Genomic DNA, 52,753 nt, shown 5'->3' with positions numbered 1-52,753 from the left:
CTTTTCTTTTTTTAGTTTGACCCACTATGTACATTTTATTCCAACCCAATCAACCTAATGGGCCTCCATCATCATATGGTATTTCAGATTAACTAACATTTGTTGGGCCCGCTAATAGAGCTTGAGATGTGAGTATACCCTGCGAGAACCGCCCATCATGATCGGCTTAAGGATTCAAAACGTCTCCTTAAGGGAAAGATATTTCACCCAAACCCAATATGTCTGACCCACCCATTTTACCACCTCCACACTAAAAATAGTAATATAAATTTCCGTTTTCATACTGTATACTATGAGAGAGAAAAAAACGGACCTTAATGTTGACCGTTAGGGAGGGCGGCAGTACAAAGTCAAAACCAACGATTCCAAAACAAGCTTTCGAGATGCAAATGTACAAAATTCAGTTAACTTTAAATGAAAAGATCATGACAAATCAAAAGATCCTTGTCCATACAGGATTTGCTTTTGCATAATCTCCTGTTTACAAACATATGTAAACATCAAGGGATATTTAGTTCTTTTATCCAAACTAGAAGGTCCAAAAGTGCCAAATAAGGGTTACTTCACCTTGGTAGAGTTAACTCAGTTAAGGAGGGAGCTTTAAGTAGCACAGGTTGAATAATTCTCCCATTATCTCAAGTAACTAAAACATTTGTCAACAATAAATTTCATGACATTAAGGTTTCTATTAAATGAATATCATAAAAGATTCCAAAATGAGTCAAGATTTCACATACGTTGACCATTGCAGAACTCTTTGAAGTTTGTCAGCCTGCAGTTGTAAAAAAAAGGGTTACTCAATGCTTTCTTAATTCTTTCATGAAATATTGATAGGACCATAACCATGAAAATTCATCCAGAATTACCTCCCACAATTCTCTGCGACCACAAAGCATATAATCCAATTCATTTGGTGAGGAAATTTGCAGACAGTGGCGAAGCTTGGATGAAAACACGAGGGGGCTGGATTCACTACATATAAAAATTTTCATACCTATATTAACCTGTACATACCAATAATAAAATATGAATAAACATAAAAAAAAATAAGTACATCTTCATTGTCAGGTTTCCGAATAAGATCTGGATAACGGGAAGTGTACATAAAATCCATACAAAGATTTTCGATTGGATCCCCGCGAAACTTTAAGCCACGTGTTTCATTGTTGTCAAACCTGGGTGTTGACTCTAGCTAATGTTTCCTACAAAGAGCTTGTAACTCTTGCAAAGCTTTACCCAATTCAGCATAAAAAAGAAGCAACATCATACAAATCAAGCTGCTGCAATGAAGTTAAAGTGTGCGTCACGTTGTGTTAACCCGAAACTTGGACATGTAACAAACAATATTACCTGTCCACGCACAAGCTTGTAAACCAGTGTCAAAAAAGGAAGATCCAAAAGCCGCCCATCTTGAAGAGTTTTTACCATTACACAACTGAGAAGATGGAAATAATTCCATCAAATTCCTACATTTAAAGGTTTTCACAAATCCTTCCAAAATGTGAAGGACTTCACCCAAAGTAAATGGAATCTCCAACATCCACCAACGCGTTCTGACATCGTTGCGTTCATTGTTAGCCTAGCTCTCTACAGGCATAGCTCCCTAGCAAGATCATGCACTTTACAACTTTGACACTTCCATTATCAGCAAATACAGAATATAAGCACCCAGCGTTTACCCAAGGCCAAATATACTGCAGTATACTCTGACGACCATTACGCCGTTGACCATGGTTGACTTTTTTTTATTCAATTTCCAAAAACACCCGGAATACAAAAAAATAAAACCCCAGTAAAGTCATAGTTTTGCTTTATATTATCTCCATCAGTTCTTAACTTCAAGTACGCATGCCAACCAATATTGAGCATATTACCAACCCTAAGAGTAGATGTTCCATCTGTTGCAAAATTTTGTTCCACCTTTGCTACCATCTTTGAACTTTGTACATTAAAACTTTAACTTCACAGTTGTCTGTTTAGAGAATAGATCTGCAAAATGACAATAATTCGCTATCACAAAAGATCTCAGTAATCAACAGCACTTTGATACTCCATATAACCACCGAACTAGCAACTGCTAAGTTCCAGTCCCCTCCATAGAAACTACTAAACGGGCAGTGAAGAAGCACCACAAGACAGAGAAAATACATATTACCAAAAGACAATAATGTTTTCTATGAGATGATTAATTACCTTTACCAGAACTGAGAACTTTATTTATCTTCTAAAATGTCAATCTTTAGGTTGTAGTTTCCCAAATCCCGTTGCTCTTCTTGAATTCTTCTAACAGATTCATTAACAGAATGACTACAGTACTTGATTTTAATAAGATCAAGCGTTGGTATGTCCCCAATATCAAGAGGGGTCTCTTCTAGATCACGGCAGTAGAAAATTTCTAATTGTTTGAGACACGGGAAGCTTGCGCTATACACTACCCACTGTTTGAAACACAACCCCTCAATTCTCAAGAATTTTAGCTGTCTAAACTCATGCTCATCAGTATTCCAGCAGGTTCCCTCAAAAGCCATGTATTTTAGTTTTAGCACATGGAGGTTAGGTAACGACTGAATTGTTGGCATATCACTCCATGGTAGATGACACCACGCCAGTGTAAGTTTTTTCAACGCTGCTGGGAATGCAATGCGATTCTTTGATTTCAGTCTTCTTTGCAAGCCACCACTTAATTTGAGCTTTTCCAGGTGGGTAAGAGACTTGAAGTCAATTACCTCATCCACATAATTACGACATGTAAGTTCCTTAATGCAGGGAAAACACTTTTGAAAATTATCAACCCCATCTCGCAACACCACGTCTGAAATAGCTTTCAAACTCATTGGTTTTATAATGGAAGGAAGAAAAAAGGGCTTCTGGAAGCTCCACAAACACCTTAGATTTACCAAATCTGATATGTTACTAGGTAAGACAATACTCTCACGATTTCTAAGAGACCCAGTTGTATTGTAAATGAGGGTTTGAAGGTTCCATAAATTGCATATTGAAGATGGGAAACCTGGTGAAAATTCCAAACTGCAAGATACCTCAAGTGAACTAGCAATTCCATGCCTTTGGGAAAATCATGCACTCTATCTTCTTGTAGATCTAACACCCTAAGTAGGGAAAATGAACGGAAATACTTTGCAATATTATTGCTCAAGGATCTGACATCACCAAACCACAAAATCGATCGAAGGTTTTGGGTGGGCGGGTGTCTTAAGTCTAGATCGTACGTATTACAGACCATACGGACAGGCATATATTGTGGTGTGATAACATTGGAAGACAATATTAGCCTGTCTATTTGAAGGAAGAATCCTTCTTCCCTAGCTTTATTTAGGCATAACTCCCTAACAAGATCATGTATTTTACAAGCTTTGACACCTCCATTAGAATTCCTCCTCACTGCTACAATTACAAGATTTCTGTCAATCAGATCCATTAAGTAATCCTCACCAATATCTTCCAACCTTCTATTTCCATCTTCTTCAATAAACCCCTCGGCCACCCATAACCATATCAACCTTTGCACTTCAAACTTGTGATCTTCTGGGAAACCACCAAGATAAAGAAAACACTCTCTCAAGTGAATAGGAATATGCTTGTAACTTAAACCTAATGTTTCTAGACAACCATTCTCTTCACCAGCAATGTTCCTCTCAGCAATTTCCACCCAAAACTTTTCACTCCATGCTTCTTTTGCTAAGAGTCCTGCAATGACAGCCACTGCAAGTGGTAACCCGTGACAATTCTTTACTATTTGCTTTCCAGGTTTAATTGACCATTCGGGGCACTCATTTCCATGGAACACCTTCTGACACAACAGCTCCCAGCTTGTTTCTTTGCTCAAATATCCCATGTGAGTCCATCTGCATTTGCATGCTTTGCAACTTCAGTTACGCGACTAGTGAGCAAAAACCGACTTCCATTGTTGTCATGGGGGAAAAACAATTTCAAGTCATCCCATGCTCCTATGTCCCATATATCATCAATTACAATCAAATATCTCCTACCCATTAAGCCTTTGTGCACCATTTCACAAAGTCGAGAGTCAGTAGCCTTTTCAAGACCTAACTGACCACGGATGGATTCCAAAACTTGAACCAACACAGCCCGCTTATCATAAGTTTGAGAAACAGTGGCCCATACACGGACATGGAAATGATGCATAATAAAACGATCGTTGAATACCTTGGTGGCGAGGGTGGTCTTGCCTATTCCACCCATACCAACAATAGAGACAACATCTACCTTCTTTCGATCTTCCACTAGCTTGTCTCTTATGAGCTCAACGTCATGATCAAGCCCCACCACAATTTTATCCAATAATTTCTTCGATCCTTGTGAACTTCTAGAAATGGAACTTGGAGCAGGAGCTGATTGAATTGGTGTTGTTTCCCTCTTCATGCTCTTGAATTCCACCTTGACTGACTTGAATGATCTCCTAGCATTTGCAAGATTTTGATAGAGATTTGTATGTTTCCTAATGTGAACGAGGACAGACTTGAATGATCTCCTAACATGCTGAGATCGGCTGAAGTCCCCAGATCCATTAATTCTAAGGTGAACACCGGATAGAAAAAGATCGACCGTATACTGTGCCTCTTCTACTGCGTATATAAATCTTTTCTTCAGATCATTAAGGTGGTCTTGATGTTGGTGGATGAAAAGGGTTTGAATCATGGAGTCAAGCTCATCATAGAGAAGCTTGAAATGGGGCCTTTCGGTTATGATTTCAGGGTTGTTGATTAACGGATTGTCGGTGCAGTTAATGAGGTGGTTTAACTTCCCCATGAACATCTGAACGCCTGCGTATGTCATGTTGTCTACAATAACAGAGATCGGAAACCAGAGGAAGCGGAGAAGACTTCTCAATTTGTGACGCGGTTTCTCAAGTTGAAGTGGAAAGATAACTTGCTAACTTTTCAATTTGTTAAGGTAAATACTATATTAACGTGTGCGATTTAAAAATTACTTACCACAACGAGCACTTTCAATCCTTTCAACGGAACATTGTTCTTTTTTTTCTTTTTTTTTAAAAGGCAAACGAAGACAACCATTAATAAAAAACAACGATAAAAAAACCATTAGGTCTCGCAAGAAGCTAGACACAACTACCTCCGAAACAAACCATACACCCAAAAACGTTTATACTTGCCCAACCTAGTTACACGTCGAACCTATACCAATCCTCCCACAATAATGAAGTTCCAACGGATCTAAAATAAGGGGAACTTAGCCAGACATCAGTTGTGTAGTGTAACGACATGGGTTTAAAATAAGGGGAACTTAGCCAGACATCAGTTGAAGGACAAAACGACTGGAGCCATGGGTTCTAAGATTGTAAATGGAGGCTAAGTCAGGTCAATGTTGCGACTGGTGATGATTTTATTAAGCATGTTAAAGATTCTCTACAGCATCGGCATAGCTTGCCGGTAACCTAGAAGAAGAGAGAAATGAAATCAGGAAACGGGTAAGTTAGGCCTATGGTAAAAGGGTAAGCCAGGAGATGCAGTTGGAACGAAGAGTGTCTTATCAAAGGGATGAAAGAGCATTGTCGGACTGTAGATAGGATATCAAGGTCAGAAAAGTTGCAGGGATTTGAATCAGGCATTCGAAGTCAGGATGTTTTGGACCTTTTATTGGCCATAAGGCTGAGGGGTGTGGGGGCTCCAACGGGGGCGCGAGTGGGGGCTCCAGCCAATAATATTGTGACGTGTGGCAGAGAGAGAAACTGGATAAGGTGGGTGTTGGAGCCCCCGCTGGAGCCCCTGGCCCTGGTGTGGAGGGGCTCCAGCAGGGGCTCCAGCGGATTTTTTTTTTTATTTTTTTATAAATATATTCAAAAAACGTATTATTAAAAAAACTCATAAATTATTAAAAAAAACACACATTAATATCTAAAAATAAAAAAAAAATTAAAGTACTAAAAAAACATTATTCTTATTCTTCGGCTTGGTCTTCTTCGATCAACCTCTTTCGGATACGTTCCTTTTGCTTTTCCATCAGCATTTGATCGACCGGATTTAGGTTACTGAAGTCTCTTGTAAGGAAGTCCAAATCTCTCATTCGACTTTTTTCCTTTTTGTCATTAGAGATCACCTCCATGGTTTTGTTGAATTTATTGAGGGATTCAACAAGATCGACGATGTTTACGGCTCCCCCCTCAGTCGGTTTTTTCCCCTTGGCGTCCCGTCCCAATGGCCGCCTCCTCGGCGGTGAAGACGTTTCCTCCCCCGCAATGTTTAGGTCGAATCCAACGCGGCAATCCGACGCGGCAGAAGTGCTATACGCTCCAGACGAACTAGTTTTAGTCCGTTTCGGCCCTACTTCCGCATCATGGTCCGGCGCCACCAGCTCAACCCACTTGGAACACCTTTTCAACCTCTCCCACAACTTTACGTCGTCCCACGTCTTCACCGTCCCATACCTCCGCAAACACTCCTGCTTCCACTCTTCGACAGTGAAATTGTAAACCGCCAAATCATCACTGCCACTTGGTCTCATACGACCGGCGTTCCTGTTGAAAAGATTAGTAAACAAGCCGACAAATTTTCTGATTTCGGACCACCGACCCGAAATCATATCGGCGTTTCGCTCTGTACTCCCAACGAGCGTATAGAACGTCTCCCTAACCTTTGTCCAAAAAACCTTGCTTTTTTGGTAGTCGGCTGCAAAATGAATAATTAAATTAGATTTCCAGTTAACTTTTTTATTTAACTTTTTTATTAAAAATCATTTTTAAAAACGTTAAAACAATTACCGCAACGCCGATTCTCAGAAATGACTATCCAAGCCCGACACAAGGCTTCCTTCTCATCCGATGACCACGGAGTGGTTTTCCGTTTCATCCTCGGAGTCGAAGCCGGTCCCGGCCCGTCCGTTGCAAGTTGTTTTTTCCGGTGGACGCGTCTCCTTGCTCCCGTAGCATCACCGTGTGATTATTGTGTCTCCGGAACAACAAAGTTAGGAGACGGTTGTATGTTGGATGGTTGAAAGCCGGATGTTTCTTGCGACCCCGAAAAAAACATCGATTGGTCTGGTGACGACCATAAATCGTCGTAACTATAACCTGAATCTAGGTTTGGGTACCAATTTCCAGCCATGTTTTTAAAAAAAGGTTTGGAAGATGGGTTGATTTTGGGTTTTTTTTGAAGTTGTGGTAATTGTTTTATGTGATTTTGGGTGTGGTATGTGATTTTGGGTGTGGTAATTGGTTTAGGTTTATATATAGGAAAAACAGATTTTTTTTAATAAAATTAAAGAGCCCAACGGCTCATTTCTCATCCCAACGGCTCTTTCACGCATTCCCATGTCCCTTTACGCCTCTTCATTCACGCGAACAGGCTTGCGCCTGCTTTGAAAGCCGTGCTCGCGCCCCTCTCGCGCCTCGGTGGTGTGGTGCTCGCGCCTGGGCGCCCCCGCTGAAGCCCCACACCCCTCAGCCTAACTCGGAAGAGATAAAGACTAGTAAAGAAACGCTAGAAAGGGGAAAGTTACCTGCGGGAGAAAGCAAGATAAGAATTATAGGAGTTGCATCGGGATTAAATGAAAGGCGGTTAGGTCATCTCACCATGTCTCATCAAGTCACCTCAAGCCTTCAAAATTCAAATTACTTATCAAGTTGAAAAATGTACCAGCTGGGATTTATGGTTTACATCTGTAACATTTTTTAGGACAATTGTTAGGGGTCATTTTATCCTGACGGTTATCCCAGCTAGCTGTAGGGTCTTGAACTAACCGTCTATGTTTGTTTTATACTTGCAGGCTACTTAAAGATATAAGGGCGTACAACGACTAGCTGACTTATTCTACCTGAAAGATCGGATGACCAAGTTGAAACACACATGGGATTGGAGAACACGTCTTCTAACGGTCATGGCAGCTAGGGTTTCCGGAATTATAGGAGTTATAGTTAATTTTCATTTCTATATAATGGGGCTGTTGAGAACGATTAGAGACACATCTTTTTGCACTCACAACACTGACACTTGTATTCTAGCCTTCGTTCTCATTCAGTTCCCGACTTGTAACCAGTTTTACCTTATTAATAAATCAAGGCATGGGATAGTTTTCCCCTCCTGAGGTTTTTTCCGAAAATCCTTACCAGGATCCTAAGCTTTTCCTCGCTACATCGCTGTGTTCATATTTACTTTTACCGCACTTATCTACTACATTACTTTCCTCAATGTTAAAAAAACACTCTACCCCACTTAACGAAATTGTTCAATTATTGCTTCGGTGATTTTTGACCAAAACAAGTGGTGTTACTTTTTGATTATGGATGTTGAAAACAATGGTATATTTAGTATATTTTTTGCTGTTGAAATATGTGTTGGTGTTTAATAATAATCCCTGTTGATTGCCTAAACTTTCTGCATTATGCTCACAGCATTTGCAAATGCAATCAGTTTAGTGTTTTCTTTAATTGTTGGTTGTATGTTAATTTACTTGATGCTACTTATTATTGACTATTACTTCAATGAGATTATGATTACCGATCAAAGCATAACTCTTTTTTCCTTTTTTGTTTCTGGACATTAAGTTGATACTTTTGACCGATATGCATCCATGAGTTACATAAATATATGTTGCTTTCGATTTAACTCAAATTATAATATGATTATTAAAATGTTATTATTAGGAGATAATTTTTAATATCATCATTATAAAATGTGCGCCAGAAGTTATTAATTAGGATATGGTTCATCTAAATTATTATTTGAATTCCTAATACCATTTTTGGTTCGTATGGAGCATTGCTTAAGTTGCACCTTTTTTTCGTGTGTTCGATGGCTTGATATTTATGTAACTAAGCAGAGTAGGAATTATAATTTTGCTGTGAAAGCTTGTATAAATTCGGATGCAAGATTGAGAAACAGAGAAGAGGTTGTTTGAGAATACAAAGGCCACCATGTAGCTGATAGTACAAGTGAATACTTATAAGGAACAAAAGTATAGTTGTAAAATTGTAAGTTTTCTTCTTTTTTTTCAACTTAGTAACACATGAAAGCTTTAATTTCTTTTCATTTCCTTTGAACTCTGGGATACGATAGTAACTTCTATGTTTTCTATTCCATCTCTTTCTTTTCTTTTACTAATTTCATTTCCTTTCCTATCTTCTATCTATTAAACTCGGGAACAGAGTGTTATCAAAGATTGACTCTTCTCAAATCAATTTTGGAAAGCTTAGAAACAGATTTATTATATATATATATAATAATAATTAAGAAGTTTGGCGATGCAATCACGCATGTGGCCTCACGGGATTCATCAATTTTCTATTTGCTTTTAATTTATTTTTCGTTTTTAAACTCGCGTCGGTTCACTGTCGTAAAATATGGGGTTTTTTTTACCGTTGATACCATCAAATGATTCCTGCCAAATTTGCGTCAGCTCGCGTTCACAACCTAAGGTTTTTTCCCACAAGTTTTTTTTGTCCATCAATTTTAGATGAATTCATGTCAGGTCACGGTCACAACATGTGTATTTTTTTTGGTTCGCCATGGTCTGTTTTTTTATGTAAATATGTTAATTTGATGTATTTTGAGTGTGAACGAATTAACTTGTTGCTTTAATTCTGGTGTCGCAACCTGATACCAACCAAACTCGTGTCGGTTTACCACCACAACATATGGTTTTCTGTGTACGATTTAGTGCCGACAGCGTCAATTCCGACTGAATTCGCGTTAGTTTGCAAACGCAACGCATGGGTTTTCCTATCACTTTTTTTGTCCCTCGATTCTAGAATCAACGAATTCCTATCAGTTCGCAGCTGCAACGCGCGTGTATTTTTTGTTCGCCACATTTTTTTTATATTTTAAATATGTTAAATTGTTGTATTTGGATGTGGGCGAATTTAGGGTTTGCTTTATTTTTGACGCCGTAACCAGATACCAACTGAAGTGTCATCGGTTCGTAATCGCAGCGCGTGTTTAGTTATGTTAATTTGTTGTAATTTTTTCGTTAACAAAGTTTCTAATTCACCTCGGCTCGCAAATGCACTACACGATTTGATAAGTTGTACGAGTACGATTGTCATCAACCCGACGCAACTCGTTGGGAATTTTGTTATTTCTCTATTTACAAAGCCCCAAGCAAAGTTATAAATGGAAGGTATTCGTAAAATATTCCTTTGGGTGGAAGTGAGGACAGCAGGAAAACCCATTGGGTTACTTGGGAAAGAGTTACTAAGAGAAAAATTGGCGGTTGAGGCTTGTGCCTACTTGAAGATATCAACAAGGCTTTGCTTGCTAAATGGACTTTGCGTTTCAAAACCAAAGAGAATAGTCTGTGGCGGAAGGTGGTCTCGGCCTTTCACAAAACGGGTTGTCTTGGTCCATAGTGCTTTAAGAAAAATCTCACTGGGCCTTGGAACAACATATAGCTAGGTTAGTCTTAGATCTCAATCTGCCAAAATTGGCGTTGGTTCTTCATTTTTGCCAAAATTTGTGAAAAGTACTGTTAAAGCGGTAAAGAAAACAACAGATTCAAGCTGAATTTACACAATTGTGAAATGTAACTAGACATTGTTTATAAGATCCATGGATGGAAAGTAGGCTCACTAATGGAGTTCTCTAGCTGGTTATTTATTACACTTATCTTGCATGCATCATTAAGAAAGGATTATAGCTATCCTTTGGTTAGTTATTAAAACTTACATTAACTCGTAAATGGAAGTCAGTTTGACCCGCCCATTTTACCACCTCTGCCCAAAACGCCTATTTTCATACCGAATACTATAAAAAAGAAAAACTGACCTTAAAGTTGACCATCACGGAGGGCGGCAGTAGAAAGTCAAAAACAAGGATTCCAAAATAAGCTTTCGAGATGCAAATATACAAAATTCAGTTAGCTTAAAACGAAAAGATCATGACAAATCAAAAGATCCTTGCCCTTCAGTGATGGCATACAGGATTCGCTTCTGCATGATCTCCTGTTTACAAACAACGTAAACATCAAGGGTTATTAAGTTTGTTAATCCAAACTAAAAGGACCAAAAGTGCAAAACTTGCACAAGGGTTACTTCACCTTGGTAGAGTAAGGAGGAAGCTTTAAGTAATTAGCACAGGTCATCACACTTGGCAAGTCATCATCAGCAGGTTCTGCATTGGGCCCCACATTACTTGCAGTTGAAGAATGCTGCATAAAAAAGAAAGTGTTCATATCCACTTTTATATCATAAATAACTAAAAAAGACTTTGTTTTTAACATATAATAGATACCTTTCTGACAATGGTCAACTTAGGATTCAACACCGCCAAACCGCCAGGTGGAAGCCGAGGCACACCACTCACAAACCGACAAAACGCCCTTTGTTGTACAGGGTTGAAATCTCCCATTATCTCAAGTAACTAAAACATTTGTCAAAAACAAGTTTCAAGACATTTGTCATAAAAGATTCCAAAATGAGTCAAGATTTAACATACGTTGACTATTGCAGGACTCTTTGAAGTGTACCCATGATCAAATTTAATGTTTCTACAAATTTGTCAGCCTGCGGTTGTAAAAAAAAAGTACTCAGATACATTCTTTCATGAAGCATTGACCTTTGGCCATGAAAAAGTTAACCGGAATTACCTCCCACAGTTCTCTGACCACAAAGCATATAATCCAATTCGCTTGGGGAGAATATTTGCAGAGATGAAATGTCAAAGACCTGTTAGTTGACCAAACATGCGCATTAACTAACTAGTAGTTGACCAAACATTCACATTAGTTAACTAATAGTTATCCAAAACAAAGTGTAAGTAATGAAAAAAAAGCAAGTGAGGCTGACCTGATTGAAACCAGTTTTCAACGCTTCCATTTGACGAGTGATACCAGTTTTAACAGTGGCAGCAACTACAAGTGAAACATACTCCTCCAAGTTGTCTATACTAACCTGTACAAAAAGATTCACGGCTAATGTGGTATCGGCTGATGTGGTATCGGCCTTTTGGTAATTCAAAGTGTAGACATCGCTCCATAATCTGCTCCCGTCACTAGATATGAATTCACTGGTGTTATATCTATCATCATCACCCTCGTCTAAGGCAATATGCTGTTGAACTGCTGGAAATATCGTTAAGTTTCAGTTAAGTTGATTACCACCTGAAGAAAATACGAGTTTGGGAATGGAGTCATTAGAGTCAAACAAGTGTTGACTATGGCGATGCCTAACACCCCTAATACTACCTCTACTACTGTTTGCTGATGCAAGGCCAGCCATGGCGGCAGCAGCAAATGACATTGACCCACGTGAGCCGAAAGAATTTGGAGATCTAAATTCTGAGGAGTCTGAGGCCCGAGATGGAGTTGCTTTACTGGTGGAACCGCATGCTGAATTTGGGTGGTTGCCACTTGTTGTGGGGCCTGCAGAGCTATGATCCTCTGCAGAGTCGTTTAATTTAACATTGTGGACATCTGGTATGCAAACTGGAACCGGTTCATCCCTTAACTGAAAACATAAAAAAAAAGGTTCATCTCATCAATGCTCAATAAAAAAAACAAGTAGAATGTAACTAAAAAAGTGTAAAAAACATACATCATTGTCATCTTCAGATATATCATCATCTTCAATCATCAATGCATCATCAACTTCGACAGGTGGTCACTCTACGTCTTCATCCTACAGTGAACAAAATAAAATGTTTCCCAGCAACAGACAGAAAAATAATGATAAAGACTAATATAAGTACGGTAAAACAAAGAAAAATACGGTCAAAGATATCTTATGGAAACAGCAAGCTGAACGAGCCAGACGTAGAGATTGAAGGGCAGGACATGAAACCATTTCTAAAACCGAATCACGTCTTAACGTTACACATCATGACTAACAAAATTGGAATTGCAATACAAACGCCATTACAAGGTTTTGAGAATGCGCCATAGGCATTTAAACAAACAAGTTATTTCATATCACCAATAACATGTTATTCCAATTTATGATAGTAATAGTATAGAGAAAACATTTAAGTTCTATGTAGATCCAACATACAATAGAGATACAATTTTGATACATTTATTTATGAACAGGTCAACTCAGGTTATATTTCACACCTACTGGGTCAAATGCTTGATATCAATGAAATGTGTCAAACATGTCAAAAGTCATCCCAAAAGTATTTTTAATACATATAACCTTCTAAATTACATTTTAACATAATAAACATTTATAAAACAATACTCTAAAAGCTAGACAAAAACTGACCCAAACCCATTTTTGACATTTAGCAAACACACCCATCACAGCAATTTTGCCGCCTCTAACAACCAACATTAAAAACAAAAAACAGAAACAAATACAAATACATAAAAAGACATACCTCAGATGTCGACTGATTATCCACAGATTTCATCAAAGTGTCTTTATCAGAAGCAGCCTTTCCTCTAGAAGCATTTCGGTGCGGGGTCCACTCGCCTCATCTTGAGTTGGCTTCAGGACAGTCTTCCCCTTCCCCTTTGAAGAAGAGTTTGCGTTTTTGTCCTGTGGCGTGTCCTTTTCGGCCGACTTCCCTATATTAACCACTGACCTGGATCTTGTAGAATACTGATGTGTACCAGGAGCAGGAGAAGAAGATGACTTATTCTGACTAGACTCGCCATGTTGAATCCGTGACCAAATAAACTCTTCAACAGCAGCCAAGTTGGCAAAAGGATCAATTAAAAGAATGTTTGAAGAATAATCCCGAAGAGACTTTTCACCATGTGATCTGCAGAGACGCAGCTTAAATGGTCGAGATGTTGCACCCACACCATAAGAGAGACGCCCACTTGTAGACGAACGAGAACCATGACTCAGCACTACTGGAAACCGCTCTAATGAAGTCAATGCGTTTTGAAGCTTTAAAACTAAAACACTCATAGGAGTCAAGTTTGATTCGTTAAGTCCATAACGAAGGCTGATTGATATAAACGATTTATACCTTTTCATAGCTTGTTGACTTAACTTGGTCAAACTTGATTCCAGCACCTTTTCTTTAAAAAAGCATCCACATGTTAAGTAATTTAGCAAAGCATCAACAACACCACTTCCAATGAACTCAAATGTTGAAACACCGTCCCTTTTGCTTAATTCTTCTAGCATCTCGGTTATCATTTTCAATAAACTTTCCTCTTTAGTCGGTGAGAAGTCAACAAACTGATATCCAGAAGCTTTAGACTTTCCCTTTGACTTACAATCATATGTTAAAGCACCCAACTTTATGCAAAGATTCTTCAAATTAAGAAGATCATCTGTAACCCCGACTTCATCAGATCCAGGAACTGAAGAAAAGTATTTATCTTTAAAAGATTTTGCACTCGAACTCACCGCAATAGGAATACTAGAACTAACATTAGAAGCCTCTACAGGGGCATTTTGGGGGTTTTCAGAAGTGACATCAACATTGGGTGTCCCACCTAGGCGGCGACGATTTCGTCGCAAACGTGTGGATGATCCGGGTATCGACTCGGTATCCTTGTTGATTGATGAGTCAGACAAAATTAGTGTATCTATAGCATGAACGACACCTCTCACAAACAATTTAGAGAAAGTTTCCAGAAGTTTTTCCATTAAAATGTCTGCAATTTGAAGAGAATGCAATAGGACTTGTGGATCTTTCCATGCCAAAACACCTGCCAAGAAACTATAAAAAAATTAAAGCATTAACAAAACTAATTTATCTAAATAATTCAAAGTACACATATATGATATATATACCTTGATATATTTGTAACACCAAGTAAAGATTGTATCATATCCTTGGTGCTGAAATACATTAACTTCCCAATAACAGAAAGACATTTATGGCGAACAGGTACATTCACACTTGACCCATATATCTGCAAAACAAAGTGAGCCTGTCTGTTAAAAATAGTTGCGAAAATAATAACAAATCTGAATAATTTTTCAGAACTAACCTGAATGAGAACAGGAAGAAGATCCATCCCGAATTGGTGCAAAAGCTCAGGCTGATCTGGCACTAACTTCTCATGACCTGATGATACAGATGCATCAGTTACTTCTTGCTTGCCAGAACTGCCAGCTGACGGTTTAGTGGTGGCAGAAAAAAATATGATTCCTCGAGGCAATGGGAGAAGAAGCTCATTTATCAAACTCACAATCTCAAATATCTGTGAGTTAACAAATTAAACAAATTGGTCAAAATGGTTTGTAAATGATGCCATTACCAACAATGGGTTAAAGCTTAGGCTTGTGAACGAACCAAAAAAACATGAATGAAGCATGTTCATGTTCTTTGAACTTTAACCGAACATGAACTTAACAAGAGAGGTTTTCTTGTTTGTGTTCATTTATGTCCGTTCGTTAACAGTATAAACAAACGGTTCACAAACAAACATAACTGAACATAAGATGAACGGACATAACTAAACTAAAACCAAAAAGAAGCAAACATGAGCAACAATGTGTTGGGCCTAAAAGTTATTGAAAGTGAACTAAACTGTAATGGCCTAAAAAATTTAAATGAACATAAACAAACGCAAATGAATGCATACAAACAAACGTAAACGAACAAACTTAAACACATATCAAGTAATGAACACAAATGAATGCAAACAAACAAGCATAAATGAACGACTGTAAACAGCGTTCACAACGTAAACGAACAAACTTAAACACACATAAAGTAATGAACACAAATGAATGCGAACAAACAAGCATAAATAAACTTAAATGAACGACTGTAAACAAGCGTTAACAAACATAAAGAACAAATGAAACACGTGTCCATGTTCGTTCGTTTAACTAAATGAGCAAATACTTTTGCTCATGTTTGTTCATTTATCAAATAAACGAACTTCCTGCTGAGCGTTCAGTTTATTTACAATAAAACTCTTTGCTTTTACATCAAATGAACCCTAAAAGGCTCACAGCCAAAAATGAACCAAATTTTAGCAACAAGAAAAAAAAAAGTCAAAATATAAAGATGAATTACCTGCTCTGATGGCCTAGTTAAAGCAGGTGAAACAGACATGGTTGCAACAACACCAGAACCTGATAATATATCTTTAAGAATACCACTAATTACAAGAAGCATCAAAGTTTTTGAGCATAAAGAAGACACACTTGCACATGTGGAAAGCAATCGTATTAAACCCTACAAAAGCCTTATTATTGAGCTATTTACCCCTGCCAAAAGCAATTACAATTCCAAAAGTCAAAAAAAAGTCAAACCGTATATGTAGATTGGGTAAGAGACGCCTGTCCACCACCAGAACTGCTGATTGAAATAAGCGAAGCGGTTTGTGTAACTAACCCATGGTTACAAAGCTCATCAAGTTTATCAGATGATGCTGCAAATGCCTCTACAATTCGAGTCAAACATATAGATGCATGCTCCAAAACCTAAACTCAGTTGGATGTACGATTAGTATTTAGCTAACTAGTTGGCCAATCTTAAATGCTTTGACTTTCATTGACTCACCTTCACATCATGATACTGAAGAAGATTTGTCAGCAAAGGAACAGCTTCCATGACAAAATCAGCTGCATCAGATGGAAGTTTCTTGCACATATTTGCAGCAGTAGATAATGCTACACGCTAACAGATATAATTCATATTATATTCAATTCTTGTATACGGTTAACAATTAACATGATAAGCAATAAAGGGTACCTGAATTCCAGTAGAAAAGAAGTCAAGATAAGAGAGCACTGCCATTAGCGCACCCGCTCGCAAGCATGCAGTAGGGTTCTCCAGAGATATCTTTTTAAGAGCTTGCAATGACTGTTGAGAAACAATGATCACCAATTACCAATACTATTACTGTGATAAGTTTTGTAGGTAGGAATGTAAACAAACCAATGAACACAAACAAAGCATGTTCATGTTCGTTTGTTTAACTTTAACCGACAAACAATCAAACACGAAAAACTAAATAAGCGTTCGTTATAAAAAAGGCTAAAACTGAACTAGATTGTCGAGGGTGATGTTTAATTGCCATAAAACTAGACTAAATTGTAACCAACCTAAAAGATTTAAATGAATTTCTACACAAACGAACTTAAATAAACGTCATCAAACAAACAAAAACGAATGTTGAACATCTATGAACAAAGAAGACATATGCTTATATCTATTCATCAAGTTAAATGAACAAAAAGTTATTCGTGTTTGTTCATTTATTGTATAAACAAACTTCCCGACTTGTTGCGCAGGTGAGACCGCATCGCAACATCTGACGTGCAGCGTTTCCATGATGCAATCAGATTTCAACATCCGATTAGCAACTTTGGATGCGTCAATTGAAGCAGAATTGACTTCAATTTGATTCCCAAAAAATAGACTTTGTTTGCTTCAAAGAATCACGATCGGTTTACAGCGATCGTGATGAAGTTAGTCACCAAAAAAACAGCAATTCAGCTGGTTTCCAAAAACCAGCAAGTTATTGATTTTTTTAAAATTCTATAATACCCTTGCTTTTAATTTACATGTTACAGATCTGCTGATGGATATCTCATTATATGCTTAGGTTCATATTAAAAAACTTTTTTGAATTAGTATGCATTTTTTATTATTTTAGCTTAATGTCATGCACTTTAGTATTTTTCTAATAAAAATGCATGCGTCGGCGCATCTCGCATCAGATCTTTGGACCAAACGCATCAGAGCGCATCACGCAATTCAAAACCAAGCTTCCCGCCAAACGGTTAACTAAACGTCCCAGTAAGTAAACAAAAGTTGAAGACAATAAGTCAACACACCTGTTCAGCCAAATCCATATACTCAATAGTAAGCAACCTAGCAACAAAGCAAGAAACAGCACCATACTGCACAGCCACAACACACGACGACGGTAACACATCACACAGATGCGTAATAATCGCCCTAGCCGCAAGCAACATAATATTCGGATTGCTCTCATAATTAAGCAACCCACCAAGCACAGGAACAAACAAATCAACCGGAAAACCAATAAGCGAATCCTTGGTCCCAATGGCAAGCATGTCACACAACTGAGTCAAAGCCTCAACCTACTCCATCACCATCACTATCATTTTCCACGTCATCGTCCTCGGTGTCGTCCTCATTCGCTGACCGGTCATTATTAAGTCCCAAATTATACTCTCTCTTATTATTATTATTATTATTAATCCTAACCCTAGGTTCAGTTTCTTTCTTCTGTTTACCAGTACGGCGGGCACGGGTCGACCCGGAGGCGGAAGGTTGGTTAATGTTAATATGATCCATATTAGAAGAGCGTGAGCGAGTGGATACCGATGGAGGTGTTAAACGACGGCGTTTGGTGGCCTCAGGCCGCTTGCGGCTACGAGTTTCCATGCAAAACCCTAAAGGCAACGGCGACGGATGGAAGTCGGCATGGTTGTTGTAAGAATAAATGTGATGGGATTTGATGGATTGGAAGATGTGAAATTGGGATTGGGAGTGTGAGTGTGTAACAGAGGAGGTGGAAGATGAAATGAATATGAAAACCCTAAGTTGTAAGACAGACGGTTTGTTGGTTGAATTTGGGCAGCTCACGTTCGCCTAGGACGTGGATGTTTGCGCCTTGGGCGTGGTTATGTGCATGGGACAAGTTTGTTTGTTTAATTTCTTTAACCCGAACGCAATAACGCAGCTCACCATTCCTTATTAAAAAGATTATTTTTTTAAAAAAAACTTAACACACTTCTGAATTATTATTGCTTTATTATTATAACTATGTTATTGAATTTATGTTAACGAATTGAAGCTAACAAACGGGTTACGGTTAACTAAATATAAGTTAACGAATTAAAACAGATGATTTAAAGCTTAACGACTAAAAGTGAACGAATTTATATTAATGGTTTAACGATTTATTCGTATTTTAATATTATCTTAATTACAAGATTCATACTAAGTTTGAATATAGCGTATACGGAATCTTGGGGTTAACGGTATATTTTATTTTGAAAACGAAAGTGTTAACGAATTATAAGGTTTAACGAAATCGAATTAAAATATAATATTATTTAAATGTTATCTCAACTAATAGTTTATTACTAATAAGTGAATTTTATTATATATACGAAGCACCGAACGACATAATTTTATTTCGTAAACAATTGTGTTCGCGTTTTATAAAAATATTAACGGAAAAAGATATAATATAATATTATATTAACGGTTCTCGCGAAGTTCGATTTTAGGTAAAGAAAAAGATAAAATTAATTTATGATTAAATTTATTCAAGAAAAATGATTTTATTAAATTTTTAACTAATTAATTTGGTAAAAAAAACTAAAGGAACTTGGTTTTAAAAAAAATATTAAACAAACAGCTCTGACCCAAGTTCGAACCCGGGTCCTCACACACATGCACTAACCACCTGGTCTAACTTGTTTGCTCATTTTAAGATTAGAATATATATATATATATATATATATATATATATATATATATATATATATATATAGGGTTATGTTAGAATAAAAATCCACTTGAGTTGTGAAAATTTTAGAAACTCATTCTCAACCACATGTTTTTAATTAAAGATTAAATCTTGTGGTCCACAATTAAAGTTAATAAAAAATGTAAAAGTTCATTTACATTTTCTCTCTCCTGAAAACATATATAAAAATTACTAAAAAAATAGCAAAATATTTTTTTTATGTTTTCGATATTTTGCATTAAATGTAACAACATATATTACATGAAACAAAAAAAACCGATATTACATAGGGTTTTCACGGGTTTTCTCAACTCAAGAGGGTTTTCAAACTATATTTCTCCTATATATATATACACACACACACACACACATATGTGTATATGTGTGTGTGTAGGGTGGAGTTATAATAAGAAATGGAATGTGTCTAAAAAGTGTAAGAAGTAATCTGGTGCATTAGATTTTGTGATCTGATGGTCTAGATGGAAAGTGTGTTTTTTCCGACCGTGATAGTCGTTTTACTTCTCACTTTTGGTCGTCTTTGCAAACCGCGTTGGGAACTCGTTTGGACCTTAGCACCGCCTATCATCCTCAAATCGATGGGCAATCCGAGCGAACGATTCAAACGCTTGAGGATATGCTTAGGTCTTGTGTTTTGGATTTTGGTGGAAACTGGGATTCTCATCTTCATTTGATTGAGTTCTCCTACAATAACAGATTTCATATGAGCATCGGTATGGCTCCATTTGAAGCACTCTATGGTCGTAAGTGTCGTTCTCCTATAAGTTGGAATGAGATTGGTGAAACCCAAATCACCGTTCCCGAACTTGTCCAAGAGACCACTGATCGAATTGCGCAAATTCAACAAAATCTCTTAGCCGCTCGTAGTCGCCAAAAGAGCTACGCTGATAACCGTCGACGACCACTCGAGTTCAACGTTGGTGATCGTGTTCTTCTCAAGGTATCTTCTTGGAAGGGTGTTGCTCGTTTCGGTAAGAAAAGTAAACTAACTCCTCGATACGTTGGACCTTTCAAAATTATCGATCGTGTTGGTAGCGTGGCCTATACCCTTGAACTTCCGCAAGAACTCGCGAATGTCCATCCGACGTTTCATGTGTCGAATCTTAAGAAATGCTCAGCCGCGGAGAATCTCCACAAACCACTTGACGAAGTCTGCATCGATGAATCCATGCACTTTGTTGAGAAACCGGTGGAAATTATGGACCGCAAGGACAAAGAGACCAAACGTAGCCGTATACCTTTGGTAAAGGTTCGTTGGGAATCTAAACGAGGCGCTGAATTTACTTGGGAGCGGGAAGACCTGATGCGAACTAAGTGTCCCCATTTGTTTGATACGGATTCTTTAAACTAATTTCGGGACGAAATTTTCAAAAGTAGGGAATGCTGTGACATTCGTCAATTTTCGATTCGGATTTGTATTTGTAAACCCGACCCGTTGGGTCATTTCGATGTATTGTTTATTACTAATAAAGTGTTCCCGACATTTATGTTCAATGTTCGTTGTTATTCAGTTGTTTATAAATTTTTCCGAGGATTAAACGTTAATCGAGCCGTGCGGGTTAAACGCGTAAATAATCCAAAACCGAAAACTATATAATTTAATTATAAAGTTTAGGGTTAAAAGTGTAAACTTTAAATACTTATTAATAACTTAAAAGATATTAAGTTTCATTTAAAATGTTTATGAAACTTCAAGGGTGTAATGTGTAACTTTCATTTAAATTATATTATTATATTAAATAAACCCTACCCAGCCCCCCTCCCCTTGTTTTTCCAGCGAGCCTCCGGCCACCGGAATCCAGCGCCAGAGGTGGCCGCCACCCCCTTAAAACCTATTTTTAAATCAAATAAATTATATAAAATGTTTTATACATCGATATTATATCCTAACAACCAAGTTAATTGCGTTTTAACACCGTGTTTAAACCGTGATACTCTCCGGAATTTCTGGAAAATCAAATCAATGTCATTAATGCGTAGACGCTCCCCTAGTTAGTATAAATAGGACCCCCGTCTTCATTACAACTCGCTCATTCCTCTTAATCCCCCTCTAATACACACTAGATTCGTAAACCTCAATACCCGGGTTCGAAACCCGGGTCAGTCAGGTTTCTTTTTGTTTAATTTTTTCAGCTAATTAATAAATCATTTTAATCAATTAAAAATCAAAATAAATTTCTAAAAACTTTTTTTAAATTAAATAAAAATTATTTAAATTAATTATAAAATATATCTCACCATTTCACACATAAAAACAAAATTTCTCGTTTTCGTAAACCGTAACTAAAAATCGTTTACTAATCGTAAAGTAAACTTTAATTTACTAAAAATTGTCTCGTTAAAACAATAATTATGTTTTCGACTTATAAACACTAGTTCAAGTATTTCGAGCATTCAAACTTCTTATCCTCGCCGTTAAAATACTTAAATCATATTAATAAACGATTTTCCGTTAAAACATAAATAATAATAGTATAATCAAAATTTATAAAATATTAACCAAACTCTCAATACAAGTTATACAATAACCAATCCTGTATGATTATCGATTAAGTCTCGTTTTACTCAATTTAGTTAGCGCTGATCGCTTGTTTCGGCTTTCGTGGCGCGTTCTGTTGTTTGCCATTTTTCAAACCTTTCGAGTTCTCCTTTTTGCTTCAATACCTAAGGTGAGTTTCTCACAACCCCTTTTAAACTTTTTCATATTTTGGGGTGGCATATGTATTTATTATCAAACTTCAAGATTTACAACTTTGCTTACAAACTACAATTCATATCATGGACTTGTATGCTTACTTGCTTATTTGTTATATACGTGGATTTCAAGTGGTTGCCCCAATAAGTATGATCATACGCCCCCCCCCCCCTTTGCACTCAGATCCATTTGTATCGAGTAGAAAAGGGACCTCATATCCAAGTACATTGGAAGCCCCAACTGGAAAGGACCTTCGTTTGTTCTTTACACTCAGGTCCATTGCATCGAGTGTAAAGAACCCTTACTTGCGCATTTTATGAGTTCGTGGAATTGTATGGTTTTTATATAATATATATCAAACTGTGGAAATCTCACCAGCTATATTTATAGCTGACCGTATTTTATACATATGTTACAGGTACCGTGATTATAGGATGAAGTAGTGGAAGACAATTAGTTTATTTAGGGTATTCAAATAAACGGATTTTCATTATGATTGTTTGTCTTTGATTTGGATGTACTTGTTTACTTTGGAACTTGTGTTACATGATGTTTTAACTGAATTAATGTTATTATTGTCACCAAATAGTGTCACATGTGTTTGAACAATCTATACGTCACACTCGGGCGTTTCCGCTTAAGCCGGGGTGTTACAATTACATTTTAAGGATATTCGATTTTCACATTAATTTAAATAGTTAATCCGGTTAAAAGCTATTTATCATGCTTCCATAAAATCCAAAATCTTTGGTTCTTTTTTTTCTTCTATAAGTTGTTAAAATATATATATCGATTAATTAAATATTCCAACAGCTTCCCATAATATTAACTGATAACATGGGATTAGTATTCAAAATTTAAATATTCTTAATCCAATACTTTCAACTATTATAAATAAGAATCATTATATTCACTTTATGCAACTTTAAATCTTCTAATATTCCACTAACTTACTGTTATTTAAATATGACTTTAAGGTTAGTATATCTTTGTCATTTTCCTGGCAAATACATTCATATGAAACGAAACAATCATTTTGTTATATTTTTGTTTTCAGTTTTATATGTTGCTTGATTATACAATTGTTAATTGTAAAATATAAAATTAATTAAAAATTTGTCATATATATAATATTAATGACAACAAATTTATCATATCAATCAATTTCAAATTCTAAAGATTCTAAGGATGATTATATCATCAAAGTTCAATCTGGTTTTTGGGATAATCATGTTTTTTGGATAAACATGAGCAGATGATCTCAAATGACATCATATTAATTAATTAAAAGGTAGGATATTTTATGTGCATAGATATTTTTTTGTTGGTTTCATGGACACAGTATTATTTATTAGGGTTGGAATGCACTTGAAGAACCTTATTTGTCACACAGAAGAGATATAAGCAGGCCTATTTGTTACCTTATCAAGAGTTAAAAGCAGACATGGACTAAAGATTCTGATTTTTGATAAATAGTGTATACTGACCAATACAATCACAAATGTGGTATACAAGGAAGGTTTTACTTATTTGCAACATATTTGTGTAATCTTAGTTACGTAATTCTGTTATTTTAATGTAAATTATAATTTTATTAACATTATATGATCATTTTTGTTGATTGTATTTCACTTAATGGTTAAAGTTTAAAAAATTTCATCAATTAACCGTGTAATACACGGGCCTCAAACTAGTATGTAATATATATGGTTTAGGGAGGGGAAATATGCAATTGATTTTGAAGGGTTGGGTAAATATGTAATCAGGGAACTTAGGAAAAGGATATATGCAAATGCCCCTTTATTTTTTTATTTGATTTCAACACGACAAGTACAGTTAGGTTTTTAATTTATAAAGTTGTTTTAATGATGCACAAAAACAAGTGTCATAAATCTTCTAGTTTTTGAAAAATATGACTTTTTTTTAATGACACACACATTTGCGTGTCATAAATCGGCGCTTGTCATGATACGCATGTCATTAAAGGCTTTTTTCTATTAGTGATTTATGAAAATATAAAATTAAAGATCACTTATTCACACAAAAAAGATTTTTGAACAAAATAAAAGTTACCCCTTTTGACCCGTTTACCCCATCCGTATAACACACATATATTTTCATATCGAATACTATAACTATAAAAAAGAAAACCGACCTTAAAGTTGACCTTTTGGGAGGGTGAAAGTAGAAAGTCAAAAACAAAGATTCCAAAATAAGCTTTCAAGATGCAAGTATACATAATTCAGTTAGCTTTAAATGAAAAACAAAAGATCCTTGTCCTTCAGTGATGGCATACAGGATTTGCTTCTGCATGATCTCCTGTTTTACAAACATCAAGGGTTATTTAGTTCTTTTATCTGAACTACAAGCTGGACCAAAAATGCAAAGCAAGAGTTCATAACCACTATTACTTGATAATTTAAAAAGATCGTTTGTTGTTAACATATAATAAATACCTTTCTGACAATGATCAACTTAGGAATCAACACGGCCAAACCGCCAAGTAGAAGCCGAGGCGCACCAGTCACAAACCCACAAAACGCCCTTTGTTATACAGGATTAAGCTCTCCCATTATCTCAAGTAACTAAACATTTGTCAATAACAAATTTCATGATATTAAGATTTCATTTAAACGCATAACATAAAAGATTCTGAAAAGTGTCAAGATTTCACATACCTTGACGATTGCAGGACTCTTTGAAGTACGCCCATGATCAAATTTATGTGTTCCACAAGTTTGTCAGCCTGCGGTAGTAAAAACAGTTATTCGATATATCCTCCCATGAAACATTGACGGTTGACCATCAAAAGTCAACCAAGATTACCTCCCACAATTCTCTTTGACCACCAAGCATATAATCCAAATTGCTTGGGGAGAACATTTGCAAAGCTGAAATGTCAAAGACCTTGTAGTTGACCACACATCACTTCATCCAAAATAAATGTAACTAATGAAAAATTTCTCAGAAATTAAATAAAAGTAAAGCTGACCCAGGTGAAAAGTGGTTTTAACTGCTTCCATTTGTCGGGTGATACCAGTTTGAATGGCAGCAGCAACTACACGAGAAATGGATTATACACTCCTCCAACTTGTGTATACCTATACATTCCAATAATAAAATATGAATAAACATAAAAACAAATAACATGTTATGAAGCAAAAATAAATTAATTAACAAAAGGATGCATAATAAATACATCTTCATTGTCGGGAAATTTCTAGTCAAGTATTTCATTGTGGTCAAACCCGGGTGTTGACTCTAGCTAATGTTAGAGCTTGTAACTATTGCAAAGTTTTACCCAATTCAGCATTGAAGGAAGAAAAAGGGGCACCCTTCCACTTGTTGCACAATAACTTCACAAATTAATATCTTCAAATGGGATGACGTCAATCTTTAAGTCGTAATTTCCAATATCCCGTTGCTCTTCTTGAATTCTTCTAATAGATTCATCAACAGAGTGCCTGCACTCCTTGATTTTAATAAGCTCAAGTGTTGGTATGTCCCCAATTTCAAGGGGGATCTCTTCAAGACCCGAGCAGCGGAAAATTTCCAATTGTTTGAGACACGGGAAGCTTGTACTATAGGCTTCCCACACTTTGATATTCAGCCCCTCAAGTCTCAAGAATCTTAACTGTGGAAACTCCTGTTCGGCTGTGTTCCAGCAGCTTCCCTCAAAGGCCTGAAAGTGTAGTTTTAGAACCTGGAGATTCAGTAAGGACTGAATGATTGACATATCACTCCACGGTAGGCCACACCCCAGGAGTGCAAGTGCCTTCAGTGTTGCTGGGAATGTAATGTAATTCTTTGGCTCACCTTTAGGACTATTATGCGCAGTTGATTCCACTCTTCTGTGGAAAGTTAATTTGAGCTTTTCAAGGTAGGTTAAGGATTTGAAGTCACACTTATCAAAAAAAGTATTGCATCTAAGTGCCTTAATGTAGGGAAAACACTTTGGAAAGTCATCATTTAACTTCACATTTGAAATAGTTTGCAAATTCATTGGTTTCATGTGCTGACGAAAATGGAGCCTTCCCTTCTGGCTCCTTAAATGCCTCAGATTTATCAAATCTGATATTTTATAAGGTAAAACCGTTGTTTCACAATCAGTAATATAAATGAGGGTTTGAAGGTTCCATAAGTCGCATATTGAATATGGGAAATTTTCATTTAATATCCAAATTGCAAGATACCTTAAATGAATTAGTAATTCATGGAACCTGGGAAAACCATTCAGTCCACACTTTTGTAGATCTAACACCCTAAGTAGCCTAAAGGAACATAAGTTATTTGAAATGTCGTCTCTTAATGATCTGAAATTACCAAAGCACAAAAGTGACCGAAGATCTTGAGTGGGCAGACGAATAAAGTCTGGATCGTAGGTATCTTTATTTATGAACATACGGACCTGCTTATACGGTGGTGTAATAGCATTAGAAAATTGAGAGGATTCTGTTTGGAGGATGAATTGTTCTTCCTTGGCTTTCTTCAAACATAGTTCCCTCACAAGATCATGCACTTTACAACCTTTGACAGCTCCATCAGACTTCCTGTATGCTACAATTACAAGATTTCTATTAATAAGATCCATTAGGTAACCCTCTGCAATATCCTCCAAGCTTCTATTTCCATCTTCTTGAATGAATCCCTCCGCAACCCATAACCATATCAACCATTCTACTTTAATCTTGTAATCTTCTGGGAAGCCACCAAGATAAAGAAAGCACTCTCTCAAGTGAAGAGGAAGATGATCGTAACTTAAGCCTAATGTTTCCAAGCATCCATTCTCCTCATTAACAATGTACAAGCCCGTCCTCTCAGCAATTTCCACCCAAAAGTTTTCACTCCAATTTTCTTTTGCCAAAACTCCTGCAATGACAACCAATGCAAGTGGTAGTCCTTGACAATTTTCTACAATTTCCATTCCAGGTTTAATAGACCATTCGGGATATTCATTTCCATGGAACACCTTCTGACACAACAGCTCCCAGCTTGTTTCTTTGTTCAAATATCCCATGTGATGAATGAGTCCATTTGAACTCGCATGCTTAGCAACTTCAGTTACGCGACTGGTGAGCAGAATTCGACTTCCTTTGTTTTCATGAGGGAAAAATAATTTCAGGCTAGCCCATGTTTCTATGTGCCAAATATCATCAATTACAATTAAATATCTACTACCCATTAGGTTTTTATGCACCAATTCATGAAGTTGTGAGTCACTATACTTTTCATAAAACTCACCGGCCTTTTCAAAGTCTGGTTTTACGCCAATGGATTTTAGAATCTGAGTCAACACAGCTCGCTTATCATATGTTTGAGAAACACTGACCCACACACGGACATGGAAGTGATACTTAGCATAATCATGACCGAATACTTTGGTGGCGAGTGTAGTCTTGCCTATTCCACCCATACCAACAATAGAGACGACATCTAGCTTCTTTGGATAATCCGCAACAAGTTTCTCTATTATTAGCTCTGCCTCGCAACCGAACCCCACCACGATCTCATCATTCGATCCTGGTGAGATTCTGGTGATGGGAGTATTAGCAGGAGCATATTGATTATCTGTTCTTGCGGATGAATTCATCTTCATGCTATCGATTCTCATACTCATGAATTCCTCCTGGATAGACTTGAATGATCTCCAAACATCATCAAGATTTAGAGAGGAACTAAATTCATTAAATGTATTCCGAATGTGAGCACCCCGAATGTGAGCACTGGACAGATACCACGCCTCTTCGAATTTCCAAGGGAGAGCAGGAGATAGAAAGAGATCGACGATATACTCTGCCTCTTCCGCTGCATCTATAAACCTCTTCTTCAGATCATTGACCTTTTCGAGGTGCTGGTGAATAGAAAGGGCTTCAATAATGGAGCCAAGCTCATCATAGAGAAGCTGGAACTGAGGCCTTTCAGATCTAATTATAGTGTTACGGACAAAGAAGCGAATATCCTTGCAGTGAATAAGTTGATTCAATTTCTCCATGAACATCTGGATACCTGCGTATGACATCATCTCTAAAATAAAATAAAATAATATAGATCTGAAAAGAGCAAACAGCCGGATCAGATCTCTGAATGAATAGGCAGAGCTGTCTAAGTCAACGCCGATGGAAGGAAGTAGAGTTTGGAGATTTCTTTTATGTGATAAATATTCTCTTTTTTGTTTTTACTCCAGAAAGTATGAACATGATTGTGTTTTAGGAGGTGTTTCATTAATCCTTTAAATTAATAGATTTACTGTTTTTAGTTTAAAATAAGGGTCACACGATACGAAAACATGGCTTTTGGTCGGCGAACACGACTCATTCATTAAACTTGTCAATGGGTGTTTACATTTTGAAGATTAATATACGTGATACATATATCATAATTATTTACAGATGTCCTTCAAATACGTCATCCACATGGGATACCAACTAATCAATTTCCATTTATACATATTCCACATAATTAACTAATTTTATAATTACCACTCCCTCAATTTAATACATTTTTATGTTAAATCATTTGACAATTAATGCATTTATTAATATTTAATATTTATCAATTATCTCAAATAAACCAATTATGACTTTCTTAGAATTATATTGTTAACAATATCTAATTATCTCAAGTTAGTTATTACCTAAAAAATAATAACTGGTTTTCACATTTTGATCAATTTACTGAATTTTTTTTACAGAGGTATTATGAGTTTGCGGGTCAAAAGTGTATAATCTAACATTAAAGCAAGATGATTTTTCCACATGGCATCATTCTAGGGCTTCTACATAAGATATCACGTAAATGTCATGTGAGCAGCTTCCTATTTTATCATCTTTTCTTCTAAACACAATATGGGACACGAACCCTTTTAGTTATGTTATAACCCGTGACTTAGTTTTTTATTTTTTTTAACCACCCGTGTATCACACGGGCTCTATCCTAGTAAAACAATATACAAAAAGGTTTCAAATATATAAAAAATCTCAAAGTGCCACAAATATAGGTGTGTTTAAAACTGAAAGTTATATACAATAACTAAACCAACGTCAATCTGAACCAACGTCTTAACTAAACCATACAATTTTCCTAACAAAACACAGTTACATTAATATAATGAAGCTTAAAAAATATATGAAAATGTAAGAGTGTGTATGAAAATGAACCTTAAAAAATCTGAACCGATGTCTTCACTGAACCGTACAATTTGAACTAACTTGTTACCTTAAATATGCATACACAGTAACTGAAGCATACATGGTTGATGCTCATTTTTTGGCATAGCATTGATTGGTTTTCTATCAAATTTAGGTTGTCGTTCGTTAACGAAGTATGCCTACTTCGTTACAAAAAAGTTAAGCCTTTTGTGCGGTTTGATGATGGGCCTGTCAATGTTCATAAAGACTGTTTAGGCCTTGTATGTTGTAGCTGTTACACCTTTGTTTCTTGAGGTGTTAGGTGTTTGTTGAAAATCATTTTGCAGTTAGTATGTGATAAGTGTTTTGGTGTTGGGTGCTTGCACTCCTTGATTTTAATAAGCTCAAGTGTTGGTATGTCCCCAATTTTAAGGGCGGGTCTCTTTAAGACCCAAGCAGCTAAAAATTTCTAAGTATGTGACACAGGAAGCGTGTACCATAGGCTTCCCACACTTCGATATTCAACCCCTCAAATCTCAAGAATCTTAACTGTGGAACTCCTGTTCGGTTGTGTTCCAGCAGCTTCCCTCAAAGGCCTGAAAGTGTAATTTTAGAACCTGGAGATTCGGTAAGGATTGAATGATTGACATATCACTCCATGGTAGGCCACACCTAAGTAGTGCAAGTGCCTTGCTGGGAATGTAATGTAATACTTTGGCTCACCTTTAGGACGATCATGCACAGTCGATTCCTCTCTTCTGCGGATAGTTAATTTAAGCTTTTCAAGGTAGGTTAGGGATTTAAAGTGTAAGGCCCCGGTCCCGGGTGCCCTACTTTTGCTTGGATTGGATTTACTCATTCACATAATTCGGAAATCAGCGTTAATTAAAACAATTTGCGGAATATTAAGTCAACCATTCTTGCATAATATAAGTACCTGTTTAAAATAAAATAGAATAAGTCTTAAACATTAAACATTAATAACACGTGAATCTTATGTATAATGATGCCAACCTTCATCTTATTGTCACGTGTCTCCATCAAGCAACCTGCCTCATCCTACTCACCTGCGTGCATACTAAAAGTCAGCTATGCTGAGTGAGTTATAGTTAATCAATTAATCATACATTACATTCACGTTCATACCTATACACATCCGAAGATGCGTATTTCATACTTCACTTACCGTTCCTCATTCACACATGCCTTACGTACATACCTACGTATTTACATACTCTCTTTCTTTCTTCTATGGTATACCGTAAACTATCCTACTTCTACTATCTCAGATATTTGTAGGGTATGGTCCCTCTATCTCAGATATTATCAGGGTCTGGTTCCTTCCATTTCAGATTTTATTAGGGTCTGGTCCCTTCTATCTCAGATATTATTAGGGTATGGTCCCTCCCGCCTCGATCTCAGATATAATTAGGGTATGGTCCATCCTATCTCAGATATTATTAGGGTCTGGTCCCTTTGTCTCGCATAACCATACAACCATACATGTCCTGTCAATCGTCCCTACATTTATTTCATACGTTTCATATCCTTTAATTGCATATATATATATATATTTATACGTACATTCATACAACATTCTATAATAATAACACTCAATAAATAATCATACACATATCATACACTTATCACTTAAGATAAGTGTATTAACTATTACATTGGAGTATGCACACAGCCTCGAAAAACGTCATAGAGAAAGATGCTAGAACTCACCTGTAGTCGTTTCCTTATTTTCGAGGAGATCGGGTAGGTGAGTTATATGTTCGGTGCAACCCGAGTCAATGATCCACTCACCTTCCATCACTCTTTTGCCTGCCCTGTTAGCAATGAGTCCTGCTCCCTTGTTCCCCGCTTCATAGAAGTGTTCCATGAATAACTTGTATTGTATGTTGGTTAGGCCTGGTATGGGGCTGGAAATTTCTTGGGGTTTTGTTTGGTTTACTTCATCATCTCCTGCCATTTTTTATTTATTTATTTTTTTATGATCAAACATAGGCTGGATCTAGGGTTTAGGAAAAATGCCATCAAGAACACGATGGGGCAGAGAGGATTGTAGATCTTGATATTATTTTTATAATAATTTACCAAACAATACAATCAAATATGTAAATATGTAGAAAACTTAGCCGACTAAACAAGGAAAGGGATAAAAATAGGACCAAAATAATAGGTGAAGATATTCATAAAATATATTCTATATTTCTTCTGATCTTTTTTTAATCTGAACTTCTTAGACTTTTGTTATGAACTTTTTAGTCTTTTCTTCTGAACCTTTTTGTTTTAAACTTCTAAGAGTTTTTGTTCTGAACTTCTTGTTCAGAACGTTTTTAAGTTTTGTCCTGAATGTTTCAATTTTGTTCAAAATGTTTAAACACAATATTTTAAACTCTAATCAGAGCTAATTTAATGTATTATTCTGCAATTTCATAACTAATTGATGATTCTAAAGCCTCTTACACGTCTATTTGATTGATTAAATCATTATTTTTTTATCAATTTGAAGATCAAGCACCTAACTTCTTTTGTTGGTATACCTACTTCAACAACTGATTGAAACGAGTAGAATTAATGACTCAAATTAGTATGATTAGGTGGAAAATTGAAGAACAAACTGCAATTGTTTGTTTAATTGTAAAAAAAATTGATCGATTATGATTTGAGGTCTTATTTGCGATTAACGAACATTTTTAGGGTTAGATAACTCAATTTATTAGTTTGATATCGACATGCAAGTTAGTTTGTTATGGGTCGATGGTTGAATTGTATTGATATGGACGGATGCTCGATGAGTCAGTTGATAAATTAGATCGTAGAATTAGATTTAGGTTATTTACGATTATGTCATCGCGTGAAATTGAAATCGACGTTATAAAAGCTTGGGTACCTAATGTTCGATAACTGATTATTGTACAATAACCCACCCCATGATTTATTATTCATATTGATTCATGACTGATTATTGATTCTTGATCTTGATTTCTTTTTTCGCGATATTCATGCTCGCCATTCATTTATAGAATTATTTTTAAAAGCTTAGATTGATTAAGGTTTCTCTTTGATTTTGTATCTCTATTGTTGCAAGATTCATAGTCACCAGCTATTATATAATGATTGGGGTTTTAAGATTTGTAGGACGATTAGTGTTTATTTTATAAACGACTTATTTTCCCCGATTAATTATTGTTGTCTAAACGGGTTCTAAAGCTATGTTTTGAAATATTGGATTGTAGGCAACATACACTACTAGACAAGCTAATGGATCTGGTCAAATTACCATGATGCTAATGGTATGCGCGATAACATTTCTCTCAATATTTGCTAATGACAATACTTCTTAACTGACGGTTATTTGTTTATTTATTAGAAGTGGCTTTAGACCTTGTATGCACCTCTTTATTCAAGCAAATGGAGATGGAAGACTTTAGACCGAATTATGTGGCTTCTGTGGCGGTTTTGGCTGCTTGTACTCATGCTGGCATGGTCAATGAAGGTTTGAGTTTTTTCTTTTTAACAGAATGGTCAGTGATATGAAAAGACTCATGATTAGCTCGGTTAGGTGTAATGGTTGATTTGATCATCTAACCATTGTTACAGTAAAACCAATCTTTTTTGCTTTCATAATTGTTTCAAAGCATACGGATATAGCAATATGTCCTATAATATACTAATATAGCATCTTTGTTTTTTTTTCCCAATTACACTAGCTTAGTATTAATCATTATGTTAAATTAATAACTGTGTGAACTGGTTACCGACAAACTCACATCAGACGTCTACTATAGGGACTCAAGCGCTGACCATCCTTGAAAGTTTATGTTCATGTTAAGCATCTTAAATTTTTATTGATGGTCACGCAACTCTGCTTATAGATGGACCGAATACGTGATACCGATCGTAGTATTATGTAGTTATTGCTTAAATTTATTTGTATTTTTATAATTTGGGCCATCCTGTGTATCAAACGGGTTCTAAAGCTAGTATATATATATATATATATAACAGAAGTTACCGAAATGTAACTTATATATGTTCAAAATTGTCATAATGTAACGATCTTTTTTAACTTTGGTCGCCATGCTCGTGTTTTGAAACTTTTTATAGGTCAATATGAAGGATCAAAACTCTTAAGAGAAATCTGGAACACTGCATGAATCATGGCATTGAAAAATCTAGGAATGCCTCAGAAATGTATGAATTTTCCACAATCATCTTTAAAATAGATGCACATAAATATTTTCTTGTATTATCTACAAATTTGAAGGTTCTACTATAAATAGAGGATGCCCTTATTTGCAAACCACACAAACAACACTACCACAAAATTAGGGGTGTTTATGATTCGATTTATAACCTTGAAACTGTCCAAAATCGAATCATAAACACCCCTACGCAAACCATCTTATAAAGATATTTTCAAAGTCCTTAAACGCAATACAAAGTGTTCTTTGCCTAGATAATCTTGTATTTAGATTTTAGATGCAAGTCAATCTGAATCGCAAAGAATAAGGTTGAACTTAGTACAAGACTAACTTTCACATGGAAACTTAAAAATATAACTTCTTGACAACTGGTAATAGAACATTTCGAATCAATGGATGGCGATTGAAACTAGATAGAGGCCGAAGATGCATACCAAGAGCGTTAGTAATCGCGCCCGATAACAGCAAGATGTATAATCTATCTATATGTTTAATGAAACAAGGGCAGCATGTTAAGGCTAAGGAGACGTTTCGAATCCTTAAGCCGATCATGATGGGCGGTTCTCGCAGGGTATACTCACATCTCAAGCTCTATTAGCGGGCCCAACAAATGCTAGTTAATCTGAAATCCCATATGATGATGGAGACCCATTAGGTTGATTGGGTTGTAACAAAATGTACATAGTGGGTCAAACTGAAAAATGAAAAGGATTGAAACGGGTTTGACATTTTTCGAAGTTCTTTTTTTTAATGGAACGAGAAAAACAGAGAAAACTTTTTAGTTTTTTACTTTTTTAGTTTTTTATTTATATTTTGAGTTATGATTTTTTAATTATTTTTTATGACTTCCAAGTTCCAATACCCTTCAATAAAAAAATTTTTAAAAATCATAACTCAAAATATAAATAAAAAACTAAAAAAGTAAAAAATTAAAAAGTTTCCTTCGTTTTTCTCGTTCCATAAAAAAAAGAACTTCGAGAAATGTCAAACCCGTTTCAATCCTTTTCTTTTTTTAGTTTGACCCACTATGTACATTTTATTCCAACCCAATCAACCTAATGGGCCTCCATCATCATATGGTATTTCAGATTAACTAACATTTGTTGGGCCCGCTAATAGAGCTTGAGATGTGAGTATACCCTGCGAGAACCGCCCATCATGATCGGCTTAAGGATTCGAAACGTCTCCTTAAGGGAAAGATATTTCACCCAAACCCAATATGTCTGACCCACCCATTTTACCACCTTCACACTAAAAATAGTAATATAAATTTCCGTTTTCATACTGTATACTACGAGAGAAAAAAAACGGACCTTAATGTTGACCGTTAGGGAGGGCGGCAGTACAAAGTCAAAACCAACGATTCCAAAACAAGCTTTCGAGATGCAAATGTACAAAATTCAGTTAACTTTAAATGAAAAGATCATGACAAATCAAAAGATCCTTGTCCATACAGGATTTGCTTTTGCATAATCTCCTGTTTACAAACATATGTAAACATCAAGGGATATTTAGTTCTTTTATCCAAACTAGAAGGTCCAAAAGTGCCAAATAAGGGTTACTTCACCTTGGTAGAGTTAACTCAGTTAAGGAGGGAGCTTTAAGTAGCACAGGTTGAATAATTCTCCCATTATCTCAAGTAACTAAAACATTTGTCAACAATAAATTTCATGACATTAAGGTTTCTATTAAATGAATATCATAAAAGATTCCAAAATGAGTCAAGATTTCACATACGTTGACCATTGCAGAACTCTTTGAAGTTTGTCAGCCTGCAGTTGTAAAAAAAAGGGTTACTCAATGCTTTCTTAATTCTTTCATGAAATATTGATAGGACCATAACCATGAAAATTCATCCAGAATTACCTCCCACAATTCTCTGCGACCACAAAGCATATAATCCAATTCATTTGGTGAGGAAATTTGCAGACAGTGGCGAAGCTTGGATGAAAACACGAGGGGGCTGGATTCACTACATATAAAAATTTTCATACCTATATTAACCTGTACATACCAATAATAAAATATGAATAAACATAAAAAAAAATAAGTACATCTTCATTGTCAGGTTTCCGAATAAAATCTGGATAACGGGAAGTGTACATAAAGTCCATACAAAGATTTTCGATTGGATCCCCGCGAAACTTTAAGCCACGTGTTTCATTGTTGTCAAACCTGGGTGTTGACTCTAGCTAATGTTTCCTACAAAGAGCTTGTAACTCTTGCAAAGCTTTACCCAATTCAGCATAAAAAAGAAGCAACATCATACAAATCAAGCTGCTGCAATGAAGTTAAAGTGTGCGTCACGTTGTGTTAACCCGAAACTTGGACATGTAACAAACAATATTACCTGTCCACGCACAAGCTTGTAAACCAGTGTCAAAAAAGGAAGATCCAAAAGCCGCCCATCTTGAAGAGTTTTTACCATTACACAACTGAGAAGATGGAAATAATTCCGTCAAATTCCTACATTTAAAGGTTTTCACAAATCCTTCCAAAATGTGAAGGACTTCACCCAAAGTAAATGGAATCTCCAACATCCACCAACGCGTTCTGACATCGTTGCGTTCATTGTTAGCCTAGCTCTCTACAGGCATAGCTCCCTAGCAAGATCATGCACTTTACAACTTTGACACTTCCATTATCAGCAAATACAGAATATAAGCACCCAGCGTTTACCCAAGGCCAAATATACTGCAGTATACTCTGACGACCATTACGCCGTTGACCATGGTTGACTTTTTTTTATTCAATTTCTAAAAACACCCGGAATACAAAAAAATAAAACCCCAGTAAAGTCATAGTTTTGCTTTATATTATCTCCATCAGTTCTTAACTTCAAGTACGCATGCCAACCAATATTGAGCATATTACCAACCCTAAGAGTAGATGTTCCATCTCTTGCAAAATTTTGTTCCACCTTTGCTACCATCTTTGAACTTTGTACATTAAAACTTTAACTTCACAGTTGTCTGTTTAGAGAATAGATCTGCAAAATGACAATAATTCGCTATCACAAAAGATCTCAGTAATCAACAGCACTTTGATACTCCATATAACCACCGAACTAGCAACTGCTAAGTTCCAGTCCCCTCCATAGAAACTACTAAACGGGCAGTGAAGAAGCACCACAAGACAGAGAAAATACATATTACCAAAAGACAATAATGTTTCCTATGAGATGATTGATTACCTTTACCAGAACTGAGAACTTTATTTATCTTCTAAAATGTCAATCTTTAGGTTGTAGTTTCCCAAATCCCGTTGCTCTTCTTGAATTCTTCTAACAGATTCATTAACAGAATGACTATAGTACTTGATTTTAATAAGATCAAGCGTTGGTATGTCCCCAATATCAAGAGGGGTCTCTTCTAGATCATGGCAGTAGAAAATTTCTAATTGTTTGAGACACGGGAAGCTTGCGCTATACACTACCCACTGTTTGAAACACAACCCCTCAATTCTCAAGAATTTTAGCTGTCTAAACTCATGCTCATCAGTATTCCAGCAGGTTCCCTCAAAAGCCATGTATTTTAGTTTTAGCACATGGAGGTTAGGTAACGACTGAATTGTTGGCATATCACTCCATGGTAGATGACACCACGCCAGTGTAAGTTTTTTCAACGCTGCTGGGAATGCAATGCGATTCTTTGATTTCAGTCTTCTTTGCAAGCCACCACTTAATTTGAGCTTTTCCAGGTGGGTAAGAGACTTGAAGTCAATTACCTCATCCACATAATTACGACATGTAAGTTCCTTAATGCAGGGAAAACACTTTTGAAAATTATCAACCCCATCTCGCAACACCACGTCTGAAATAGCTTTCAAACTCATTGGTTTTATAATGGAAGGAAGAAAAAAGGGCTTCTGGAAGCTCCACAAACACCTTAGATTTACCAAATCTGATATGTTACTAGGTAAGACAATACTCTCACGATTTCGAAGAGACCCAGTTGTATTGTAAATGAGGGTTTGAAGGTTCCATAAATTGCATATTGAAGATGGGAAACCTGGTGAAAATTCCAAACTGCAAGATACCTCAAGTGAACTAGCAATTCCATGCCTTTGGGAAAATCATGCACTCTATCTTCTTGTAGATCTAACACCCTAAGTAGGGAAAATGAACGGAAATACTTTGCAATATTATTGCTCAAGGATCTGACATCACCAAACCACAAAATCGATCGAAGGTTTTGGGTGGGCGGGTGTCTTAAGTCTAGATCGTACGTATTACAGACCATACGGACAGGCATATATTGTGGTGTGATAACATTGGAAGACAATATTAGCCTGTCTATTTGAAGGAAGAATCCTTCTTCCCTAGCTTTATTTAGGCATAACTCCCTAACAAGATCATGTATTTTACAAGCTTTGACACCTCCATTAGAATTCCTCCTCACTGCTACAATTACAAGATTTCTGTCAATCAGATCCATTAAGTAATCCTCACCAATATCTTCCAACCTTCTATTTCCATCTTCTTCAATAAACCCCTCGGCCACCCATAACCATATCAACCTTTGCACTTCAAACTTGTGATCTTCTGGGAAACCACCAAGATAAAGAAAACACTCTCTCAAGTGAATAGGAATATGCTTGTAACTTAAACCTAATGTTTCTAGACAACCATTCTCTTCACCAGCAATGTTCCTCTCAGCAATTTCCACCCAAAACTTTTCACTCCATGCTTCTTTTGCTAAGAGTCCTGCAATGACAGCCACTGCAAGTGGTAACCCGTGACAATTCTTTACTATTTGCTTTCCAGGTTTAATTGACCATTCGGGGCACTCATTTCCATGGAACACCTTCTGACACAACAGCTCCCAGCTTGTTTCTTTGCTCAAATATCCCATGTGAGTCCATCTGCATTTGCATGCTTTGCAACTTCAGTTACGCGACTAGTGAGCAAAAACCGACTTCCATTGTTGTCATGGGGGAAAAACAATTTCAAGTCATCCCATGCTCCTATGTCCCATATATCATCAATTACAATCAAATATCTCCTACCCATTAAGCCTTTGTGCACCATTTCACAAAGTCGAGAGTCAGTAGCCTTTTCAAGACCTAACTGACCACGGATGGATTCCAAAACTTGAACCAACACAGCCCGCTTATCATAAGTTTGAGAAACAGTGGCCCATACACGGACATGGAAATGATGCATAATAAAACGATCGTTGAATACCTTGGTGGCGAGGGTGGTCTTGCCTATTCCACCCATACCAACAATAGAGACAACATCTACCTTCTTTCGATCTTCCACTAGCTTGTCTCTTATGAGCTCAACGTCATGATCAAGCCCCACCACAATTTTATCCAATAATTTCTTCGATCCTTGTGAACTTCTAGAAATGGAACTTGGAGCAGGAGCTGATTGAATTGGTGTTGTTTCCCTCTTCATGCTCTTGAATTCCACCTTGACTGACTTGAATGATCTCCTAGCATTTGCAAGTTAGGCCTATGGTAAAAGGGTAAGTTAGGCCTATGGTAAAAGGGTAAGCCAGGAGATGCAGTTGGAACGAAGAGTGTCTTATCAAAGGGATGAAAGAGCATTGTCGGTGATTTTTGACCAAAACAAGTGGTGTTACTTTTTGATTATGGATGTTGAAAACAATGGTATATTTAGTATATTTTTTGCTGTTGAAATATGTGTTGGTGTTTAATAATAATCCCTGTTGATTGCCTAAACTTTCTGCATTATGCTCACAGCATTTGCAAATGCAATCAGTTTAGTGTTTTCTTTAATTGTTGGTTGTATGTTAATTTACTTGATGCTACTTATTATTGACTATTACTTCAATGAGATTATGATTACCGATCAAAGCATAACTCTTTTTTCCTTTTTTGTTTCTGGACATTAAGTTGATACTTTTGACCGATATGCATCCATGAGTTACATAAATATATGTTGCTTTCGATTTAACTCAAATTATAATATGATTATTAAAATGTTATTATTAGGAGATAATTTTTAATATCATCATTATAAAATGTGCGCCAGAAGTTATTAATTAGGATATGGTTCATCTAAATTATTATTTGAATTCCTAATACCATTTTTGGTTCGTATGGAGCATTGCTTAAGTTGCACCTTTTTTTCGTGTGTTCGATGGCTTGATATTTATGTAACTAAGCAGAGTAGGAATTATAATTTTGCTGTGAAAGCTTGTATAAATTCGGATGCAAGATTGAGAAACAGAGAAGAGGTTGTTTGAGAATACAAAGGCCACCATGTAGCTGATAGTACAAGTGAATACTTATAAGGAACAAAAGTATAGTTGTAAAATTGTAAGTTTCCTTCTTTTTTTCAACTTAGTAACACATGAAAGCTTTAATTTCTTTTCATTTCCTTTGAACTCTGGGATACGATAGTAACTTCTATGTTTTCTATTCCATCTCTTTCTTTTCTTTTACTAATTTCATTTCCTTTCCTATCTTCTATCTATTAAACTCGGGAACAGAGTGTTATCAAAGATTGACTCTTCTCAAATCAATTTTGGAAAGCTTAGAAACAGATTTATTATATATATATAATAATAATTAAGAAGTTTGGCGATGCAATCACGCATGTGGCCTCACGGGATTCATCAATTTTCTATTTGCTTTTAATTTATTTTTCGTTTTTAAACTCGCGTCGGTTCACTGTCGTAAAATATGGGGTTTTTTTTACCGTTGATACCATCAAATGATTCCTGCCAAATTTGCGTCAGCTCGCGTTCGCAACCTAAGGTTTTTTCCCACAAGTTTTTTTTGTCCATCAATTTTAGATGAATTCATGTCAGGTCACGGTCACAACATGTGTATTTTTTTTGGTTCGCCATGGTCTGTTTTTTTATGTAAATATGTTAATTTGATGTATTTTGAGTGTGAACGAATTAACTTGTTGCTTTAATTCTGGTGTCGCAACCTGATACCAACCAAACTCGTGTCGGTTTACCACCACAACATATGGTTTTCTGTGTACGATTTAGTGCCGACAGCGTCAATTCCGACTGAATTCGCGTTAGTTTGCAAACGCAACGCATGGGTTTTCCTATCACTTTTTTTGTCCCTCGATTCTAGAATCAACGAATTCCTATCAGTTCGCAGCTGCAACGCGCGTGTATTTTTTGTTCGCCACATTTTTTTTATATTTTAAATATGTTAAATTGTTGTATTTGGATGTGGGCGAATTTAGGGTTTGCTTTATTTTTGACGCCGTAACCAGATACCAACTGAAGTGTCATCGGTTCGTAATCGCAGCGCGTGTTTAGTTATGTTAATTTGTTGTAATTTTTTCGTTAACAAAGTTTCTAATTCACCTCGGCTCGCAAATGCACTACACGATTTGATAAGTTGTACGAGTACGATTGTCATCAACCCGACGCAACTCGTTGGGAATTTTGTTATTTCTCTATTTACAAAGCCCCAAGCAAAGTTATAAATGGAAGGTATTCGTAAAATATTCCTTAAGTGAGGACAGCAGGAAAACCCATTGGGTTACTTGGGAAAGAGTTACTAAGAGAAAAATTGGCGGTTGAGGCTTGTGCCTACTTGAAGATATCAATAAGGCTTTGCTTGCTAAATGGACTTTGCGTTTCAAAACCAAAGAGAATAGTCTGTGGCGGAAGGTGGTCTCGGCCTTTCACAAGACGGGTTGTCTTGGTCCATAGTGCTTTAAGAAAAATCTCACTGGGCCTTGGAACAACATATAGCTAGGTTAGTCTTAGATCTCAATCTGCCAAAATTGGCGTTGGTTCTTCATTTTTGCCAAAATTTGTGAAAAGTACTGTTAAAGCGGTAAAGAAAACAACAGATTCAAGCTGAATTTACACAATTGTGAAATGTAACTAGACACTGTTTATAAGATCCAGGGATGGGAAGTAGGCTCACTAATGGAGTTCTCGAGCTGGTTATTTATTACACTTATCTTGCATGCATCATTAAGAAAGGATTATAGCTATCCTTTGGTTAGTTATTAAAACTTACATTAACTCGTAAAAAAGTATTAAAAGTAAATGGAATAAAATAACAAAACAGCCCAAACCCAAAGTGTTTGATGACTTCCCAAACCTATTTATAAGGCAAGGTATTTCACCCAGAACCATATTAAGTAACCAGATAATTTAGATTTAGAAATTTCAAAAGATCCAAGTAAAACCATACCGAAGGACAAGATATTTCACATAAAACCGTACTTGAGACTAGATATTGACTAGATCTATAAATTTCAAAAAGATCATCGAGCAACATCATATTTTGCTAGTTATTTACAAAACAAATACCATAGAAAAGAGCAGTTCAGTCCTTCAGCAAAGCCTAATCATGATTGAATCGCCACATCCACGTTTAACTGAAAACAAATAATCAAACGAAAATGATCAGAAGTCAAAGCATAACGCGACACTTCAGATATTTGAAGATCGTATCTCTACTCAACTTTGCTTGAAGTGTGAGCATTAAAAGTACCCCCTAAATCGGTTTATTAAGTAAAATTAAATTGGTGTGAAAAATGAATTCTTTATTTAGATATGTTAAAAAAAACATATGTTTACCCAATCTGTTTGACCCGCCCATTTTACCACCTCTGCCCAAAACGCCTATTTTCATACCGAATACTATAAAAAAGAAAAACTGACCTTAAAGTTGACCATCACGGAGGGCGGCAGTAGAAAGTCAAAAACAAGGATTCCAAAATAAGCTTTCGAGATGCAAATATACAAAATTCAGTTAGCTTAAAACGAAAAGATCATGACAAATCAAAAGATCCTTGCCCTTCAGTGATGGCATACAGGATTCGCTTCTGCATGATCTCCTGTTTACAAACAACGTAAACATCAAGGGTTATTAAGTTTGTTAATCCAAACTAAAAGGACCAAAAGTGCAAAACTTGCACAAGGGTTACTTCACCTTGGTAGAGTAAGGAGGAAGCTTTAAGTAATTAGCACAGGTCATCACACTTGGCAAGTCATCATCAGCAGGTTCTGCATTGGGCCCCACATTACTTGCAGTTGAAGAATGCTGCATAAAAAAGAAAGTGTTCATATCCACTTTTATATCATAAATAACTAAAAAAGACTTTGTTTTTAACATATAATAGATACCTTTCTGACAATGGTCAACTTAGGATTCAACACCGCCAAACCGCCAGGTGGAAGCCGAGGCACACCACTCACAAACCGACAAAACGCCCTTTGTTGTACAGGGTTGAAATCTCCCATTATCTCAAGTAACTAAAACATTTGTCAAAAACAAGTTTCAAGACATTTGTCATAAAAGATTCCAAAATGAGTCAAGATTTAACATACGTTGACTATTGCAGGACTCTTTGAAGTGTACCCATGATCAAATTTAATGTTTCTACAAATTTGTCAGCCTGCGGTTGTAAAAAAAAAGTACTCAGATACATTCTTTCATGAAGCATTGACCTTTGGCCATGAAAAAGTTAACCGGAATTACCTCCCACAGTTCTCTGTGACCACAAAGCATATAATCCAATTCGCTTGGGGAGAATATTTGCAGAGATGAAATGTCAAAGACCTGTTAGTTGACCAAACATGCGCATTAACTAACTAGTAGTTGACCAAACATTCACATTAGTTAACTAATAGTTATCCAAAACAAAGTGTAAGTAATGAAAAAAAAAGCAAGTGAGGCTGACCTGATTGAAACCAGTTTTCAACGCTTCCATTTGACGAGTGATACCAGTTTTAACAGTGGCAGCAACTACAAGTGAAACATACTCCTCCAAGTTGTCTATACTAACCTGTACAAAAAGATTCACGGCTAATGTGGTATCGGCTGATGTGGTATCGGCCTTTTGGTAATTCAAAGTGTAGATATCGCTCCATAATCTGCTCCCGTCACTAGATATGAATTCACTGGTGTTATATCTATCATCATCACCCTCGTCTAAGGCAATATGCTGTTGAACTGCTGGAAATATCGTTAAGTTTCAGTTAAGTTGATTACCACCTGAAGAAAATACGAGTTTGGGAATGGAGTCATTAGAGTCAAACAAGTGTTGACTATGGCGATGCCTAACACCCCTAATACTACCTCTACTACTGTTTGCTGATGCAAGGCCAGCCATGGCGGCAGCAGCAAATGACATTGACCCACGTGAGCCGAAAGAATTTGGAGATCTAAATTCTGAGGAGTCTGAGGCCCGAGATGGAGTTGCTTTACTGGTGGAACCGCATGCTGAATTTGGGTGGTTGTCACTTGTTGTGGGGCCTGCAGAGCTATGATCCTCTGCAGAGTCGTTTAATTTAACATTGTGGACATCTGGTATGCAAACTGGAACCGGTTCATCCCTTAACTGAAAGCATAAAAAAAAAGGTTCATCTCATCAATGCTCAATAAAAAAAAACAAGTAGAATGTAACTAAAAAAGTGTAAAAAACATACATCATTGTCATCTTCAGATATATCATCATCTTCAATCATCAATGCATCATCAACTTCGACAGGTGGTCACTCTACGTCTTCATCCTACAGTGAACAAAATAAAATGTTTCCCAGCAACAGACAGAAAAATAATGATAAAGACTAATATAAGTACAGTAAAACAAAGAAAAATACGGTCAAAGATATCTTATGGAAACAGCAAGCTGAACGAGCCAGACGTAGAGATTGAAGGGCAGGACATGAAACCATTTCTAAAACCGAATCACGTCTTAACGTTACACATCATGACTAACAAAATTGGAATTGCAATACAAACGCCATTACAAGGTTTTGAGAATGCGCCATAGGCATTTAAACAAACAAGTTATTTCATATCACCAATAACATGTTATTCCAATTTATGATAGTAATAGTATAGAGAAAACATTTAAGTTCTATGTAGATCCAACATACAATAGAGATACAATTTTGATACATTTATTTATGAACAGGTCAACTCAGGTTATATTTCACACCTACTGGGTCAAATGCTTGATATCAATGAAATGTGTCAAACATGTCAAAAGTCATCCCAAAAGTATTTTTAATACATATAACCTTCTAAATTACATTTTAACATAATAAACATTTATAAAACAATACTCTAAAAGCTAGACAAAAACTGACCCAAACCCATTTTTGACATTTAGCAAACACACCCATCACAGCAATTTTGCCGCCTCTAACAACCAACATTAAAAACAAAAAACAGAAACAAATACAAATACATAAAAAGACATACCTCAGATGTCGACTGATTATCCACAGATTTCATCAAAGTGTCTTTATCAGAAGCAGCCTTTCCTCTAGAAGCATTTCGGTGCGGGGTCCACTCGCCTCATCTTGAGTTGGCTTCAGGACAGCCTTCCCCTTCCCCTTTGAAGAAGAGTTTGCGTTTTTGTCCTGTGGCGTGTCCTTTTCGGCCGACTTCCCTATATTAACCACTGACCTGGATCTTGTAGAATACTGATGTGTACCAGGAGCAGGAGAAGAAGATGACTTATTCTGACTAGACTCGCCATGTTGAATCCGTGACCAAATAAACTCTTCAACAGCAGCCAAGTTGGCAAAAGGATCAATTAAAAGAATGTTTGAAGAATAATCCCGAAGAGACTTTTCACCATGTGATCTGCAGAGACGCAGCTTAAATGGTCGAGATGTTGCACCCACACCATAAGAGAGACGCCCACTTGTAGACGAACGAGAACCATGACTCAGCACTACTGGAAACCGCTCTAATGAAGTCAATGCGTTTTGAAGCTTTAAAACTAAAACACTCATAGGAGTCAAGTTTGATTCGTTAAGTCCATAACGAAGGCTGATTGATATAAACGATTTATACCTTTTCATAGCTTGTTGACTTAACTTGGTCAAACTTGATTCCAGCACCTTTTCTTTAAAAAAGCATCCACATGTTAAGTAATTTAGCAAAGCATCAACAACACCACTTCCAATGAACTCAAATGTTGAAACACCGTCCCTTTTGCTTAATTCTTCTAGCATCTCGGTTATCATTTTCAATAAACTTTCCTCTTTAGTCGGTGAGAAGTCAACAAACTGATATCCAGAAGCTTTAGACTTTCCCTTTGACTTACAATCATATGTTAAAGCACCCAACTTTATGCAAAGATTCTTCAAATTAAGAAGATCATCTGTAACCCCGACTTCATCAGATCCAGGAACTGAAGAAAAGTATTTATCTTTAAAAGATTTTGCACTCGAACTCACCGCAATAGGAATACTAGAACTAACATTAGAAGCCTCTACAGGGGCATTTTGGGGGTTTTCAGAAGTGACATCAACATTGGGTGTCCCACCTAGGCGGCGACGATTTCGTCGCAAACGTGTGGATGATCCGGGTATCGACTCGGTATCCTTGTTGATTGATGAGTCAGACAAAATTAGTGTATCTATAGCATGAACGACACCTTCTCTCACAAACAATTTAGAGAAAGTTTCCAGAAGTTTTTCCATTAAAATGTCTGCAATTTGAAGAGAATGCAATAGGACTTGTGGATCTTTCCATGCCAAAACACCTGCCAAGAAACTATAAAAAAATTAAAGCATTAACAAAACTAATTTATCTAAATACTTCAAAGTACACATATATGATATATATACCTTGATATATTTGTAACACCAAGTAAAGATTGTATCATATCCTTGGTGCTGAAATACATTAACTTCCCAATAACAGAAAGACATTTATGGCGAACAGGTACATTCACACTTGACCCATATATCTGCAAAACAAAGTGAGCCTGTCTGTTAAAAATAGTTGCGCAAATAATAACAAATCTGAATAATTTTTCAGAACTAACCTGAATGAGAACAGGAAGAAGATCCATCCCGAATTGGTGCAAAAGCTCAGGCTGATCTGGCACTAACTTCTCATGACCTGATGATACAGATGCATCAGTTACTTCTTGCTTGCCAGAACTGCCAGCTGACGGTTTAGTGGTGGCAGAAAAAAATATGATTCCTCGAGGCAATGGGAGAAGAAGCTCATTTATCAAACTCACAATCTCAAATATCTGTGAGTTAACAAATTAAACAAATTGGTCAAAATGGTTTGTAAATGATGCCATTACCAACAATGGGTTAAAGCTTAGGCTTGTGAACGAACCAAAAAAACATGAATGAAGCATGTTCATGTTCTTTGAACTTTAACCGAACATGAACTTAACAAGAGAGGTTTTCTTGTTTGTGTTCATTTATGTCCGTTCGTTAACAGTATAAACAAACGGTTCACAAACAAACATAACTGAACATAAGATGAACGGACATAACTAAACTAAAACCAAAAAGAAGCAAACATGAGCAACAATGTGTTGGGCCTAAAAGTTATTGAAAGTGAACTAAACTGTAATGGCCTAAAAAATTTAAATGAACATAAACAAACGCAAATGAATGCATACAAACAAACGTAAACGAACAAACTTAAACACATATCAAGTAATGAACACAAATGAATGCAAACAAACAAGCATAAATGAACGACTGTAAACAGCGTTCACAACGTAAACAAACAAACTTAAACACACATAAAGTAATGAACACAAATGAATGCGAACAAACAAGCATAAATAAACTTAAATGAACGACTGTAAACAAGCGTTAACAAACATAAAGAACAAATGAAACACGTGTCCATGTTCGTTCGTTTAACTAAATGAGCAAATACTTTTGCTCATGTTTGTTCATTTATCAAATAAACGAACTTCCTGCTGAGCGTTCAGTTTATTTACAATAAAACTCTTTGCTTTTACATCAAATGAACCCTAAAAGGCTCACAGCCAAAAATGAACCAAATTTTAGCAACAAGAAAAAAAAAAGTCAAAATATAAAGATGAATTACCTGCTCTGATGGCCTAGTTAAAGCAGGTGAAACAGACATGGTTGCAACAACACCAGAACCTGATAATATATCTTTAAGAATACCACTAATTACAAGAAGCATCAAAGTTTTTGAGCATAAAGAAGACCCACTTGCACATGTGGAAAGCAATCGTATTAAACCCTACAAAAGCCTTATTATTGAGCTACTTACCCCTACTAAAAGCAATTACAATTCCAAAAGTCAAAAAAAAGTCAAACCGTATATGTAGATTGGGTAAGAGACGCCTGTCCACCACCAGAACTGCTGATTGAAATAAGCGAAGCGGTTTGTGTAACTAACCCATGGTTACAAAGCTCATCAAGTTTATCAGATGATGCTGCAAATGCCTCTACAATTCGAGTCAAACATATAGATGCATGCTCCAAAACCTAAACTCAGTTGGATGTACGATTAGTATTTAGCTAACTAGTTGGCCAATCTTAAATGCTTTGACTTTCATTGACTCACCTTCACATCATGATACTGAAGAAGATTTGTCAGCAAAGGAACAGCTTCCATGACAAAATCAGCTGCATCAGATGGAAGTTTCTTGCACATATTTGCAGCAGTAGATAATGCTACACGCTAACAGGTATAATTCATATTATATTCAATTCTTGTATACGGTTAACAATTAACATGATAAGCAATAAAGGGTACCTGAATTCCAGTAGAAAAGAAGTCAAGATAAGAGAGCACTGCCATTAGCGCACCCGCTCGCAAGCATGCAGTAGGGTTCTCCAGAGATATCTTTTTAAGAGCTTGCAATGACTGTTGAGAAACAATGATCACCAATTACCAATACTATTACTGTGATAAGTTTTGTAGGTAGGAATGTAAACAAACCAATGAACACAAACAAAGCATGTTCATGTTCGTTTGTTTAACTTTAACCGACAAACAATCAAACACGAAAAACTAAATAAGCGTTCGTTATAAAAAAGGCTAAAACTGAACTAGATTGTCGAGGGTGATGTTTAATTGCCATAAAACTAGACTAAATTGTAACCAACCTAAAAGATTTAAATGAATTTCTACACAAACGAACTTAAATAAACGTCATCAAACAAACAAAAACGAATGTTGAACATCTATGAACAAAGAAGACATATGCTTATATCTATTCATCAAGTTAAATGAACAAAAAGTTATTCGTGTTTGTTCATTTATTGTATAAACAAACTTCCCGACTTGTTGCGCAGGTGAGACCGCATCGCAACATCTGACGTGCAGCGTTTCCATGATGCAATCAGATTTCAACATCCGATTAGCAACTTTGGATGCGTCAATTGAAGCAGAATTGACTTCAATTTGATTCCCAAAAAATAGACTTTGTTTGCTTCAAAGAATCACGATCGGTTTACAGCGATCGTGATGAAGTTAGTCACCAAAAAAACAGCAATTCAGCTGGTTTCCAAAAACCAGCAAGTTATTGATTTTTTTAAAATTCTATAATACCCTTGCTTTTAATTTACATGTTACAGATCTGCTGATGGATATCTCATTATATGCTTAGGTTCATATTAAAAAACTTTTTTGAATTAGTATGCATTTTTTATTATTTTAGCTTAATGTCATGCACTTTAGTATTTTTCTAATAAAAATGCATGCGTCGGCGCATCTCGCATCAGATCTTTGGACCAAACGCATCAGAGCGCATCACGCAATTCAAAACCAAGCTTCCCGCCAAACGGTTAACTAAACGTCCCAGTAAGTAAACAAAAGTTGAAGACAATAAGTCAACACACCTGTTCAGCCAAATCCATATACTCAATAGTAAGCAACCTAGCAACAAAGCAAGAAACAGCACCATACTGCACAGCCACAACACACGACGACGGTAACACATCACACAGATGCGTAATAATCGCCCTAGCCGCAAGCAACATAATATTCGGATTGCTCTCATAATTAAGCAACCCACCAAGCACAGGAACAAACAAATCAACCGGAAAACCAATAAGCGAATCCTTGGTCCCAATGGCAAGCATGTCACACAACTGAGTCAAAGCCTCAACCTACTCCATCACCATCACTATCATTTTCCACGTCATCGTCCTCGGTGTCGTCCTCATTCGCTGACCGGTCATTATTAAGTCCCAAATTATACTCTCTCTTATTATTATTATTATTATTAATCCTAACCCTAGGTTCAGTTTCTTTCTTCTGTTTACCAGTACGGCGGGCACGGGTCGACCCGGAGGCGGAAGGTTGGTTAATGTTAATATGATCCATATTAGAAGAGCGTGAGCGAGTGGATACCGATGGAGGTGTTAAACGACGGCGTTTGGTGGCCTCAGGCCGCTTGCGGCTACGAGTTTCCATGCAAAACCCTAAAGGCAACGGCGACGGATGGAAGTCGGCATGGTTGTTGTAAGAATAAATGTGATGGGATTTGATGGATTGGAAGATGTGAAATTGGGATTGGGAGTGTGAGTGTGTAACAGAGGAGGTGGAAGATGAAATGAATATGAAAACCCTAAGTTGTAAGACAGACGGTTTGTTGGTTGAATTTGGGCAGCTCACGTTCGCCTAGGACGTGGATGTTTGCGCCTTGGGCGTGGTTATGTGCATGGGACAAGTTTGTTTGTTTAATTTCTTTAACCCGAACGCAATAACGCAGCTCACCATTCCTTATTAAAAAGATTATTTTTTTTAAAAAAAACTTAACACACTTCTGAATTATTATTGCTTTATTATTATAACTATGTTATTGAATTTACGTTAACGAATTGAAGCTAACAAACGGGTTACGGTTAACTAAATACAAGTTAACGAATTAAAACAGATGATTTAAAGCTTAACGACTAAAAGTGAACGAATTTATATTAATGGTTTAACGATTTATTCGTATTTTAATATTATCTTAATTACAAGATTCATACTAAGTTTGAATATAGCGTATACGGAATCTTGGGGTTAACGGTATATTTTATTTTGAAAACGAAAGTGTTAACGAATTATAAGGTTTAACGAAATCGAATTAAAATATAATATTATTTAAATGTTATCTCAACTAATAGTTTATTACTAATAAGTGAATTTTATTATATATACGAAGCACCGAACGACATAATTTTATTTCGTAAACAATTGTGTTCGCGTTTTATAAAAATATTAACGGAAAAAGATATAATATAATATTATATTAACGGTTCTCGCGAAGTTCGATTTTAGGTAAAGAAAAAGATAAAATTAATTTATGATTAAATTTATTCAAGAAAAATGATTTTATTAAATTTTTAACTAATTAATTTGGTAAAAAAAACTAAAGGAACTTGGTTTTAAAAAAAATATTAAACAAACAGCTCTGACCCAAGTTCGAACCCGGGTCCTCACACACATGCACTAACCACCTGGTCTAACTTGTTTGCTCATTTTAAGATTAGATATATATATATATATATATATATATATATATATATATATAGGGTTATGTTAGAATAAAAATCCACTTGAGTTGTGAAAATTTTAGAAACTCATTCTCAACCACATGTTTTTAATTAAAGATTAAATCTTGTGGTCCACAATTAAAGTTAATAAAAAATGTAAAAGTTCATTTACATTTTCTCTCTCCTGAAAACATATATAAAAATTACTAAAAAAATAGCAAAATATTTTTTTTATGTTTTCGATATTTTGCATTAAATGTAACAACATATATTACATGAAACAAAAAAAACCGATATTACATAGGGTTTTCACGGGTTTTCTCAACTCAAGAGGGTTTTCAAACTATATTTCTCCTATATATATATACACACACACACACACACACACATATGTGTATATGTGTGTGTGTAGGGTGGAGTTATAATAAGAAATGGAATGTGTCTAAAAAGTGTAAGAAGTAATCTGGTGCGTTAGATTTGGTGATCTGATGGTCTAGATGGAAAGTGTGTTTTTTCCGACCGTGATAGTCGTTTTACTTCTCACTTTTGGTCGTCTTTGCAAACCGCGTTGGGAACTCGTTTGGACCTTAGCACCGCCTATCATCCTCAAATCGATGGGCAATCCGAGCGAACGATTCAAACGCTTGAGGATATGCTTAGGTCTTGTGTTTTGGATTTTGGTGGAAACTGGGATTCTCATCTTCATTTGATTGAGTTCTCCTACAATAACAGATTTCATATGAGCATCGGTATGGCTCCATTTGAAGCACTCTATGGTCGTAAGTGTCGTTCTCCTATAAGTTGGAATGAGATTGGTGAAACCCAAATCACCGTTCCCGAACTTGTCCAAGAGACCACTGATCGAATTGCGCAAATTCAACAAAATCTCTTAGCCGCTCGTAGTCGCCAAAAGAGCTACGCTGATAACCGTCGACGACCACTCGAGTTCAACGTTGGTGATCGTGTTCTTCTCAAGGTATCTTCTTGGAAGGGTGTTGCTCGTTTCGGTAAGAAAAGTAAACTAACTCCTCGATACGTTGGACCTTTCAAAATTATCGATCGTGTTGGTAGCGTGGCCTATACCCTTGAACTTCCGCAAGAACTCGCGAATGTCCATCCGACGTTTCATGTGTCGAATCTTAAGAAATGCTCAGCCGCGGAGAATCTCCACAAACCACTTGACGAAGTCTGCATCGATGAATCCATGCACTTTGTTGAGAAACCGGTGGAAATTATGGACCGCAAGGACAAAGAGACCAAACGTAGCCGTATACCTTTGGTAAAGGTTCGTTGGGAATCTAAACGAGGCGCTGAATTTACTTGGGAGCGGGAAGACCTGATGCGAACTAAGTGTCCCCATTTGTTTGATACGGATTCTTTAAACTAATTTCGGGACGAAATTTTCAAAAGTAGGGAATGCTGTGACATTCGTCAATTTTCGATTCGGATTTGTATTTGTAAACCCGACCCGTTGGGTCATTTCGATGTATTGTTTATTACTAATAAAGTGTTCCCGACATTTATGTTCAATGTTCGTTGTTATTCAGTTGTTTATAAATTTTTCCGAGGATTAAACGTTAATCGAGCCGTGCGGGTTAAACGCGTAAATAATCCAAAACCGAAAACTATATAATTTAATTATAAAGTTTAGGGTTAAAAGTGTAAACTTTAAATACTTATTAATAACTTAAAAGATATTAAGTTTCATTTAAAATGTTTATGAAACTTCAAGGGTGTAATGTGTAACTTTCATTTAAATTATATTATTATATTAAATAAACCCTACCCAGCCCCCCTCCCCTTGTTTTTCCAGCGAGCCTCCGGCCACCGGAATCCAGCGCCAGAGGTGGCCGCCACCCCCTTAAAACCTATTTTTAAATCAAATAAATTATATAAAATGTTTTATACATCGATATTATATCCTAACAACCAAGTTAATTGCGTTTTAACACCGTGTTTAAACCGTGATACTCTCCGGAATTTCTGGAAAATCAAATCAATGTCATTAATGCGTAGACGCTCCCCTAGTTAGTATAAATAGGACCCCCGTCTTCATTACAACTCGCTCATTCCTCTTAATCCCCCTCTAATACACACTAGATTCGTAAACCTCAATACCCGGGTTCGAAACCCGGGTCAGTCAGG

The 52,753-nt window shown here is 36.3% G+C and overlaps 3 protein-coding genes and 3 pseudogenes across 4 annotated transcripts; all 6 read right to left on the bottom strand.

Moving 5' to 3' along the window:
• Positions 1-2,213: 2,213 nt before the first annotated feature.
• LOC143589040 (putative late blight resistance protein homolog R1A-3) lies at positions 2,214-4,815 on the bottom strand (annotated as a pseudogene).
• Positions 4,816-10,759: 5,944 nt separating this feature from the next.
• On the bottom strand, positions 10,760-18,260 carry LOC143589039 (E3 ubiquitin-protein ligase UPL3-like; annotated as a pseudogene).
• A 5,967-nt stretch (positions 18,261-24,227) lies between these two features.
• Positions 24,228-42,785, bottom strand: LOC143589037 (E3 ubiquitin-protein ligase UPL3-like). Of its 2 annotated transcripts, XM_077069899.1 has the most exons (5): positions 42,698-42,785; positions 42,494-42,622; positions 42,300-42,410; positions 42,029-42,204; positions 41,643-41,742 (listed from the first exon to the last, which is right to left on the bottom strand). In XM_077069899.1, the coding sequence occupies exons 2-4, from the start codon at positions 42,608-42,610 to the stop codon at positions 42,139-42,141; spliced, it is 294 nt and encodes a 97-aa protein (XP_076926014.1). In that variant the 5' UTR covers positions 42,611-42,622; positions 42,698-42,785; the 3' UTR covers positions 41,643-41,742; positions 42,029-42,138. The 2 variants fall into 2 exon arrangements, with proteins under 2 accessions (XP_076926013.1, XP_076926014.1); XM_077069898.1 differs by lacking the exons at positions 41,643-41,742; positions 42,029-42,204 and adding an exon at positions 24,228-24,385.
• LOC143589035 (putative late blight resistance protein homolog R1B-16) lies at positions 25,407-28,085 on the bottom strand. The gene has a single exon (XM_077069896.1). It carries the CDS (start codon positions 28,083-28,085, stop codon positions 25,425-25,427), a length of 2,661 nt encoding a protein of 886 aa, XP_076926011.1. The 3' UTR covers positions 25,407-25,424.
• On the bottom strand, positions 36,791-38,811 carry LOC143589041 (putative late blight resistance protein homolog R1B-17; annotated as a pseudogene).
• Positions 42,786-43,798: 1,013 nt separating the features above from the next.
• LOC143589036 (E3 ubiquitin-protein ligase UPL3-like) lies at positions 43,799-49,233 on the bottom strand. Its single transcript, XM_077069897.1, has 9 exons — positions 48,965-49,233; positions 47,877-47,987; positions 47,685-47,801; positions 47,435-47,605; positions 47,196-47,357; positions 46,159-46,371; positions 45,959-46,080; positions 44,580-45,884; positions 43,799-43,882 (listed from the first exon to the last, which is right to left on the bottom strand). The coding sequence occupies exons 1-8, from the start codon at positions 49,205-49,207 to the stop codon at positions 44,612-44,614; spliced, it is 2,412 nt and encodes an 803-aa protein (XP_076926012.1). The 5' UTR covers positions 49,208-49,233; the 3' UTR covers positions 43,799-43,882; positions 44,580-44,611.
• Positions 49,234-52,753: the final 3,520 nt, after the last annotated feature.

This window comes from Bidens hawaiensis, unplaced genomic scaffold (assembly GCF_021521415.1).
Source record: "Bidens hawaiensis isolate Kalapana, Puna unplaced genomic scaffold, B.hawaiensis_p1.1 tig00037185_1, whole genome shotgun sequence".
In the NCBI taxonomy this organism is placed as follows: Eukaryota; Viridiplantae; Streptophyta; class Magnoliopsida; order Asterales; family Asteraceae; genus Bidens; species Bidens hawaiensis.
The sequence above is the reverse complement of the archived record's forward strand: the minus strand, read 5'-3'. Positions and strand labels throughout refer to the sequence as shown.

What these genes read in the sequence shown, in the direction of transcription:
- LOC143589036 (XM_077069897.1), bottom strand. Translation starts at nt 49,207, where the DNA reads ATGCTTGCCATTGGGACCAAGGATTCGCTTATTGGTTTTCCGGTTGAT. An exon ending in TAACTAGGCCATCAGAGCAG is followed by an intron (nt 46,372 to 47,195) that starts GTAATTCATCTT and finishes GTTAACTCACAG; the next exon opens with ATATTTGAGATTGTGAGTTT. An exon ending in GGTGTTACAAATATATCAAG is followed by an intron (nt 45,885 to 45,958) that starts GTATATATATCA and finishes ATTTTTTTATAG; the next exon opens with TTTCTTGGCAGGTGTTTTGG.
- LOC143589037 (XM_077069898.1), bottom strand. Translation starts at nt 42,610, where the DNA reads ATGGGAGATTTCAACCCTGTACAACAAAGGGCGTTTTGTCGGTTTGTG. An exon ending in AGTTGACCATTGTCAGAAAG is followed by an intron (nt 42,411 to 42,493) that starts GTATCTATTATA and finishes TTTTTTATGCAG; the next exon opens with CATTCTTCAACTGCAAGTAA. An exon ending in TTCCTCCTTACTCTACCAAG is followed by an intron (nt 24,386 to 42,299) that starts GTGAAGTAACCC and finishes TTTGTAAAACAG; the next exon opens with GAGATCATGCAGAAGCAAAT.
- LOC143589035 (XM_077069896.1), bottom strand. Translation starts at nt 28,085, where the DNA reads ATGTCATACGCAGGTATCCAGATGTTCATGGAGAAATTGAATCAACTT.